Raw genomic sequence first — 72,089 nt, forward strand, 5'->3', positions numbered from 1 at the left:
GCGTTTCTGTGTGCGGCGCTGGTGCTGGCTCGCCAGATGCAGCTTCGTCACGCTGGCCACGTGACCCGGAAGTGTCTTTGGACAGCGCCGGCTCCTGGCCTCTTGAGCGAGATGAGCACGCAACCCTAGAGTCGGTCATGACTGGCCCTGACAGGCAGGGGTACCTTTACCTTTACATATTGCCTCTTAACAGTCTCTTCTCCAAGACAAATACACCCAGCTCTTGCAACCTTTCCTCATAGAATTATCTCCATATCTAGGGAACATATGCTGTCTGCTGCATATTTAGAGTTTGATCTAATATCAGCTGACATGTTTGATATCCAATTATATCAACAGGGCTGTAAGTCAGTACTTACAAGAGGCTGTATTCCTTAGTATGCCTGCCCAGAAGGATGTACTATTGAAATCAACAAATTGCTGTAAACCAGAGAAAGTGAAATTAATGGCACAGTGCTTATTCTCCATTAAGTTCAATGGGAGTTCAGTGTACATACTTTTATATTGATAAAGCCCAATGGCAGACAGAGTTGCAGCCATTTTGAACACTGGTTTTCCAGTGGCTTACACATATATGCAGCCAGAGTCTATGATGTAGGTGTTTACAGCATAATCACCCCAAGAGGGTCTTTGTTCTCCCATAGGAGAAGCCTTTGATTCCATCTGACATCAAACACTGTGTCCTGCCTGCTGCTTTGCTTCTACAATCATATATCTTCTAATGCTCCTCTAAGCTTCTAATGCACATTGCTTCTAACTCTTTACTCTAAACTCTGGCTTCATCTGTTGAGGAAGGGGCCCCAACCATTTGCTGTCTCACACTGTGACCCCTTGATCCTTTGTTGTCTTAATGGCCCACCTCCCAGGCTATGACCTCACAAAGAAAGCTAGTCTGACTTAATTAGCTATTACCACTTGCTGATTCCAGGGTATTAGAAGTGTCTAGCACATTGCTTAGCACCCCAAACCTTAATTAAATCCTAACATTTGCTCTATCTAGAGATTATAATGATCCAGCACCAACAAACTCATAACAGTATGTTTTTTTGGAATAGAGAATGGATTCCCTGTTACTTAAGTCCCCAAAAGCTGTATTTCACAAAGCACTCAAAGGCACAGGTGCAAAAACGTTTCTACAATTTCCTCTTGGGAAGCAAGGTAGATGAAATGAACTTATACCACTTGCCATTTAGTTTTAGCTCATTCTCTGACATCAGATCCATGGTGAGAGCTTAGTGTGGCAATGGAGATTGTGTGTTGTTTCCATCCCAGGAGGATGAATGCAGCATTATAGCAATCTCTGCCAAGCTGGTCTGGCTCAAAGTGCTGCATTAGCAGAGTCTGGTGTTTGTGGCATATTGATACTCTTGGGATAACAGAGTAGCAACAAGCTTTTACTTTGGGAACACTGAAACAGCTCTCTGATATTAGATCCTGACTGCTTTAATATTTCACAAACTCCATAAACCTTGTTGGTCACTTACTAATTATGACATTCCCAGTGCCTTACAATAAAATGCAAATTTGCATCACGTTAAGATATCCTAGGATTAGTTTCTATTCCCCCCCCCCTTGTCTGAACTATGCCAACCTGGGCTGCTTTTATGTGGCAGTTTACTGTGGACTCATTGCTGCTCTTGCATGTATTTTTTTTGCAGCATCCACACAACATTGTGTTCATCAGAATGCCTTCACATGTGATTTCTGCATTTACTGTTCTCATGGGAAATCTAGTAAATGAAAGCAACAACCTGGAAATGGTAAACCAGGATCAAACGGGGAAGCAGGGAACATGGGATGGTATTCTGATGAGGTTGACATTGTGTACTGTAGATGCTGCATTGAGTCCATAATAAATTGCCCTGTGGAAGTACATTTGGTGCTTGTCAGGATGAGAAGAATGTGAAATTTCTTGTTGTTAACAGAGAATGGCAAAATGGCAAAGCAAAGGCCATTTTGTATGGGGACGAGATCATATTCTCTACCTCAGCTGTAGGAAACTCTTTTCATTGCAAGGGCTGCATTCCCTTGTGGGGAATCTACTGGGGGCACATACCAGAGACGAAAGTGGGTGAAGCATGGACCTCTGCACAGTAGGCTACATTCTGGACAGAAATACATCGAAGGTTTCTCAATATCTCTCTCTACACACACACACACACACACACAGAGAGAGAGAGAGAGAGAGAGAGAGAGAGAGAGAGTGTGTGTCAAGGAAGAAGCATTATCACAGTGCTAGAGAACATTCTGAAATCCTCTAGTCAAGCGAGCAGATGTGTTGGCAATAAAATTACATCATCTGGAGACAGCCTAGAAAAAATGGACTTTAATATTATTAATAATAATTAAAATTCTGCTGTGTTTCTGCTTCAGTTGTCATTGTCAGTGGGGTCCAGGCCCAGATTTAACAGAGACTTGAACTGAAACCTAGCTCCAGTATGCTCACTGTGATTTACTAAGTTCTTTTTTGTATGTGATTTGTGGGGCCGCAACTGGCAAATCTTAACTGTACCATATTTCTATTAAAGGTCATATAACTAACAGAAAAGGTATGGGAGGTGTGTTGGGAGCAAAAGAGCGAGAGATTTAAGTGTTAGATTTTAACAGCTGGACTGGCTAAGCAAAAAATGTTAAAATTGTAGTGGGGATAATAGTTAGTGCTCCCACTTCAGTATGAATCACCCTTCTTAAAAGGCTTCCATGTCTAACACAGTCAAATTCATTTGTTCTGCTGAAGAGATCTGTGTGCAGATATACACTCAGATATACATGGGTAACAGATTTATACCGAAGCTAATTTTTTTTTGCATGACACATCATTCATGTAAAACAGCCATTGTTATAGGAATGCACAGAATGGTATTTCTGATTTGTGTCATACAGTTCATGTGATGAAAGCCTGAGCAATGTTGTTTAAAGGCCTAATTCACATGCTGCCTTTCTTCATTGGTCCACAACCCATGCCATCCTGCCAGTGCGGTTCTTCTTTACTAAGGTTAACTTCCTGCAGTGATGTGGGGCTGGAATATGCCACAGTGGCCCCCACTTTGCAAAAACAAAATTAGAATTGGGCCACAGGGTGCATGTAGGCATCATGCCCTCCATTTTGTGCTTAAAGGACTAGTTTCAAGGAATCATAGACTTGTAGAGTTGGAAGAGTTGATTACATGTCCAAAGCTGATGGAAATGTCTCATGGGATTCCTTTAACATAATCCAAACCAGAGCTGGTTGAAAAATTGCTAGAAACTTCCATCTGTATCAGCTTTTGGCTCATACACTCCTGCACACAAGCCTATCACCTTCAGTGAATATGAAAGGATTATGGACCACTCTATATCTAATGGCTAATGGTGGGTGATTTGTCTAGAATTGGGCTCAGGAAACTAAGAAAGCGATCCTAATCCCCCTGATCTTTGCTGTTAGGATATGGTGGAGGTGCCTGTCCCCTGAACTCTGCTGGCCTCTGCTGCCACAGAGGTTTGTGGTGGACTCACAGAAAGTAAAGTGAGTGGAGAACTACAGCCAGCTATGCTCCTTCTGGTGATGGCAAGAATAAGGTCCCCAAGATGCCTTATATACTACTCTATCTACCTCAGGGTGGTCCAACACGCAGCCTTGAGACCTTTTTTGTGTGGCCCTTGGCAACATTTGAGGACACTGTGCCCCACAGCCCTTGCATTGCATTCCCAAAGCCAGGAAAGCAAGGTACTGGGCTTTAAGAAGCTGTGAGGGCTTTGGCAGGGGAGTAGAGTCCTCTAGCCTTCTTCCCAAAGCCTAGTTAGTGTTCCCCCATCTTTGGGAAGGAGGTGGGAAGGCTCTAGGACCCTATCAGAGCCTCATGTCTCCTTCCTAAAGCCCTGGACCTTATCTGACTTTGCAAAGGCAGTGCAAGGGGTGGGTGGGTGGGTGAGTGAGTCAGTTTTTGGCCTCACTCCTCCCGCCAAGCACAACATGATAGTGTGTGGCCTGCAGGTTCCTTGTCAAAGTACTTTGTGGCCCACTTGCTATGAAAAGTTGAACCACCCTGACCTAGCTCAGTATTCTCTACACAAACTGGCAGCAGCTCTGCAAGGCTTCAGGCAGGGGATCTTCGCTTCTGAAGTTGCCAAACATTTAATTTTACAACTTTTCTATGCAAATCATGTGCTCTACCACCAAGCTACAGGCTTTCCCTTAAAGGGAATTGAATTAGATGGACCCTTGGTGTGAACCAGCAAGACAAACAAGAGTCTTTTCTTAAAAATGTAATGTATGAAGAGACTCTTGAGCAGCTCACATTTGCTAATTTATTTGCCAGACACAAATGGGTCAGAAAATTCATATCTCAAGTTTATTTCCTCAAGCAGTAGCCTGTGTTTGTTATTATTGAGAAGGGTGGAGAAGGGTTTAATCTCCTTAGGTGAGAGATGGGCTGAGGTTGTCCGTACTGCCCCAGGTTAGAGATGGGGTGGAAATGATTGTTAGGCTTGTTTGTTTCTGACTTTTTGCCTGCTGTTGGGCTGGTATATAAGTATTGGTTGTTGAAAGTTCAAGTGTTTTATTGAAGTAGGAAATGAGTGACTGGCGTGATGTAGTGGATGTTTGAAGAGTATGATTGCCGAGTGATTGTATTATTACATATGAGGACACTTTTTGTTTTGTAATGTTTATGTGCCGTCTGATGCTGTATCTTGAGGTTTGATTTTAATGATTTGCTTTTGGTTTTTATTTTACTTATGGATACTTATCCTACTTTAAATGCATATTTTTAATACTATTATCAGTAGCAGTTGTAATGAATGTAGAAGTTGCATCTTCTTGTAACATATGTTTATTTTTGTTGAGTTGTAAATTGTTTAGAGATATCTTGAAATATAAAGCTGTACACAAGTTTTGTAAAGAAATAACAACAAATAATTTGAGACAACAGCAAGGCAAACCATACCTAGCAGTTTCCACCCCCTTTTTTGTAGTGAAGTTCATTCTAAAGATAATTATGAAACAGGTGTTTTAAAAGAAGCAACTTTATTATGAGTGAACCCTGGTGCTGAGATAGTGTTGGAACCCATGCGCTTGAAGAAAGAAGCTTCCCTGCTCTGTGCTTTCACTTCATCAACTTCTCTTTTCCAATTATAGCTTAGATTCCAATATCTGTCCTTAAAAAAGAAACACTTATGTTGTGTAATTCCACATCATTAATTTAAGTACAGTCTGCTCTAAGGATGGATGAATCTGTTGCTTTCAGTTTCTCTCAGTTCAGAGGCACCAGCTTGTGAGGGTGATGGGGGCAGAGGGGGGGAAGGAACCAACATCAAACAACATTGCAACATTCTGATGTCATCCGTGTGATGCCAGGACAATGGGAGGAGCCAAGGCAGAGCTGAACACAGTGGCTGCACTGGTGGCTGCTCCTCTTTATCTTCTCTTGGTGCCGGCACCAGCGGTAAGTGGCTTTGACCCTCCTTCCCCATCACATTGCCATTGTCAGCATGAAAAGTCAGCACGAAAATTTGTATGCATTTTTCATGCATATTCCTCCCAATATATGTATATTTGCAGGTGATGTCCACTAATACAATAGATTTTTGTATGTTATTTCCACTGAAATACAGTGTGTGTGTGCACTCTCACCTAATATACACATTTTTGTATGAATTCCTTGACTAGAGAACTGTATTACAAAATTCAGAGAAGGGTGACTATTGCAGCATACCTGTGTTTTTGCTCGTGTAAAGGTTAAGGAAGTGCAAAATAGGTAAAAAAAAGGTAAAGGTAAAGGACCCCTGACAGTTAAGTCGAGTCACGAACGACTCTGGGGTTGCGACACTCATCTCGCTTTACTGGCCAAGGGAGCCGACGTTTGTCCACAGACAGTTTTTCCGGGTCATGTGGCCAGCATGATTAAGCCGCTTCTGGTGAAACTAGAGCAGCGCACGTAAACGCCGTTTACCTTCCTGCCACAGCGGTACCATTTTATCTACTTGCACTGGTGTGCTTTCAAACTGCTAGGTTGGCAGGAGCTGGGACCAAGCAACGGGAGCTCACCTCGTTTTGGAGATTCGAACTACCGACCTTCCGATCGGCAAGCCCTAGGCTTGTATTAAATTGTTGAACCAACCAAATTTGTTCCCCATCCCATCTCTTCACTGTCTTGAAATCAAAGCATGATCCATAAGAAAATAAACTGTTGTCTTGAACTCAGTGTTTCAAGAATTCTTTTCAAGGAATGGAAGGAATGTGAGACTACTTTTGTTTTTTAATGGATTTCTATAAAGCTGTCCAACACTTCTTTTAAGGGATGGTTTCATAATGAACATCAGTACTTTATGCTATAGTGTTTGGTACCCTCAGAAATAAAGGAGGTGACTCTGTTTGAAGAATCAACTCAAAACTTGCATTGAATTTGGTGGCAGTTCTGAGCTGTACTGTTTTGGGGAAACGAACTGTCGTCCTTTTAACTCCAGGGGGCAGCATTGCACTGTTAGTAGGTCCTTCCTTCAAGTAACTCCATAACAGGAATACAGAAAAATGAGCTGAGCATCCCCTCCCCCGCTCCTTCAGAGGCAGACTATTGGTGAGGACAAAGAGAATGAAAAGGTTTCGTTACATTGGCCAGGCCTGAAGTATGATGATTCATTGGGTTTAATATAAAATAATTAGAATCCTCTAGGAGGTCCATCAATACACCTCTTTTGGTATTGACGGTCATTCCAACCCTCTGCTTTTGAGGCTGGGTTTCCTGTCATATTCTTCTTCCTTTCCCTTCATTCTGTGCAATTCAGGCTGTTGGACTGCTCTCAGCAACATGTTTAAAAAGGCTAAAATAGCTGTGAATTATGCTCCCAGTTCAGTTGTGATGACTGCAGCTGAGCTATATTTCAAGACATGTCAGAGAAGCAGGACAAGGCTCTAGAGAATTATGAAACTTCTGTTTTTTCTCATGCCAGGCTCAGTGGTACCCCTCCAATTTCCCTTGCTGCGAAGCTAATCAGCTGTTTGTTTTTATATTTTAACAACTTCCCTCTTTGGCTTTGCAAGGTCCCATGTTTCTCAGCTTCAAAGCATTTGCCAAACAGGTGGGATCATGTTCCAACACGCGTGTGAGATTAATCCGGCCACCCTTCCAAATGCCACTTCAAGGCAGAAAATGGAGGCTGAAACCTAACTCTGAGAATAACAATTTAACACTGATACAGCATCTAACGTTTTCAAAAGGATATACACATAGGTTAAAAAGATAAAACAGCCCCTTCTGGTAGGTTCATAATCTGGTAGACCCAAAACAAAGATGGTCAGTGGATGGGAAGAGGAAAGCAAGCATTGGGGCAGCTGCTCCTTCAGTGGCTGTTCAATTGAGCCAGGATGGGGGGGGGGCAGTTATGCATTGCTGAGAATGAGGATTTGCATCACCCAAAAACAGGGGACACCAATTTGCTTAACATGTGCAGGTGTTATTTTATAGGCATGGGCAAAAACTAGAAATAATTGCTGTAGTTTAAATAAAAACACAATGTATCTCACAGTAGTGAGGAAGCCATCAGGTGGTTTGTGTGCCTCCTCACTCTGTTGACCAGGTCCTGCTAATTGTTGATGGGCAACTTCAAAGCCCTTGCTCTCCTTTTTATGCTTCCTTATCTTTAAACCAGACTTGGACCAGACTGCCCTCAAGCAGAAGACATCTTCAGATAGAGGAACAGGCTGGTCCCCCCCTCCTTCCATTATGTTCTTCTAGGGAGGCAGGAGGTGCAGCCTCCTGTGGCCCAAAGCCTGTCTTCCCTCAGCTCTGCATCCCTAGTCAACAGGGAGTTGCAGAAGAGTGTTCTTTCACATGGGATGTGAGGAAGTCAGGTCCCTGCAGTAACTCCTGCTCTGGCTGATAGATCGTGAGATAGCAAGGACCATGTGGCAATCTAATGACTGAGCCCATGGTTTGACCCCAGGTTTTAGCATTCCATGCTGATGTCCACATTGTCATAAGAGATTGGCCCATAGGCATGCTAGTATCTAGTCTAAACCACAAATGTTGAAATGATATACTAGGCTATAAGCAACTGTGTCTGTTCTTGGGAACATCATCATGAATAGTACAGCTGCACCTAAGATAACTATATCCATAGGATGAAGAGATGCTAGATATTTCTGATGTGATGTTACACACAAGACACTCTAGACCAGATGGAGGTGCCTGTACTTTCCAACTTCGGGCATAATTTAAAAGTATATTTACAGTACAAATAAGTCTTAATGAGGATCAGTCTGTTTGCATGTGATGGCGAGATCAAGACAAGCTGTGAATTCTGATGTGTTGCCTCTGTCCATGCTTAATTAATGATCGTGCTGGAAATGTCTATGTTCGGAACTGTTTTATTTAGAAATCATTAAAAACAGGAAAGGGCATGATTTCTCTTTTTGGCTTCGGTATATGCAGTGATGCTAATACCAGGTGCTCAGACAAATGAGTAACTGGACAGGCTGAACACACGGCAGTTGGGTCTTAAGCGTTTTGTCTCCATTTCTGAGCATGGGTGTGAAGGGAATCTTGTCATGTACAAAAGGCTCTCCCCATGATTTGGAAGTCAGATCATGCCGATATGTGTCACACAGAGTTCCTTTTACAGACTTTCCCTCCCATGCATGGATGGAAGTGGGACTGAGCCAGTAGCGGATGTGATGGCAGGGTTGGGCCAATGGGCACAGCTCTACTCTCAGGATGTAAGAAGACATATTTGGTTTCCTGCTTCTTCCTGCATTTATCACACACTGCAGTGTTTCCATTCTACCATAAATTACAGTGTAATGCCCTTAACATGTCATTTACCTTGCTTAATGTTGCTTTGAGGCCTATTTCATAAGGTCAAGAAGAGTAACAATGGGGCTAAAGACAAAAGGGAAGATAATGCCCCTGTGATGCACTGACTGTTTCCTGAGCCAGTTTTCATCATAAGCCCTCTTTAGGTGTTTACCTGAACATGCTGAAGTTAAAAGTGTGTGCAAAGATCTAGAAGGGGCTTCCACATGTGTTCAGCTGAATGAGTTTTAAAGTCCCTACAGCACTGGAAATCCTGGCTTATAAATGGCCAGTGTTGTTGTTGTTGTGCTCTTATCTTTCTTGCGGGTTTCTCATATCTACTTGGTTTCAGTTTTTCCATGATTTCTCTCTTTCACACACTCATCTACAAAGAGTCAAGCAACAAAAGATTTTTTTTAAACTATTTGAGCACAAGAATGCATATGGCAAGGCAGGAAAGACCAATATAAAGATTAATTGTTCCAGGCTGTTGGAAGTTAACATGACTGCACAAGGTGAGACAGTTCGGTTATTTAATCATAGTCCTGCTTTCAGCTTCGAAGGGCAGGAATATAGCAATTGTGCTTCCATTTCTATTTAATTTATATGAGTTTTGGAGCCCAACTCTATTGCTCTCCCAAAGGAGGAGTAATGCAACATCTTATCATGGAGAGTAGGTTTGTTGTCACACATCTGGATCTGGAGTCTTATGGTTAGCTGGCCCCATGGGAACTCCTCAGTAGTCAACACTAGCTGTTTTTTAATATCTTCCTCTTCACCTGCCTTTCACCCCAAGGTCCTAAAAATGTAACACTAAAAGCAATGTAGAAACTCATGATTATGAAGATTACAGTCACAAAAATAGAGGTGGTCCTTAAAATACCTCTTAAGTGTCAAAGACCAGGTGTATATTCAGAATTTGCTGAATCCTATATAATGTCGTTGTATAATGCACATCTGTAGAAGTATACAATAAATTCAAACTCAGAATGGTGTTGGACTTGGCTATTTATGGACTCAGAAGCAATATGATGTAATGTTCTTTTGCATGACACAATTTGACATCAGAGTGTAATGTAGAGGCAGTCATTCCTCCCCTCCTTTCCTTGACTGAAGATAGAAGCTCAATTTATACATTACTGGCATAGGAACTAATTTCCATTCCTGCTCCAGTAATGTCTGGCTGAAGACACAGGATGGGCAGGATAAATTATATGGTCCCTTCCTATGCAAGTGTCACTCAGGTCTCATGAGCCTTTTCAGATGTCCTGAGTATCACCAGGTGACAAATTATTTTACCTCACAGTGTGTGATTTGAGCCCCTTTATCCTGCACCAAGAACAGCTTTTGGGGCTAGACTAGAAACTTACCTCAGAATAACAGTGTGTTCATAAGTTCAAAAACCACAGGGTTTTGACAGGAAGAAATCCATCTTTGTGCGACTGTCTATTTAAATTCTGAACCTACTGTAAGAATCTGAAAAGAAATAGACTGTACAATTTGGAACCAATTGAGAACCAGCAGACAGCCTTTACAATGTTATACTGAGTCACTATTAAGAGGATGAAATGAGTGTTTTACATTTGGCAGTGAATAATCAGGAGGAAAAAAAGGCAAATCTACCATTTCAGTGGTTCCATTTAGGCTTCATGGAAATGTATTTCCAAGTCTCAGCACAACCAGGGTTTTAAGGCATTTTTCTGTGCGGCTCTTTTGTCTAAGAGAATCACCAGCAAACTTTCCTCATCTGTTTACCTGTAGCATTTTACCTGGAGGTTTTGGCATCTCAGTGAATCTGATGGATCAATCTACATTCAACTTGGGGGCACTGAGTCTTTTGCTGAATCTCTGTGGTAGGGAAGATAAACTAAAATCCTATTAGTCAGCCCACTGTTCTGTGGTGGCAGTTTCCTTTGAGCCTCTTGGCAATATAGCATTTACTTTAAAACTGTACATCATATCAGAATCCACTGAGAGCCATTATTTGTCTGGCAGGATATTTATAAAAGGCAGCATTAGTTGTAGGCCTTCGTCAATACGTTTTCCTCTTATTGATGCTCAACCAGGCCAGTCACTTTGAAATATTTTAATGTAATATGCCACTTCAGGATATCATGAATATTTCTATCACTGCTTGATGTGATAACTTGAAGAAAATCAGTTCCAAATGGAACAGCAGGAATGGGGGTGGGTGGGTGAGGATTGGAGCTGGTGCATCAGCTCACTGCTGAATCAGGAATAACATGAATATTTGTTTGTGAAGCCTAGAATATTGTTCTATTCCTAGTGAAGTGACTAGATTTCCTGTCTGAGGAGCTTATTCTTGCCATTCATTCCTTTCTGCCTTATCTGAGGTGTTCCAAGTTTAGGGATGGGTGAATCTGCCAATTTTTGTTTCTCTCAGTTCTTCATTTCCCCTCAGTTCTCCACACTTCCTCATCAGTTTGTGATTTTTTAAATAAAGTCCTCATCAGCGTTTTAGAGCAAATTTATCATAATATGCACATCTTTGCAAAGCAATTTCACCTTATATAAAGCAATTGTGTATGCTACTTTTATGAATATATGCATTTCTGTGTATACTTTACTCTAGTACTTGGAATTCTGTACACAACTCTTGGCTATGGAACTGCATTGCAAAATTCAGAGAAGTACGAATTTTGAACCATGGCTGTGTTTCTTCCCCATCCCCTGCCTGTGTCATGTTACCAATTATAAAAACAACAACAAAAGTAAACTAAAGCCTCATAGCAGTATTTGGCCATTATAAGGGCCCCAACTGAACTTTCACCACCCTGAAAAGTCAAGCTTAGGGACAAACTTTAGACATTTTGTGATGCTACTCTCTCTCTCTCTCTCTCTCTCTCAATTGAAACACAGTCTGGGAAGGCATCTTAACCCTTGCACCCCCTAAACATTTTTCAATTCAAAATTGGCCTCACCTGGGTTCTTATTCATAGATAAAGTCAGGTGGCAACTGAACTCTGATAAGTGTAGGGACAGCTGAACTTTGCAAAATAAAGATGTCAGAAGTAAGTTCCATTTGGTTCAATGGGCTGACTTCCAGATAAGTGGGCGTATCAGATTGTGGCATCTGAACCTCTGAAAAGATGAAGTGTTATTTCTGGCAAGGAATCATACTGAGAATGTGTACATGGGTCTCTGAGGTAGCTAAACAGGTGAAAAATGGAGAAACAACATCTAGGTAGTTTAAGCTTTGAGTTTATACCCAGACAGGCTTTGGCATGTTTTAAAGAACAGTTCATCCAACGGAGCAGATTATTGTCCTCACCTGCGTCATGAATCTACAGAGTGGCCTTTGGGTGTGGCATTTTCTCTCATCCTCAATGTCTTTACAATGGAAATGGTAAACTATCATTTACCCTTCTACAAAATGGGAACAGTTCCTTAACACACACACTGCTAGAAGGAGGAAGATGATAAAGATTTTATGATCATCATCAAAGTGGAAGTTCTGTGGTAAATACCCATGATGAGCTATAGCTGTATATTCCTGTATTCCCTTAAACCAGGGGTGGGGAACCTGTGGGACTTCAAATGTTGCTAACCACAACTTTCAACCCGCCTGACCATTGGCTAAGCTGGCTATGGCTGGTGGGTGCTGGAGTCTGATAACATATGGACAGCCCTGCCTCAGACAAATTAATTTCAGAATTCTCTTTCATTTAGTATTTCCACAAAACTCTTGGTCAAGCATGAGAAGGCCACATGTAAATAATCCTGGCTACATTTATATTCAAATGAAGAAAATTAAAATCCATAGAAATGTATAGTCATTTTCAAGTCCAATTTGGTCATTTATTCTTTTATTTTTTTTATTGTTGTGGTCTTAAAAATGTAGCTGGCCCCTGAATTTGCACTATCTCTTTTATTTTGTCAAAATTGAGGTCTCAGGTCTCATTTGAAAGGTAACATTTGCTCTTTTTTTATTTAAACCCATTAGAATATAATTTTAGACTGAGTAAGTCATTTTTCACCAATGAAGGTGACCAAGCCATTTGTGCTTTAATTTTTTTAAACTATTAATCTGTGGCAGCTGGTGAAACGGGGGGTTGATATGATTAACCTGAGCAATCATTTATCTTCCTGCAAAATTAATGTGGAGTCTTAACTTTAGCTTTTGAATATTGATTTAGCCTCATAGGAAATGAATTAATAATCGACTATACCTGTTGTAGTTATGATAAATATTACCTACCTGCTTCTGTTAAAAAGGCATTTGTATGTTGGCTACTATATTCATTTACACAGTGTTCTGAAATGTTCAGGTACTATATCCCCAGTGTCGTGATCTTTTCACTTGCAGGGGTCCAATGTGGTATTGTGGATATGCTACTTTGCAGCATGGCTCTTTGCCTCCACGTATGTTATCCCTGCATATTTGCAAATAAAGCACATAGTATAAAGAAAATCCAAGTCTCTAGTACTCCCTCATCCAAAGTTCTTCCTCTTTAACTCCACACCATTTGGAAGACGGAGGAACATCAAAGGAGAGATTCAGAACTCTCTCTTTGCTAGGGATGAGTGAAATGTGTCAGATTTGGTTTCTCTCAGTTTCTCATTCTTCCCATCTTTAAGTGCAGTTCTCCACATTTCCACACTTTGTGATTTTTCTCCTCCTCCTCATGAAAATCACCAGCATTTTACTGAGAATTTCTGCTAATATACACATTCATATACAATGTTTCCTAATATATATATTTTTGCAAAGTGATCTCCCTTAAAAAATGCACCATTGTATGTTATTTTCACTAATATATGCATGTTTATGGACACTTTACCCCCATGTATGCATTTTTGCACCTGTTACTTGGCTGGGAATTGCATGGCAAAATTGAGATAAATGCAAATCTCAAAGGATGGTTGCGTTTTGGTTTTTGTACAGTGGTACCTCAGGTTACATACGCTTCAGGTTACAGACTCCGCTAACCCAGAAATAGTGCTTCAGGTTAAGAACTTTGCTTCAGGATAAGAACAGAAATCAGGCTTCGGTGGCGCGGCAGGAGGCCCCATTAGCTAAAGTGGTGCTTCGGGTTAAGAACAGTTTCGGGTTAAGTACAGACCTCTGGAACGAATTAAGTACTTAACCTGAGGTACCACTGTATTGGTTCAGAAAGTGCGAATTAGGTAGATTTGCCTTTAAATGAGAAGTGAAACCAGAAGTATCCTCCATTCCCTACTCTTTGCTCCCTCTTGTTTTTAAGTCAAATACAAACAGCATGTCACCACACACTCCTCTCCTCCCTGACCCCATGCTGTATCCTCGGAGGGTGCAGGCAGGGAGAGGAAGATGCACAGCACAATGATGGCATGTCATTCATTGCTTGTATCAGCTGCTGCAGTGAAATAAGAGCAAGGGAATAAATAGCAGCAGCAGCAGTTCAATGCCTCTTGTAACATCCAATTTGGCTCTCGAAGTGTTGCAAGGTCTGGTAAGCATTTCTTCAACCTTATTTGTTCAACAGGCTAAAACTGCAAGCCCTGTGTGCAACCATAGGAGGAGCATCTGATCTTAGTCAGCCACAGGTTTCCATGGCACCAGGTTACCCTGTCCCTCTTGCCTTCTTCATTGCTTTATTGCCTTGAAATCTGACTTGTGAACATATCTATGAATTGTTTCTGACAATGTGCCAATGGCCAACCTACACACAAAAAACTTGTGATTTTTCTTTTAATAGATGATGAGCTGTTGAGCAAGTTCACTCCTCCAGCATTCTACTGTTTACATTGCTTGACAGCTTACATGAGCAGGTTTATCTGGCTTACGTTTTCTGCTGATGCATCACTGGTCTCTAAAGCTTAGAGCAGGGGCAGCTCTCCCCCCCCCTTTTTTAAAGCATGAGGGCCACATTGAGAGATGGCCACCCCTCTGAGGGCTGCATGCCAGCAGCTGGTGTGGCATATCTCTCTCACAGGCAGGCAGGCAGGCAGGCAAGCAGGCAGAAACACACACACACACACACACACACACACACACACACACTTAGCCGAGGGGGACTTGCAGACCAGCAGAAGAGGGGAGCTCCAATGTTTCCCCTCCTCCTTACAGCCATTTCTCCCTCTGATGTAGCAGCATTGCAAGAAAGTTTTAGGGTTCTGGAAACAGGAAGGGTTTCTTCCTGTTTCCCTAGCTCAAAGACTGTCTTGCATTCTGAAAGTGGTTCTATCATTAGCCGCCTCCTCTGTCAGGTCCTCCTTGGTCCTGCTCCCTTAGCCAGCATTACAGTTCCTCTGTTTCCTTCCTGGACCCATAACAGTCCCCCCATCCTCTGAGAAATTATCCTCTTTGTTTCCTTTGCCCAGGATTAAAGGTTGTCTCTTCCTTTCTCTCCTTCTGCATTGCAAAAGCTTGTTTCAAAGGTAATCATGCTAGCTTGCTTCCCTCCCTCTTTAATTAGGGTTCCTTTGAGTTATAAAAACAGAAGGATCTGAGAAACAAGAGTGCCCTACACATAGTGGTTAAAAGATTGATCCAAACCCAAGAAGTTATAAAACAAGTTTATTCTTAAACTGAATGCAGTGTAAACAGAGAGTGCATGGAAAATACCCTAAAGGGTTTCTGCAAAAATAAAAAATGGATCAGCTCTTTATGAAGGGAGGAGTTTAAGCTCGTCTCAATTTTGGTTCAAACCATCCAGAAGAAAGTCCACTGCATTTCTCTTTAGAAACTGGATAAGCTTCATGTGCCATTCATAGACTCAGAAAAAGAGTTCTGTAGCCTCTGTCAACCTGGTGCCCTCCAGATTTTGGGGACTACAAACTCCCAGCAGCCCTGTCTGGAGGGCACTTGGTTAGAAAAGGGTGGTCTACAAATTATTTCCTTTTCCATTTCTGTATTTTGGATGGCAAACATACCTTTGGGTATCTTGCCATTCTAACCTTTTGAAGAAGCACAAGATTTTGCCTGATAATTTTGCTACAAGAGAATACTTTTCAATTTTGACACAAAGGGTACAGATGAAACAAAACATTACTTTTTAACTTTTGGAAACTTTTCTCTCTACTTTTTCAACCTTTTATTTTTGTTGCGGCCAGCAGTTACTGAAGCAAACATTGTTGAATGCACGCTATGATGCAAGATCAATAATGTGTATAGGGTACCAAGCCAAAGAAACTCAATATTTTGTTGTTGCTTTCCCCCTCGTCACTCTTCAGTCAACAGCAAAAAATATTTCCCCAAAATCTGAGGAATAAGCAAAACACATATTTGTTCATTATTCTCACCCTGTGCTGCTCACAAATAGTATTCAGTCCTTAAGAACCAGTTAACATTTTGTTTTGTTTTGTTTCTAGGCTTTCTCTCCTGCAAAGATAAGGAAGGAATGTATTTTGAGCACCATTTCAATAATGCATCAGAAACTGTGTTGTTTTGTTTATCTTGCTTTCTTAATTTGGTAATTGTAAAAGCTGTCCATGCTCACGGGTGGTAACAAATTACTGTAATGAAGCGGCACTGAAACAGATAGGTGCAATTTATATTTTACTAGTGCTGGCTTTATCCAACGGGGGAGCATTTCAGCCTTCCAGGATATTCTTCATAAATCACACAATACCCATCCACACAACACAAAATGGTTGCATATTCATTCTCTTGGCAGATATGGGGGAATCACATGCTGTATATGAATGGTGTTGCACATATTGGCAGAAAAAATCATATTGGCACATTCTACATTGCTCCAGTGTACATCCAGTGTGATGTAAATACATTATATTTTTCAGCTACTGCTTTTCACATTTCCAGCTCTGTGCTAAAGGGCAGGACTCAAATATAATTTTGCAATATGAAAATTCCAAAACATGTTCAAATCAGGCATACAGGCAAACCTAGGATAAACTGGTGGGAATCACTTGCACATCACTGGTTTTAAGATGGTGCTATTAGTGTGTGAATCTTCAATGTTTATCCATAGAAATTTAGAACATAGCATTACCTGCAAATAGTGAAGCATGCTGGCATTGGGTGTCGATTCGAGCCCAATTTTCACACCAAAGAGCAGAGGGAAGCTATTTAGGTTATTTAGAGCATGGGTAGGCAAACTAAGGCCCGGAGCCCAGATCCGGCCCTATGGCCTTCTAAATCCGGCCCGCGGATGGTCCGGGAACCAGCATGTTTTTACATGAGTAGAATGTGTGCTTTTATTTAAAATACATCTCTGGGTTATTTGTGGGGCATAGGAATTCATTCATTCTCCCCCCCCCAATATAATCCAGCCCCTCACAAGGTCTGAGGGATCGTGGACTGGCCCCCTGCTGAAAAAGTTTGCTGACCTCTGATTTAGAAGCTTGTACCATATTGTTGGGAAAGGGAAGGGTCAAAAAGTTTTTCTGGCTCCATTTATTTACATCTAGCAATTCCTTTGGGGTTTCCAGTTCATGAAACCTAAACAATTGTGTGAGCTGGCCCAGTCAGTGAGATTTAGCTACCCTTCTTGCTTTAAAAAAATGATTACACAAATACATGAATGATAAGGCTATCAATTGCTACTAGCCACAATGGCTATGTTCTATCAGTGTCATAGCATGCATTGCCAGTGCCCGGGCAAGGAAAGGATTGCGAACCCTAACCTCATTGAGGATGTCATGTAGGACAGGCTTTTCTCACTGCACCCCTGCTACAGCTGTTTCTCATGGAGTTTGCCTGCTGGCTCCTGCATTCAGCCTCTCAGCTTGGCAAGCTCCTGATGGGACATTGGCTGGAGCTCCTTGGCAGGCTTGGTGGAGTCCCGGTGGCACTGGAGCCACAGATGCAGTCTAGGAGGAGGGCAGCAGAGACCAGGCTGAGGCGCTGAGTGCAGCCCTTCTGTGGCCATCTCTCCTAGGCTGCACAGTTCGAGGGCGGGTGCCAGAGGGTTCTGGAGAAGTGGTCTGCTCTTCTTTCTGCAGTCCCACTCTGGGGTGCCTACCCAAGAACACACACCAGGAGGGAGGCCACAGAGAAGGACTGACACAGGCCAGGAAGCGTCTGGGCTCTGGCCAGCAGGAATTCCGCCCAGGGGCAGGCATTCCTTTGCTGGCTGTGAGGAGAAGGAGCTGTCGCTACAGCCTCGAAGGCCCAGATCTGGTGAGGCTCACTCTCTGGAAGGCAGCAGCCAAGCAACTTCAGTGAGAGAGCCTGTTGTGGGGGTGCTGGGTTGTGTCGCCTCAGAATTTTGTGCCTGGGGCCATGGCCCCCCCTCACCCCCATGCTACACCACTATGTTCTACCTCCCCTTTCAGAAGCAGTGTGCCCGTGAATGCCTGTTGTTGGGAATCACAAGTGGGGAAACTGTTGTCTTGTGCTCATGTCTGCCTTGCAGGCTTCCCACAGACATCTGGTTGGCCCCTGTGAGAACAGGATGCTGGACTAGGTGGGCTTTTGGCCAGATCCAGTGGGCTCTTATGTAAAACTCTTGCACTTGTATGCTTCATACATTGACCAAAATGAAAGTTCCTTTAGGCCTTTAAGAAATAAAACACATTGCTTTAAAGGTGTCATGAATTCTGCTCAGATTGCCAGTATGTATTTATTCACAAAGGACTCAAAATAGCTACCAGCTCTCTTTGCTGAAAGGCTGCTAAGACAAGGGGCATCACTTTCCTCCCCTCATCTCTGGAGTTTGTAATCTGAATTCTGTAAAAACAGAGAAACAACTCATATTCTCCAACAAGTCACTGATTAGATCAAGTTCGATTAATTTTGGATCTGCTTATGGTTTTGTCCCTGTGTGAATTTGGTTTGAGCCTTCTCCATTGTTGCCAGTGTTTGTGCGATTCTATCTTTATGGGGAGACGTTTATACGGGGTGGCGTCTGTCTCCTGGAAAATGCTTTTCCAGCTCCTGTCGGTTGAACTTAAGGATCTGTGGCAGGGGGTTTGAGATGCCGAGCATGTTTATATCAACAGAAGTAGAGAGGGTTTCTGTCCAAACTCTTTCCTAAATTGTCATACCTTGAAGGAAAGCAAAGCAGAAGACAAAATTTATTCTCAGAGCTTCACGGACCATGCATTATTTATACTTTAGAATCTTTCACTGTTTTGGTGAGAAAGAAGATATGATCCCTGAAAGCAGCTGCTGTTTTCTTTGCATATTTATAGGAGGCAGCTTGAAACTAGTAGTGAAAAAGGTGAATTCCACGTTGGGGATCATTGGGAAAGGGACTGAAAATAAACCTGCCAACATCGTAATGCCTTTAGACAAGTCTGTGGTATGGCCACACTTGGACTCCTGTGTAAATTTCTGGTCATCTCACCTCAAAGGGGATATTGTAGTGCTGGAAAGGATGCAGAAAAGTGAAAGTAAATAGAACAAGGGGCTGGAGAAACACCTGTATAAGGAAAGGTTCCAATGTTCTGGGCCATTTAGTTTAGGAAAAAAAGGTAATGGGGAATATGGTAGAGGTTTACAAAATCTGGAAAATTCAGAACAGACAAAATATTACATTATCTCCAGAGTCAGAAGTAGTTGTTGGCATCCATCCGTCTTAAGAGACAATGGAGTGCGCCTCCGGGGGTGAAGTCGAACTGCTGTGTTAGCAGCACCAAAGTGACCTCCTTGGAGTGCAAGACTGGGCAGTGTGTATGGAGGTCCTGGGTTGCCCAGACAACAAGACCCCACTCTTGGCCTTGCTGATGTGGTCCAAAGGACAGCAGAGCAATATGTTTGACAGCAGCTTAGCTACAGGAGTTGCTGGAAGAAGGCTCCACTCTGGATTTGTAGGGTTTACTCCTTAGCCTTTTCCTTTCCTGAAGATGCCCCACAAGGTGGTGGAAGTTTAGGATCAATTTTCCTTCTCCTAGATGGGCTACTTTTCCAGACTGACGAGCCCCATCTGCCCTTCACTTCTTTCACAGCACATGCGGCAACTGCTTTCTTGAAAGTTGGACCCATTATTGGTCTCATCTGCTCAATCTACCAGAGCCGGTCTTCACATACAGGAAAGTCCCTAAAGCATCAAGGGCTTGAGACACTGGCTATCCTCACCTATTTTAGCCAACCAGCTGAAGCCAGGGTGTGGCTGCTGTCACCTGCTGAAAGCTTCTAGGAGCCACAAGTGAGAACTGAGTCCAGGGTGGCAGCCAAAGGTGGACAAACTACCCCAGAAGGAGTGCAAAGTGTCCCTACCAGAGGCACTACCCCATACACCCCATCAGAAGTAGTATGCCTCTGAATACAAGCTGCTGGGAACACAAGTAGAGGAGTGCTATTGCCCCCAAGCCCTGCTTACGGGCTTCCCAGAGGCATCTGGTTGGCCACTGTGAGAACTGGACTAGATTGGATCCCTGATCTGCCCACTCCTCAGTGCCACAGTCTCCCCTCTCCCAAAATTGTAAACCCAAGACTTCATGCAAGGGCAGGGTAACTCAGGCCAAGCAACTATGAGACTCAGGGCTAGCAAGTGAGGCCCAATTTGAAGCAGTGGGGCGCAACTTGATTATTATTTTTTTTGGTAGGGCCCGTTCACGGCCAAAGTCTGCAAAATCTTATAGATATAAATAAAATCTATCTAGACTGCCCTGGTGCAGGGGCTCCCTTCAGAGCGGCACACGGGGCCCAATTTGGCCAAATTGCTCCAATTGCCTTAAGGTCAGCCCTGATGAGACTGCAGGGGTTGGACTGACAAGCCCTGCACCTTCTAGGTCCCTGGTATCACTATTCAGAGTACAGACTCAAGGACTTGCTATGTAAATAAAGGGAGAGGCACTTATTGAAAATCAGTTTTGTCACCTCTTCCCCCCCAGACCCCGAGACAATGAGCCCAGCCACTTTTTATTCACAGTCGCATAAGCACTACACTACAGCATGGCCATAAACCTGTAAGTTCAACCGCTGAAATATACACCCAATATGTAGCAATGGAGATTTGTGTTACTGCTTTATGAATGAACACTGTGTTTTATGAATGGACTCTGTATTTTGTGAATTACCTAAGAGCCACCAATAGGGCTCTCTAGAATCTGACAGCTAACCAATTGGGTACTACCAAACAGCGATCCCTACTGCTGAAATCAGGTAACCAGCTGGGAATGCTTCAGGTCAGCCTTTGCACTGTTTACTGAACGCCCCCTGCTGTGCAGATAATGGAGAAAGCTCGTAAATTGTATCCTTTCTGGCATCCTGGCCAACTCTATTATGCTGGTGTAAACCCTGGTGCACCAGAAGCCCAGAATAGCAGTAAATAAAATCCGCTCATACATCAGTGACTGATAAGACTTGTCAACCAGTTCTTCCAAAGTCTTCCTAAATTATAAAGTTCCAAAATACAGGCCAAAAGAGAGCAGGTCTGCGAAGAGCGAGGCATACAATGGGCACCACCAGTGAAAAGGCCCTCCTCCGTGTAGCTCCTCCCCTGTTATTTGATAGGGTGCCCACCTGCCCTCCTTCTTGACATGGAATGCTCTCTATTGGAGTCTCCAAGTCCAGTACAAAGACCATAAGAAGGGAGAGCAGGGACCTTGAAGTTCCCAACAGCTGTTAAGCAAGCAAGCAAGCAAGCACACAGGTCATCTTTGTCACAGTCAGGACGCCTATGTCCTGGCCAGACCTGCACCCAATCTTGTTTTTGTACAATCTTGTTTGTCCTCAGTAACCAAAATTATATTATCAATATATACAAGCAGAAAAGTTGTTTTCCTTCATCTTCAAGAATTGTACAAAACAAAGTGGCACTAATACAGAAAAGTTCCAGGGTGGCAACAGAAAGCAAACTAAAAATGCTTTTGCAGTTCATCAAAACTATCCAGCAATATCAAGTTATAGGAAAACTGGTGCTATTAACAGTAATCCTTCTCGTTGGTTAATTGGTTTGGCAACTTCCATGCACATGATGTGCTAATTATTTTCCCCAAGAGTTAAATGATAACTAATCAGAGGCAGCTACAGTTGCAAATCGCAACAAAATATCTGTGAAAGGAAGAGGAGCAGATTTGCTCAAGTGTGTTGCAGGTAGAAATACTGTTTGTAATGAAGTGAGAGCAGTAGTTTATTTGCTCAAATTAACAAATAAGAAAGTTTTGAGAATTTAAATTCTAGATTAAAATTGATTACTTGAGAATGGAATTGTAACAATCTGGTGGGCAGACCAAAGCACTCGTCAAGAGAGCTATGAGATTCAGGTGAGGGTCAGATGCCTTGTCAATCCCAGCAGGTATATAACAGGAATACCCGGCCTGCCCAGGATTATTATTATTATTATTAAAAACTTCTTAAAAGCTGTAGCAAGTATACTTTCAAGGTTGCACTCTTTTCTACTTGGCTCATAACTTACAAGAAGTGCAAGGTATGGAGATAGCAAAAGCTAAATCAAATGAGAACACCAAAATTGACCACAAAATGCTGTACGTTAGCATTTTCTCAGCATTTTTTTGCTGACAAGTCTCAGCACTCCTGGAAAGAAATACTAACAAAAATCTGATTATAGGGTTCCTTCCATGCTGCAGCAACTGTTTCATCTGAGGCAGACAGACTTTGAATTGGTCATTGTGGTACATTCTCTCCATCCACCAAGTTTGATTTATGGAATAAGAGATGGGATAGTAAGATTTTAAAGTGCCCACTACTGAGTTGCTCAAGGTATTCAGGCTTGTTTTAGGAACTGATGAAATACTATGAAGCAAGACTGTGCCCATGTGGTTGAGGAGTTATTGAGGAACTTATTCATTATGTATTGCTTTGCTGCCTTTACAGAGCTCAGAGAGAGGAATTTCTAGGACTCTTTTTATCCAGAATGGAAGGCTGTCTATTGCTGTATAAGTTAGAAGTTGTGGATAAATAACACCTTTTGAAAGTGGCCCAGTTTGCTGTTCTAGCAGTTTAACTTAGGAAGGACTTTGTAAACAGGAATGTAGTAGACAGTAGAGGTTGTTTTCAGAATGCCTAAAAATCTGTTTATTTTCTGTCCTTTCTTCCCTTTCTCCAAGGGAACCCCAAATCTTAGTTCCAGCACTGGTTGATCTCACCTCCCTTCCCTACCTATGCTACACAGCCTGAAATGAGAACATAGACCTTTTCTCCCCACCTGAGCAGAAGGTGTAGTGGTTAAGAGTGGTGGACTCGTAATCTGATGAACCAGGTTCGCTTCCCCACTCCTCCACATGCAGCTGCTGGGTGACCTTGGGCTAGTCACACTTCTCTGAAGTCTCTCAGCCCCACTCACCTCACAGAGTGTTTGTTGTGGGGGAGGAAGTGAAAGGAGATTGTTAGCTGTTTTGAGACTCCTTAGGGTAGTGATAAAGCGGGATATAAAATCCAAACTCTTCTTAATAGTAAACTTAAGTTGCCTCTGGCAGTGGTGGTGGGGATAAGCAAAGCAAATCCAATGTACAGACTTTCTTCCACTCGCCACAACACTCAGCAAATCAGGGGAGAAACTCAGGGAAAACACATTCAATACACTACTATTGCTGTTGCCACAATTGAGTCTGGTGAAGAGGACTGGGGTGGTGGTGAAACCAGGCCTTCCATGGGCTTTGTGTACTATCTCAACAAGAACAGCCAGATTCTTTGCCTCTTCCCCAATAAACTAGACAAGAACATAAATGAGCAACTTTCTGATGCTTCAAAGGTATAATAATTAGTTGCTGTTAGAAAAATTATGATGGGGAAACTGAAGGTTTCAAATGGTTGATAGGATTCTGGTTATGTGCAAGAGCACCTGAAACTGTTGTCTACCATGAGCTTTCAAGGGGAGCTCAAGTTAAACAGACAAATAAATAGTGTATTAATCATTCTACCACTGCTGCTGCTACTATGTAAAATAGTTCATAATTTACATTCACTATCTGCGCCAAGCTGACTGAACAGCTGCTTTAAAGAGGCATTTTACTGTACAAGTGACGCTGGCTCTCTGCCTAACATGTCTCACAGGGTTATTGTGATGATAAAATGGAGGGGTAGGAGAACCAGCTTCCATTTGCTCCTTGGGGAAGACTGGGATATAAATAAATAAATGAGCAAAATAATACAGAATTCCTGAGGTTATGAGTTTTTCAAGTGTGGTAACTATCCCGGAAATTATTGTGGGTTGTATCTATGTATTTCTGAAAATCTACCCGAAGGCGAACTCCTTTATTGTCTCCTGAGACAGACAGATGCCAACATGCTCATGAACATGTTGAAAGTAGACATGTGTCTACTTAGGGGAAGGCAACCTATGTAAACCAACCTGTCCGTCAGACCACACTGATATTAATTATTACAGACTTTAGTTATCTTTTAGGCTGATGCAATTTGTATCTATTAAAAAAATCTTTTCTATTACTTTGACATCCCTTAAAAAATCGCATCACAATTTCTTCAGGCCTTAAAATAATTCATTTCCTAAGAGTGCCTAGTTTTCATGGTGTGGAGATACATGTAATTGTCCACAACAGAAACTGGAAAATAAAGCTCCAGCATTTATGTCCAGTGTTTATAGAGGCATTTGTCACACTTTTATTTTCCAGAACTTGTATTCATCCAAGATTTTAAATCACACCAGCAGTGATACTTGCTGCTGTCTCGGAGGCAAGTTGGAATGCGCAGTAAAGGAGACAGACTATTATGAAGAGTGACATAAAATATAATTTAGGTTATTATACCACTGAAATTTGAGAGGTGAGGTCACCAGAATGGAACTGTGATCTTATTTCTGTTAACATTGTCAGATATCTAGGAGTCAAGGAGAAAGCTGCAACCTAGAAGAAAATAAGTCTTCCAATTAAAAACTACAAATTAAAGGAACAGAAGCATATGGCTGTCTAGTGTGAAAGCAAATCTGGCTATTGTAACCCACCATGGCATGGAATGAGTCCCCTACTCTCCAGCAGCAGAATTATAGCATGGAAAGTGTGTGTGTGTGTGTGTAGCTGAGATTAGTGACAGGTTTACTATCTGAGGCCAAGGTGTAGAAACAAAGTGAAACAATGATTTGAAGATAGAGAAAATGGACAATAAGGAATGACGAAAGCAGTAAAAATTGGAAGGGAAAGTCTAGTCGCAACTTTTGTGATGGGATGAGGAGAGAATTCTCTTAGTATTATCATCTTCTCTCAGGTGGGGATAAGCCATAGATGAGACTTCATTCTTTTCAAGTTGTTCCTAACAGCTGGAAAACCCATTTTAAATATTATACTCAAACAGAGAAGGGAGTTGATAGTCCTACATCCAAACTTCACTGTGGTTTTTGCCCCACAACACACAACAAAACTTTAGGACAGTTCGACCTGCCTCCAAGCTACATCTCATGACCCAAAGTGTGCGTTAAAGCTGAGGAAGGTTCTTCTTTGCTTTAAAAACATGCATTTTTTATTGAAAAATTTCAAAGGTCTCTTTGAAGTTTAGGAAAACAGACACAACAGGCAGAAGAACAGCTGGCAGTGAGCACAATGAGTGACTAATTATCAGGAACAAAAGTTCTCACAGTATGAATAAAGCCAAAGGCTACATGCAGAGATCTGTGTAGCAAGTTTAAAAGATTTGCAGAGGGGGGAGGCAGGAGAGTAAAGAAAAGAAAGATATTAAAATCGACCTTAAATGTGCAAAATTGACAGAGCAGTAAACACTTTGTAAGCAGGACATGCAAAGCCAGATGGTAAATATTACACAAACAAACCCTATCTCTTTATCCCAAAGCAGTATAGCAGTTCCAATCCTATGCTCACTTTCCTGGGAGTAAGCACACTGAACACAGACTTATGCTGAGTAAACATGCATAGGCAGTGGCGTAGCACAGGGGGTGCGCAGCCGGGGCATGCTCCTCATGTCACTCTCCCCAAGCCAGCCTAGCACAGCTTCATGAGGCTGGATTCTGAGAGTGGCATGAGAAGGACCCCGGCCACAGTGCATGGCTGTTGCATCCTCTTCATGTGCCCTCCTTGAGTGGAGTGTTTCCACTGTGGGGCGTGTAATTCAACTTTAGGTGGAGATATCACCAAATTGCAGTTCTCTAGCAGCCAGCTGAAATCCAGTGAGGTAGATGAGTTCCCTATTTGGCAAAAAATATTGGTGCACCTGTAGCTCTGCTTATATTGCAAATGGCTATATAACTGAGGAATCTGTCTAAAGGTAACTTCCACATTCTGAATTTTAATATTTGTTTCCCAGCTTTTCTTAACTCGATGGGATCATACTCCAATATGCCAGAATAATCTCTTAAAAGCTCTATGGAGGCATTAACTAGAGCTTCTCCTGTCCTTGGAAAAGCCTTTATCACTGATCCCATAGAAATGATATTGTGGGGTGGGGGTTTCTGCTTGCTTTACCTTTTGACCCCCTTTTGGCAGCTGTAAGAAGAAAATATCTTTTTCGTTCATCCTAAATTTAAGTCAATGAGGTGAAAAGGGATTTGAGTTTCAAATCTAGCTTGTAAATGCTTTTTTTCTTGAAGCGTTACATAAAAAAATGGAACAGTGCAGGTATACTTGATAAAAAAATATTAAAAAGTGTCTAAAATCCTTAGAGCTTTATATGCATGGTTAGAAAACACAGGAAGCCTGTCTTTTTCACAGCAGGTAAAGTCGGCCAGAAAATGAAAATACTTAACAGAATGGGCAAAAGAGAGATTGACTCTGAAATCCCCAAGATATTTTCTTTTTGAGCTATCTTTTTTTTTTAAGTTGTTAGCTAAAGTTATGGTAGAGGACAAGTGATGTAGAGTATGCTCAGTAACTGAATTACGTCTTGCTTAACATGAAGGGCATCTAAAGGGTAGGAGACAGTACCCAGAGATATTAAACTTATAAGATTTCTTAACCAAGGTTCACCATAAGGTCCCAGGATGGATTACAACACTTACATACAGTATCTGTTATAAAAATAATGATGCCTAAAACTCTTCCAAATGGAACAGAGCAAAATAAACTGAGCAAAATATAGGTGGGCCCTAACAATAAATGCAGGTAATTTGCATCTTACATGAGGGTTAGGTTCCAGGGGTCCACGTGTAAACACAAAAATGTGTAAAGGCAGGAACCACTAGAACCCGGCCCTCCTCCAAGGTGGAGGGCTGCTTGTCTGGTTTGGGGAAGGTGGTGCAAGGACTCTGGGGTCACAGCTGTTTGTACAGGTGTGTATGTGGGGGAATAAATAACTGTAGAGTGGGCTTTCTCCACTCTCCATTTATTTATTTATTTTCCCCACCCACGCAAAGCTGTGCTCGCATAAGTAAAATAAGCACAAGTCACCTGTACGTCAAGTGTCAAAAGCCAGGGTAAAGGGAAGATAGGACATGTGAGGAAGGACCTGGGTCTGGTCCCACCATTCCTCCAAGCCAGGCTCTCGGATATCTCCCAATAAAAAAAAATAAAAAATAGTCCAGTGGCACCTTAGAGACCAACTAAGTTTGTTCTGGGTATAAGCTTTCATGTGCATGCGCACGTCTTCATATACACTTGCTGAATTACAACTTATTACTAAACTGAAAACTATGGAGAGACCTGGTCTGAATAGAGATATTGGATTATAATAATAATAATAATAATAAATTTTATTTATATCCCGCCCTCCCCAGCCGAAGCCGGGCTCAGGGCGGCTAACAACACTAAAACAGTACAACATTATAAAACATTATAAAAATGGATTAAAATGAATTAAAATCAAAATTGATGGCAACCATAAACTAAAGTTTTGTAAAGATTGCCAGAGGAGGGAGTCAGGCTGCGCCCTGACCAAAGGCCAGGTGGAACAGCTCTGTCTTGCAGGCCCTGCAGAAAGATGTCAAGTCCTGCAGGGCCCTTGTCTCTTGTGAGAGAGCGTTCCACCAGGTTGGAGCCGCAGCCGAAAAAGCCCTGGCTCTAGTTGAGGCCAGCCTAACCTCTCTGTGGCTTGGGACCTTCAAGATGTTTTTATTTGAAGATCGTAAGTTCCTCTGTGGGGCATACCAGGAGAGGCGGTCCCGTAGGTACGAGGGCCCTAGGCCGTATAGGGCTTTGAAGGTTAAAACCAGCACCTTAAACCTGATCCTGTACTCCACCGGGAGCCAGTGCAGCTGGTATAGCACCGGATGAATGTGATCTCTAAGCGAAGACCCCGTAAGGAGTCTCGCTGCAGCATTTTGCACCCGCTGGAGTTTCTGGGTCAGTCTCAAGGGCAGCCCCACGTAGAGCGAGTTACAATAATCCAGTCTGGAGGTGACCGTCGCGTGGATCACAGTGGCTAGGTCAGGGCGTGAGAGGTAAGGAGCCAACTGCTTAGCTTGGCGGAGATGAAAGAATGCCGCCTTTGTTATAGCTGCAATCTGCGCCTCCATGGAGAGGGAGGTATCGAAGATTACACCCAAACTCTTAACGGACGGTGCTGGCACTAATTGCACCCCCGCAAAAGATGGGAGTTGCCCCCTCAGCCCCCTGTCGTCCCGTCCCAGCCAGAGGACCTCTGTCTTCGAAGGATTTAACTTCAGCCGGCTCCCACGTAACCATCCAGCCACAGCCTCCAAGCATCTGATCAGTGTGTCTGGGGCAGAGTCCGGGTGGCCGTCCATCAACAGATAGAGTTGGGTGTCATCAGCATACTGATGGCAGCCCAGCCCAAAACTCCGGACAAGCTGGGCGAGGGGGCGCATAAAGATGTTAAAAAGCATTGGGGAGAGTATTGCACCCTGGGGCACACCACACACCAAGGAGTGGCGGGATGACAATTCCCCCCCAAGCGTCACCCTCTGTCCCCGACCGGAGAGAAACGAGCGCAGCCATTGAAGGACTGTGCCCTGGATCCCCACGTCGGCAAGGCGGTGGTCCAGGAGTTCGTGATCGACCATGTCGAAGGCTGCTGACAGGTCTAGAAGAATCAGCAGCCCCGACCCGCCTCGATCCAGCTGCCTGCGGAGATCATCTGTTAGGGCGACCAGAGCCGTCTCAGTCCCATGACCAGCGCGGAAGCCGGACTGGAATGGATCCAGAGCCGATGTTTCATCCAGAAACCTACCAAGCTGTTCAGCAACCGCTCTCTCAATCACCTTACCCAGGAATGGAAGATTCGAAACTGGGCGGTAATTGGATAGATCTAAGGGATCTAATGATGTTTTCTTTAAGAGCGGGCGCACCACTGCCTCCTTCAGTTCCCCTGGGAATGTCCCGGTGCCAAGGGACAGATTGATGATATCCCCCAGGGGGGCCCGCACCTCGTCTGGACACGCTCTAATCAGCCAGGACGGGCACGGGTCGAGAGGACATGTGGTGGGCTTTCCAGCTCGGAGGAGTCTGTCTCATTACACATGCTAAAGCTATTTTTGGTCATCTGCATACTATCCCTTGCTTTTTCCGGTAGGACTAATTGCGGTCGTTAACAGTTGTCAACAGGTTTACCATACCCATTGAGTCAATCACCCATCTCCTACTACCCTTCTGGGGAAAACCCCACCCCACCCTCCCACTATATATAAGGGTCTGGTGACTTCTGTTTCAGTGTATCTGAAGAAGTGTGCATGCACACGAAAGCTTATACAGTCATACCTCGTTTTGCAGCCGGGATCCGTTCTAGAGGCCTGGCCACTAGCCAAAAAGGATGCAGGGCAAAGTGCTACTTCTGCACATGTGCGCAGAACAGTTTGCGCTTCTGCACATGCGCAAAGTACGATTTAGTGCTTCTGTGTATGCGTGAGTGGCAAACCCAGAAGTAACCCATTCCGGTACTTCCGGGTTTGCCATGGACATTCGCCGGAATGGACGCTAGACAAGGCAGACATTCGCAGAGGTATTACTGTACCCAGAACAAACTTAGTTGGTCTCTAAGGTGCCACTGGACTATTTTTTAATTTTTTATTTTGACTACATCAGACCAACCTACCTGAATCTATATCTCCCAATAGTTCTAGTCAAATGCAAAAAGGGTACCTGGGATACATGACATTGCAGACCGACAGACTTTGGCTCTCATTTGTCAGAAAGATTCTACAGACACTTCCTCCAGGGAGACGGGAGCGAGCCTTTAAAAAGTAGAGTGGCCTTGCAGCTTGTTTCCTCTTGCCACCAGGGGTCCAGTCTGGGTCTTCCAGACCATCATTGCTGCTTCCTTGTTCGTAGATCTCTGTATTGATATATATGGGGGGGGGAGTGCAGCTGGTGGGGATGGAGCAAGCCATGTTGCCCCACTTCCTGGTCATGACCTGCACAATTATCATGTGAAAGGCGCTATTGGGTCGTAGCTATTGGCAGCTCTCCCTTTTCTCCACCTTGAAGTTAAACAAGAATTTGAAGGTATACAATGCAGCAAAAATAATGTTTCAAAGTAGCTGGCACGATGCAGATTTTTGGAATGGGTCAACTAGCTTCTACTCGCAAGCTTGCTGCTAACTCACAGTAAGCGTAACACTCAAATATCAAAGCAATGAGAATCAAGGAGAAAATAATAACAAAAGTGCCAGTTTTGTACGTGCAACCAGTGTGCTGTGTAAAACAACTTTATAGCAACAACATATCTAATAAAATGCTGTAATCTTTTGAAAATACAATAGAAAATATAGTTGCAGTAAAATAATTGCTTTTGATTGATTTTAGGCACGCTTATTACTTGCTCTGTGGGTGTTCTGTCACTCGTAATATGAGCTGGACTTCCACAGAGAAATATCCTGGAGAGAACAAATTGTTCAGGCTCAGAGACAGACCTGTTAAAACTTTGTTACTCCAGTCTTTCCACATGCTTTCTATGCAGACTTGCTGACTTCTCCAGATTTGATTTTTTTTAAAAAAAATTGGCTGACTCTCAATGGAACATTAAAAAAGAAGATAAAAAACCCACCTTCTTGAATTGGAAAGGTTATCTCATAGCATACAATATTAGAAATAACCTTTCCATACTCTAACTTTAAATACCAGTATTAGATATGCACACTAATTGGAAACCTGTCTTGCTGATAGTTTGGAAGTAAGTGTTAAATAATCAAGTATTGACTAGAATATTATTTAATTTCTTATTTTAATTTTTAATGTCAGGAATGTAACTATCACTCTGCTTTGCGAAACATGAAATAATCTGGACTTCTGAATTTTAGGACGTGATCCCTAACAGAGGCCAGAATGCAAAGAACAGGACAATTAATTCCATGTTTCCTAGCAGACTTTTGGCTTGTGTTTCTCAGTCAGCATTTCTTCAGGACACGTGGCAAGCCACTTATGAAACTCAGGAAACTTTGTAAAGTAATGTGTGATAAAGGCACAGAGCCTATTTAAATAAAAAGGCCAAAAATCCTACTGAGCATTCCCAAGTGAGCATTCCTTTTTTTAAAAAAATGATATTTATTCAGATTTTAAAGGTTACAAAGAGAAACAAAAAACAAAACAAAACAATACATAAAAACAAGTCACATCAAAGAAAAAATAAAAAAGAAAAACAGATTAAAAAAGGGGGGGAAATACATACAATCAAAAAAAGAACAAATCAAACTTTACATAACTTTCTTTCTTTAGCTTATTTCCTTGACCTCCTCACACCTCCCCTCTATGTATTCTAGTTCAGTTAAATATTTCAGCAAATCCTTCATCCTTGTTTTTATCCTAATAATTTATCTTAATATACTGTAATTTTACATTCTCTTCTTTCACCAATTAACCATCCATTTTTACTTTATTTAATCTTATTTCTCATTAAAACTAATATAGTGGGAATATATTAGTCCCAAGTGAGCATTCCTTTGGATACCAGTTGTAGATTACAACTCCCGTTTCACCTGAAAAAGGCGATAAACCCACACATTTACCGTTCCTTAATTATCCTGATTCTGGGCACAACTTACACTACAAAGTTATCTCCAATGCAAAAATGAAAAATTAAAGCCTGACCCTTGGATTACTTGGATGGGAATGGTAAAGTTACTATGAATGTGGTGGAACTCATCCACGCAATGAGCTGCTAAAACTACCTTCTCCAAAATGGCAGCCGGAAGTTAAGGCATTTGGGTAACTGAGGGCTGAGGCAGGGGCCTCTGGCATTTTGCCCTCACTAGCTGCCTAGTTTACCTCTGTGGTTGAACCAGCCTGCATACAATGCAATTTTAAGCAAAGTTCTCAGAAATTCAATAGTCTGGCTACAATTGTGATGCATTGGCCAATGTACTATTAGAAATCGAGAATTAACAAACAGGCAAGACACAACTTTGGGAAAGGTAAAACATAACTTTTCCTGCTTGCAACTACTGACCTCACTGCACAGCACCACCTGCTGGCCCTTTTGCTAGCACCACAGCAGACATTCCTATTTTCTAATGCTCATAAGGCACAAAAAGGTATTATTTAATATGTTATGCGTGGCATAAAGGTTGTGTCTGTCTTACTTTTCAGTTGTGGTAAAATGGGTGAATTTAGCAGTATGGAGATATATTACTTCGGCACCACCTGGCAGCGTATTCTAGTTTTTGTAGAATTATCATTACACTTTTTTTTGGTTTTTTGTTTTGATGAGCAAGACATAAAAACAAAGCTGCTGGCATCTTAAGATAGATGCTTGCATGCTAAATGAGTGCATAAGTTATGAGTTTTTTGCCACAGATTATTTCAGAGCATAATGTTTATGTTAATAAATGGTTCAAATTTTATCACAGGAGTGCAGTACCTGGAAATTGCTTGGGCCAAACACATGCATATGTTCTAAGAGTAGTAGAAAGGATTTGAAGAATGCATATCTCTGCATAGAAAACAATTTTCTTTGGGATGCTGGGGTGCTGTGTTCAAACTCCTTCTACCACACCTGGAAATATTTGGGTACATTCCACATTGTTGCTTTAAAAATCCAGGACTGCTGTATTTCTAGAGGAGGTTCTGCTGCTGATGGGAATTTCAGGTATGTGGTTAGTTGTGATAGTATTTTATTCTCTTGCTAATTATGCTGTTTTAAATGTGCATTTTATATTTGATTTCCTTTGGTAATGTTTTCTTTTGAAACGTTTGAGATAATTTTTGTTGTTGCTAACTTTGCTGCGGTAAATGTGCATTCTGTAGTTGACCTTCTTTGCAAGGTTTTGTTTTGAAATCTTTGTGATAATATTTTAGTTTCGTGTTTATTATGTTGCTTTGAATGTATACTTTATATTTGACTTTCTTGAGTAATGTTTTATTCTCAAATGTTTTATTGATGCTTTAATATAGGCTGAAAATTGCCTTGAGATTTTTTTTCTTAAAAAATATAAAGCGGCGTAGAAATGAAAGGAAGAAGAACAAAAAAATGGATCATCTCCTTTTATTCTAATGAACTGCTGGTTAAAATGTATTACGAAATAAATCTGAATTTTAAGCACACTTAAAAGTGCACAGGAAACCTTGACCATTTCAACAGTGAAGAGGTGAAGCATAGTCTTAACATTTCTGGATCCTTGATGCTATACTTGCATCAAACTCTAGCACAATTTGGGCCTTTTGCATTGGTGTCTACTCCTTGACTTCCCTGGCCACACTTCAACCCTTTTAGCTCTATCCAGAATGTTGTTACCAAGGTAATTTCTAATAGTTTAGACCAGGAGTTGCCAACCCTTTTGGACTAGTGGAGCATTTTGAATTTTGAGAGAGTGCTACTACCGCCAGTAACAAAATGGCTGGTATAGCATAACACAACATGGCCGCCATGAGGGGCATGGCACGACACAAAATTAGACATCACAGTCATAATGAAGCTTTCCCCGTAACTTTGTTAACCATCATTGTATTTCTATTCTAGAAAAGGTTTAACCTTTTCTGCCTGCCATGCAGCAATGAAAGGCACAATAACCCTGTTTCCCCCCAATGCCAACCATAAACCAAAGCCTAGGTTGCTTCAGTAAACACATATAGACTTAATTCTGAGTAGACATGCATACAACTGTACTGTAAATTAACTGTATAGTGAATTCTTAATGAGTGCCCGGTGTTCAGCAGAAGACATGCTTAAGTCTCTTTGTAAAGTTTTCCGATATGTGTTTTGGGGAAAGGGGAGATTCTTTAACACCCACTCATGATTATTGTGCAGTAGTATTTGCAGAAAATCTCAGGCAAATCCACTGCAAGAATTTTTGTTGTTAGGGGGAAAAGAAGAGCAAACTATGGAGAATCCAAGGACTAGAAAATAAGACAGAAAGAGGAAAGGTGCACCAATGGGAAGGGGGAAAGAGCAGATCTTTAGCACCCCAGATATTCCTATTTCTTTGTGTCCAAACAAATCAACCCACAGCTCTGACTTCATTCATTGGATAAAAACACTAAAAGGTGGGAGCAGGTGGCCTGATTTATTTCACAGAAATTGATTAGAATGGTATCTGCACATTTTGCTTGCTAACTTTCTAGGAGGGCTAGAGACTTATTTAAAGAGTGATTTAATAGTCAGGGAACACTGGGAATTGTATCTCTGTGAGTTGAATAGGGGTATCCTATCTACTCTTAGCCCCCTTAACAAACAACACTTCCCAGGATTCTTTGAAGTCAGCAGTGATTATTTAAAATGGCATGATGCTGCTTCAAATGTGTAATGTTTTATATGGGGCTATAGCGCAACAGCAATGGACAAAAATAATCCAGAACATGTATGATATCAAAAGTTACAGGATTTCAGCAGGAAGTTGTGGGATATGCACTGACTGGAAATGAAGCAGTGTGACCATGCCAACACTTGCAGGTGCGAAAGGTACTGAAACTGGGATTGCAGGTGACTGCCCCAATAGCATAATGAGCAAAAATAATCATGAATGCACAATAAAAAGAATGTGTTGGAGGGGCCTTGTGTGAAATATTTTAATACATTTGTCTCCCCCCCTTTACTTTAAGGCTCAATTTGTTAAAGCTACTTTTAGTATTTTATTTGAGCTGCTATGACTGATTATCCACCCCTTTAAAATCCGCACTATTTCAGAATTCCAGTACTCTCTCATCAGATTCTATATACAGACTTTATGCCCTGGGATCTATTCTATTGCACAAGACCTGGTGAGCTTTCTCATATTTTTAAACCACAGGGCCTAGGGCTTGCCGATCAGAAGGTCGGCGGTTCTAATCCCCGTGACGGGGTGAGTTCCCGTTGCTCAGTCCCTGCTCCTGCAAACCTAGCAGTTCGAAAGCACATCAAAGTGCAAGTAGATAAATAAGTACTGCTCCAGCAGGAAGGTAAACGGCATTTCCATGCGCTGCTCTGGTTTGCCAGAAGCGGCTTAGTCATGCTGGCCACATGACCTGGAAGCTGTCTGCAGACAAACGCCGGCTCCCTCGGCCAGTAAAGTGAGATGAGCGCAGCAACTCCATAATCATCTACGACTGAACCTAATGGTCAGGGGTCCCTTTACCTTTATCTGCCCCCCACATTCCTAGGGGACCTATTTACAATCCAGGAAGTTTCTCCACGCTCTTACTCCTCTGTGTCTCAACATGAAGAAAAACAACAGCAACAGAAAGTAGAAATGCGATTCAGCTGCTTTTATATTTTCCTTTCATGATGCTTAAAAAGCAATCCAGTTAATTTGAAATCCATTCCTTTTAAATATCTGATCAAATAATTAAGTGGTTATGCTGAGATTGGGGTAGGGATCTATTGCAAATGTGTCTTAGTTGTATGGGCTTGATTGGTTTGATTATTTTTACAGCTTTTATTTCTGCAACTTGTCCTAGATGCTAGGTAAAGAGGAGATTGCAGCATTTTCAGGACTTGTGGAAGATACATGCCACAGCATCCTTGCCAAAGCTAAACAAGCCTGTGTTTCGTCAGTGACCCGATGCGAGACCTCATGGAGGGCCTTACGCATGCTGCCCTGAGCCCCTGCATTGAAAAATGGTGGGAGATAAAACAAGTAAGTAAACAAAGACTACAGATTAGCAAGTTCTGTTGACAGAGAAAGCGACATGAAAAACACGCTGTCATCAAAACAGATGACTGCTGTGTATACCCAAATGCCAGTGACGTGCCAGAAGAAAATAGATGTTCCCCTGGTTTGCCGGAGAACCTTACCCTAATGTGCGGCTCATGCAATGCTTTTACTAATAAAGAAGGGGAAGATACATTCTGCATCTGCCCTGAAAGCACCTTTATATATAGTATTGTTTCCTGGAATTGAAGACAACCTGGAGTTGAGCCCCAGAACAAATTGTGCCATGCACATTTATCCATATTTATAACAAAACGTTGCCGTGTGTACTGCTATTTAGCACCAGCCAGCCAGCCTTTCAACAGGATACTATTACATACCCCTTCTCCATTTCTACCCCTAACAGTCAATTCGTTTTCTGTGCCTAGTCATAGAATTGCAGAGTCGGAAGGGACCACAAGGATTATCTAGTCCAGCCCCCCACAATGCAGGAATCTTTTGCCCAACATGGGGCTTGAACCCACAACCCTGAGATTAAGATTCTCATGCTCTACCAGCTGAGTTATCCTAGGTTCAGCTAGTGAGTATGCTTAGTCCTCACTGACCCATTTATGAGCCCCTTTCTATTAGGTAGCCCCCAAAGTTTTTCTGTACTACTTCAAATCTTGGGATGTCCTCCCTCAGCTCGCTAACAACAGTGTGGATGGTGTCACTTTTGCTACATAAGGATCAAGACTTGGAAAATGAGTACACTGTTAGTATATAGTGCATCCTGTCTTTCTTCCATGATAAAATTCAAGGCAGTTTACACTAAGGTCTTACCCACAATTCCTCTTGTTCTGCTGCTCCCCGCCCCCCAGGGAAAACCACTCTATAGCGCCCAATGGAAACAAATGGCAATTCAGGTTTCCTCTGGATTGCCATTTGTTCCGATTGATGGCTAAAGAGTGGGTTTTCCACTGGAAAGGAGCGGGGTAAGGGGAAAACTGCTCGGCCCCAGCTTTCCAGGCATAGCCCAAGTGGAAATGTGTTTCCATTCTAGTCTTCCATCCACAGAGGGGCCACTACTCCAGTCCTGGTTTGTTTCAGAAAGGTAGGTCCATCGTAAGCTGCACCAAGCACCAAATACACAGAGGACAGAGGTTTGGTGCAATTGCTCTTTAGTAATGCACAGGTGTTTTATCTAGGACAAACTGCAATTAAATAAGCCCGCCCCCCTCCTTTCTTCCAAAGTTGTTTCAGTGATTTCTGAATTGTCCTAGTTAAAGTTGGCCACTGGTTTGAAACAGCTGCTCTATGTGAAAAGTTGCTGTAGTCAGTAGGAATGCACCTCAAAGTCTATTAAGGCTCTAGAAAAGAAGCGCATTTTTGAAATGCCATGTTTGCTTATAGTGATAGCTCTAGTGGCAAGGAATGCTGGATTTGGTGTCATTTGGACACCATTATGCTGCATCAGTATAAAAGCAATTACTCTAAATCTGGGATGCTGGGTTCACATGCATTAAGGTTAACAGCGTTCAGGAGATTTGTGTTGACTTCAACAACGAAACTAGTTGACCTTTTCATCCACAGCTGCCTCTTTCGAAAGCTGAAGTCTCTGCCATTTGGCTGGATTTTCTATCCCATCCTGTTACATCTCCGCCTTAGATATGCTGAGTTGCACAGCGGTTTTCTTTGCTTCTTAAAACACAAATTACTACCCCCCAAGTGTATACCAGAATGGGAGGAATGAAAAAGGAATTTGCTTTGGGTTTTACGGCCCATTTAAGGCACCGGCCCAGACAGGTGGAAGACCAGGGATAGGCATATGTTCTACATAAGGATTATGTAAAACATAATGCATCCAATCCAAATGCATATTCACACATAACAGCTGTCTCAGTTGATTCTTCCAACTGAAGGAAGGACAGGAAAGAATGCACAAGGGAGGCTTTCATGCAGGGCTAGTGCCAGACTTCGGGGGCTCACAACAATGCTGTCAATGTGCCCCAGAGCTCCTACCCACTGCCACGTGCAGGGGCAGCAATACCTACACCAACCTCCACCCCCAACCAGAGCAAGAGATCTGCCCTGTTCCTTGCCATGCATGATGGTGGCCACTGGCTGAGGAAGAGGGGTGCGGGGGGAGCGCACCGCCCCCAGCAGTGAGATCCTGTTGGGATGCCATCGCAGCTGCCTCCCTGCCCACACTGGGCGCCACATCTCCACAGGCGGTGTCTTACGCCCCCAAGATGAGCGCCACACCCCTGCAGACAGCGTGCCATGCCCCCGGGACATGCGCCAGCCCCACCCTCGCCTGCTCTCTGCCCTCCAGTGCCGGAGCATGAAGCTCCGCCACTGATGGTGGCCACCTCACTCTTCTCCCTCCTCCTGGGCCACTACTCACCACACTTCCAGGTGGGTCTCTGGAGCTGTTTCAGCACTGGATGTGAATGCGAGCCTAGCTTGGCTCTCATTTACAGCGGCTGCCTGGCATGTTTAATTATCCACAATGCGCTACCCAAGATCTATAAAAATCTATAGTATATCAATAGATTTTATAAATCTATAGTTCCAGTAGGACCAGAATTATAGTTTTTATAGATCCATGGGCCTGGAAAGTGCAATTGTGGTAATTAAACATGTTTTGATTTCATTGCAGATTCAAATACAGCAGCATGGCCTTCCCTCCACTGAAATAACTCAGAGGGGTGAGGTCTGCTCGGGGAGTGGTGGCAGGGCCTTGGGACCCTCGGCCTCTACATAGATTGTATACAGTCACTTTGCCACAGTCACTCCAGAGGGCCCCAGTGGTGGTCACGCGGTGGACTACAGAGATCATTTCTTCTCAGTTAAATAAAAAATGCTGACTAGAATCTGCTTAGAGATGTTAAAGAGAGAAGCGACTCCCCCCCCCCCCGCATGTATTCTGATAACGTGGCAAGATTATTTGTTCAATCTGGGTCAATAGCAAGTCCTATTACTGTACTGTTTTGCTCCTACCCTTTTATGTAGCTAAATGTTTATCTAAGGCAAAGTTCTTCACTCCAGCTCTCAGAAGGGGATAGTGCGGTGACCCTTCAGAAGGAAAATGCGAGGATGCATGCAGCCCAGCTTGAGACACCCTTAAACACCCCCAAATGTAGGTAGGAATGGGTTGGCTTGCTGTGCTGACCAAGGAGTGAACAACAGGACTGGAAAAGGATTAAAACACTGGATAGTTTGTGCAGCTGTGATAATGAAAACAATGCAGTTGGGACTGGAGCGTTTCATTTTTACGATGACTGCCTTGGATTGCTATCCCTGTGGACTCTTTCTGCAGTTATGTTTAGTAGTGTATATATGATTTGAAATGCCAGCATGGTGTGGTGTTGCACTAGGGATGTGGAGATCCGGGTTCAAATCCCCATTCAGCCATGACCTTCATTGGGTGACCTTGGGCCAATGACTATCTCTCAACCTCACTTACCTCACAGGGTTTTTGTGATGATGCTGGCAGGGGGAAGTTGACAACTTCTTATGGGAAAGTTGGGATCTAAATGTAGGAGTTGTCATCAGCACCAGGATTGTCGTTTTCTTTTTATATTCCACAAAATATGCTCATTTTGTTTTAACTCCTTCAAATTTAAGGAATTTTAATTCTCCAGTTTCCCTGTAACTACAAGGGAGAAAAATCCCAAACCAAAATAAAGTCCAGAATTAGTTTATTATCCTCTCTCTCTCTTAAAAAAAAAAGAAAGAATTGTAAGGTAGGGAAATTATCTGCATTATGTTTATGTCTTTTTCAAGAATACTTTAATCTTAAAGATGCTTTAATATAAGGTGCTAGAATGATTTTGTGGTTGTACTTGGCCTTGATTTTGTAATACCTGGTGCTGTCTGGGCAAGATCTCAGAATCCACATCAAGTATGAGCCTGTGATGCCCTTTCCATCTAAGCTAGCTAGAGCCCATTAATAATACTCTCATTAAAGTTGGGTGTGTTTTATGCAATAGGCCCTGTATGTTTGAGATTAAGGGATTTTTGTTCTCAGCAGATTAATACCTTTCAAAAAAGTTGGTTCAGTTCTGGTTTTCCAGAATCATTGGCTAAAATATCTTGACATCTGGAAGAACCTCTGAGCCTTTTTACATTGCAAATCCTACGCAGAAAATTCTTCCACTCAGGAATTGATGCATCAGTAGATCATCACTAACTAATTGCACACATTGAATTTTCACTCTTGACACTGAATATTTATTGATTTCATTATTATATTTATAGGTTGCCTTTCATCTAAACAGCTCAAAGTTCTACCCACAGTTCTCTCTCCACATTTATCCTCCCAGCAACCCTGTGAGGTAGGTTCAGCTGAGAGAAAGAGTGACTGCTCCAAGGTCACACAGGGAGCTTCAAGGGCAGAGTGAGCATTTGAAAGAGGTGTGCATGCACTTTCCCCCTTTCTGTCTCTGGGGACAGGGGAGAAATGACCAAATGGCACTCATGGCACTCGCTCAAAAATGCAAACTTAGCAACCCTTGGTTTGGCACAGCAGCAAGAACTAAGGAGATGGAAGGCAATGGCTTATTTGGTGGTGACTAGCAGTGCATGTACTTTGCTTATTTTCTGAAACCATCATAGATGCAGCAAGTATAAGAAGTATTGCAGCTCTGGAGTTAATAGTCTTAATTTGCAACCAGAAAGGAGGAGTATCTTACTTCAGTTATTCAGATGGGCTGACCCACCCCCCACCCCCACTTTGGATTTGTTTTTTTCAAAAATGTGGTAAACCACCCCTGATCATTGTGCTGGTCCTCTGACTCAAAGTCCTGCCTTGAGGGCACCTGGCTGCTCTGCTGAAATAAATGGTAAGAGGCGCCAGCACACTTGTTGTTGTTGTTGTTTAGTCGTTTAGTCGTGTCCGACTCTTCGTGACCCCATGGACCAGAGCACGCCAGGCACTCCTGTCTTCCACAGCCTCCCGCAGTTTGGTCAGACTCATGTTTGTGGCTTCGAGAACACTGTCCAACCATCTTGTCCTCTGTCGTCCCCTTCTCCTTGTGCCCTCAATCTTTCCCAACACCAGGGTCTTTTCCAGGGAGTCTTCTCTTCTCATGAGGTGGCCAAAGTATTGGAGCCTCAGCTTCATGATCTGTCCTTCCAGTGACCACTCAGGGCTGATTTCCTTAAGAATGGATGTGTTTGATCTTCTTGCAGTCCATGGGACTCTCAAGAGTCTCCTCCAGCACAATAATTCAAAAGCATCAATTCTTTGGCGATCAGCCTTCTTTATGGTCCAGCTCTCACTTCCATACATCACTATTGGGAAAACCATGGCTTTAACTATACGGACCTTGCCAGCACACTTAGCCTTGTTAAAGAAGTTGAGGACTTTTTGGACACAAGGGGAACTACAGCAAGGGCAAAAGCAGGGGGAAGATGAGAACTATTACATGAGGGTTTGTGTGAATGAAAGGAGCAGGAGAGCCAGAAGGCACTCTCAAACACTAGGACTAAGAAGTTACTTTCCATATATTTCCACACAAGAGGGCATCAGCAGGCTACAGTAGATGGGAAGGAAGACCCGTAAAGACTACAGGTGACTCAATTCATCCCTTACAGGAGGAGGAGGAGAAAGATGGTTGTAGTGGCTGAGGACTTGCTACTGAGGGGTATAGACTACGGACGCAGCTGCCTGCTGACTGGATGAATTGACCCATGAAATATCTGTGCCTCTGGTGTGCAGATCCAGGGCATGATAGACCAAAAAAGTTGTGTAAATTGTAATACTTACTCTTCTGTTGTCCAAAGTTGTGAATTTGTGAATCTGTTTCAACTCCTTTAATTTTCACGGAACGTGGAAGGACAAAAGACTGTGCTCTCAATATATCTGCCAGGAAGATTGCCAGTTGCTGATCTATGTCTTTTTGGTTCCTGGCTTGTTCTTCTCTTGGTTTTCAGACCTATTGCATTTACTGTTTGAAAGTCATTGCTGAGAAGTGATTGATAAAAGAGACATGAAATACATGGCAATTATCCACCATTTGTAAAAAGAAAAATGGCAGGGATATTAATAATGAAAATGTTAAAGAGTTTTGTTTTCGTTGTTTATATCAATATTTCATGGGGGAATTTTCCTTTAGGAACTTTCTATACTTTGAATTTTAAAGTTGATTTTAATAGAAGAACATGGCTGACTGGAAGAAGTAGGTATTGATTTCAAGGCAGGGGGCATTACTGACATAACAGCCTTCTCTTCCAAGGAGGCCCTGAATTGTCTTAATTTTTTTTCTGACAAAAGAATTGTATAGATCTAGTAATTTTTTATCATCAGTTTGTTCTTAATGTGTGCTGATAACTTTGATATTCTGGTTTATGACATTGTAGTTGAAGTGGAAAACAAGATGAACAAAATATCAGGCTGAAGGTGTAGAGAAACAGTGTCAAGTCCTGCTTGTCCTTAGAACCCACTCCACAAGATATCCCTAAATACCTTCATCCAGGGGTCAGCAACCTTTTTCAGCTGTGGGCCGGTCCACCGTCCCTCAGACCATGTGGGGGGGCCAGACTATATTTTGAAAAAAAGAAAGAAAAAAGAATGAATTCCTATGCCCCACAAATAACCCAGAGATGCATTTTAAATAAAAGGACACATTCTACTCATGTAAAAACATGTTGATTCCTGGACCATCCGCGGGCCAGATTGAGAAGGTGATTGGGCTGCATCTGGCCCACGGGCCTTAGGTTGCCTACCCCTGCCTTAGCCCAATGGACTAAGGTAATAAACAAGCAATCATGTATTTTCAGAATCTTTGGCAAAGCACGTCTGTCCCCTATTGACCAGCAAAAGGTAAAAACAAAAAAGTAGGAAGAGACTACCTGAAGAGAATGTCACATTTCATGACATGGCTTTGACAGCATTTGGCACATGAGAAGCTGGTTTAAAGAGTAGGCCAGCAACCTCATACCAGAAAAGTGTTTTGTTTTTTGCTTATCTAGGTACTTGAGCAACTAATGTCAGGTAGCACCAGGCCTTTGGCCCCAGTTGCTCAAGTGCTAACTGTTGATGAGGCAGCTCTTGACTCATAATTAATTTCCTAATCATCACATCAAACAAAAGAGGAGGAATAATGATCACTTGCATGCTATAGATTGTGAAAGTGCTATTCTTAACTGATTTTGAGTGAACCTCTAGATAACATGTCAAAAGTATTTCCTTGAAAACAGATGTCTCTGTTTCCTAGCCAGCAATGAAGAATATATGGCATGATGTTTGACAGCTAACCTGTAACAACTATCTAGGATCACTTGAAAGGTTTGGGGAGTTACAGTACTACCTAATAATCAGATAAAGGGGATATTCTAGCCTCTTTACAAAGTTATATTTATCCTCTGGGGATGGTGCTTGTTGAACACAGGTAGTAATTTTTCTTTTTTTCAGTTACAGTAATGTGATGTTTGAATGTGTTAGGGCTTCTTCCGTATTGATAGCTGCAAGGATTTGAAGTACATGCTTTTGGTATTCATAAAACATTGGGAATGTAAAGTGCTTAAGGGTTAGATATGCTAAAATATAGGGTATAGATATAAGATATAGGGTATATAAGGTATAGTCACCATATTGGTCAACACTATTAAGCCTAGATAGGCATTGTCTTCCAGAATGGACAGTCTGATAGTTCCAGCGCTGTTCAGAAATATCTTTTTGTCTGCTGTTGCAAGCTGGCTGGGAGGTGGTTGCCTTTATTTTTAAGAAAGTTAATTAAATTTAATACATGTGGGGGGCAGTGAAGAATAATGGTCATTTATTAAAGGAGACTTGGTTTTTGAGCAGGGTTCTAGGTGGGAATTAAATGGAGAGTAAATTAACTAAAGAGGGATGACTGGGTCATCTAGACATGGGGTGATCTCGAAGTGTGGTCCCAAGTAACTGAGGCATTTATTTTATTTGGGGTAATTTTGATTTGAATGGCAAATTAATTTGCTTGCCTTCAGTGAGATTTAAATAAGTTCTCTAGTAATTGGTTCTAGAATTCTATCTCTACATAAATATTGCCTAATTCCAGTGTTATGCGAATCTGTGTCTTCATTTGTCTTCTATTTTTGGTTATGTTTACGTGGCCATCCTGAACACAGCCCAAGGCATAATGTTTCTGCAGCTTCCAGCCTGCCTTCATGTGGTTTGTGGCCAGTGATACAAAACAACAACAACAACAACAATTTTATTATTTGTACTCCACCTATCTGACTGGGTTACCTCAGCCAAAAGAACCAGTATCTGTAACAGATGATGAGATACTATGAGCATGTGTCAATTAAGGTGTCACGTGAAGGTAACAAAATAAGGAATTACTGTTCAAGACATCTAGAGATTGGTCTGCCAGTTGTCAAATCCTGATCCATACTATAGGAGAAGTAACTTCCAAGGGACTATAGCACCTGAATGAACTGAAGGTATTTCCAGTTATAAGTATAAATTAAAACAGAGAAACTGAATTCAGAGAGAGAGAGAGAGATCACAATGTTTTGCAATTTGTTATACTGTAGTTAACTCTAGTGCCAGAATGTAGAGCACCCTTGAGCACTTAGTTTCAAACTTGACTAGATGACAGTTTGGTTCTGAATTCCAGAACTATCTGTTTCTTGGCAGAAAGCTCTGCAGACTCTGGCAAAGCTCAGAATGCATACAGGAAGCTGAACCCCCTCCCTTCTCTTGTTAGCCAAAGCTGAGGCCAGGTGCTAATGGTCTAACTCAGTTACATATTGTCGTCAATCCATGCCTTGGGATTGTACTTAGTGAGGCTTGGTATGCTGTCACATGACAGAAAGAAAACTTGGAAGGCACTGAGCAGGTTTTGCTAAGTCTGGTATGGATCTAATGAGAAAATCTGGTTCAAAGATGACCTGGAGCCTATTGGATCCCACCCACCCTCAAACATCTAGCAAAGTAGACCTCCTTTTCTTCATGCACTCTGGAAGAAATGTACTGGTAGCAGCTCCATGTTATTCTGTGATTTCAAAATTTTACCACAATGACACCTTTCCTGCCCCAAAACTTTTTGCTTTTGCTGGACCTCATTTATACAAGCACCACTTAAGGACAGAAAGGTGCAGCCTACCAGATGCTGGCATGACTAATAGACAAAAGCTGGGGAACTGACTTCAATAAAAAATAAAAATAAAATAAAATATATGATTGTCTCCTCTCCCATTTAGCAGGTAATTTTTGTCCAAGTCTCTTAATATCATGAGACTGTCTTGGGTCATGGGTTGCAGAACAATTATGGTGATAAATGTTAATAGTCCATTTAACTGCAATTAAAATTTTCTGTGTCATAAACTTTAAATGAAAAGCTAATGCCCCCTCTTCCATCACTTTCTATAGCTGTTATACTACTGTTGCATTTGCCAAAATAGGTTTTGCTGAGGTGTGCATTGTGGGTTGGTGACGACAAATGGCTGCATAAAGCAGATAGTGGCACAGTGCTGTGTTTTCATGTGTTGCTTACAATGTCTTATTAGCTTTGAAAGAAGGTGGTCTCTATGCATGTGTGGGGCATGACCTTGATTAAGAGCCAGATGCCAGGACAGCCTGGCTGGCTCTAATAAAACCAGTGAACCATATAAGTAGCTAGATCTGAGGTTAATTTTTTTCCTGATGTTTTTAAACCATTGAAAGGTATTGCAATTAATTTCACATCTCCCTAAAGTGAATTTACTAGAAACCTGCATACATTCCAGGATCCAAAACACTGAATGGGTTGTTTGTGTTCAGTATGGCTTCAGGGGATTCCCTTTTGACCAACTTACCCACAGAAGCCACTGGAGACTCCAGTGACAAGTTGGAATGCAGGAGTAATCCCAGTCCTGTTACTTCAGGGGAAGTGCCACTCCTCCCAGAACAGGCTGTACACCTAATTTCTGGACACAGAAGCAACCCACCCACACCACTTCCATCTTATCAGGATTCAGCCTCAGTTTATTGGCCCCTATTCAGTCCATCACTACCTCCAGACATCTATCCAACAACATCACAGGTTCCTTGATTCCTATTCAATGGAGATAGAGAGCTTGGTGTCATCAACGTACTGATGACACCATGATTCAGCTCTTTGAGTGACAGTTCCCAATCATGTGGATGTTAAATAGTGTAGGAGGCAGAATAGACCCTTGTGGGATGCCCCAGCCCCAAAGCCATGGAACCAATCAACAATTTCCTAGCAGTTTCCAACAATTCCCAACATTTCTTTCTGGCAGCGACCTTGCAGGTAGGAGTGGAAAGTGTAATGTGGTATATCCAACTCCCACCTTCTTGCCTTACTCCAGAAGAACACCATGGTCAATAGTGTCAAAAGCTACTGAGAGGTCAAGGGGAACCAACAGGGTCTCATTTCCCTGTCTCTTTCCTGATAGTGGCCATTGGGGCGGCAAATACTGTTTTGGTGCCCAAACCTAAAGGTGCTATGTTGCCACCTAACTATTTTATTTTATTTTATTTTATTTCTATAGCGCCCTATACCCGAAGGTCTCACTATTTTCCCAGATTAAGGGGAAGCTTCAGGAACAGCCTCCAACGCCATACAAAGAAGTTGCAGTCAGAGTACCATTTCAAACAAATGATCATAAAGTCAGTCATTATTTCACTTTGAGACTGCTCATGCATCGGTGCGGTGCCAAATAATTAATGCCATGTGAACTAATTTTGCATCTGATCTTCCCATTTCACCACCCAGTCAATGTGTTGATCCTTGCTTTACTGACACATATAATCAAATACCATATTTTTCACTCTATAAGATGCACTTTTCCCCTCCTAAAAAGGAAGGGGAAATGTGTGTGCATCTTATGGAGCGAATGCAGGCTCCATGGCTTCAGCGAAAGCAACGGGAGCTCCCGCTGCACTCCAGAGGCTTCGCATTGCTTTCGCTGAAGCCAGGGGAGCAAGAGGGGTCAGTGCGCACCGATCCCTCTTGCTCTCCTGGCTTCGCTTTGCTGGAGAGGCACTGCACAGCTTTCCCTCTATGCGCAGCGCCCCTTCAGCGACGTGGGAGGAGAAATGGAAGGGGCTCCGTTTCTCCTGCCACTTCGCTGAAGGGGCGCTGCGCAGAGAGGAAGAGAATATTATTTTTCTTGTTCTCCCCCTCTAAAACTAGGTGTGTCTTATGGTCGGGTGCGTTTTATAGAGTGAAAAATACGGTATTTAAAACCAAACAGAGCTAAAATGTTTGAAATGCAATTATCTTTGCACATTGTTTGAGTGAAGGTGATATCCTTAACTGAAGGCAGGAAATGATAAAGGATATCATTATGTTTTTAGAATGCAAGCCCTGAGAGGGTAGGGACTGCCTTGTTTTAAGTGAATGTGTGTAAAGCCACCCTGGGAGCCTTTCTTGGCGCTAAATAAATAAATAAAAGTGGGGTATTATATCCTGCTGTGCTTGTCCCTATTCAAGCATTATGTGGCAAGTTAAAGAAATCTTCACCTAAGCTCATTTATTGGAAACCAACAAAGACTGTTCAGTTTTGTGGCAACAACTTGGCATGCTGTGGGTCCTCCGACATGCCTGATCACTTTATGAAGCTTGTCAACTTCCTGTAAATCTTACCCCCCAGGACTTTATCATGAAGTAGAGCACTGTTGTGGGAGGTGTTTTTCTATAAAGCGAAGTCATATCTGGCTCCTTTTAGAGGAAGTGTGAGTGCCAATTAACAATGTTGATAAGGGTGATCTTGAAGCAATTGTTTAGTTGGAGTTTCATAAAGCCGTTGATTAGAGAGATAGGTGAATTTTGGTTTCTTTCTGTTCCTCGTTTTTCCCATCTAAAGTTCAGCTATCCACATTTCTTCATCAGTTTGCAATGGAAAAACAAAACAAAACAAAACAAAACAAAACAAAACAAAACAAAACAAAACAAAACAAAACAAAACAAAACAAAACAAAACAAAACAAAACAAAACAAAACATAACAACATAACATAACATAACATAACATAACATAACATAACATAACATAACATAACATAACATAACATAACAACATACAACATAACAAAACAACAAAACACACAGTAGAGTTGGAAGGGATACTGAGGGTTATCTAGCCCAACCCCTGCAATGCAGCAATTTCAACTATAGCATACATACCTGAAGGTGTTTCTCCACCCTCATTGTTCAGCCTGGACACTAAGATCCAGCACCAAGGGCCTTCTAGTGGTTCCCTCACTGCGAAAATAGAACCTACAGGGAACCAGGCAGAGGGCCTTCTCAGTAGTGGCACCTGCCCTGTGGAACACCCTACCATCAGATGTCAAGGAGATGAGTAACTATATAACCTTTAGAAGACATCTGGAGGCAGCCCTGTATAGGAAAGCTTTTAAAGGTTTAATGTTTTATCATGTTTTTATATATGTGGAAGCTGCCCATAGTGGTTAGGGCAACCCAGTCAGATGGGTGGGGTACAAAAAATAATAATATTATTATTATGGCCATCCAACCTCTGCTTGAAAACCATCAAGTAAGGAGAGTCTACCAGCTCTCGTGGGAGTCCATTTCACTGTCGAACAGCTCTTACTGTCAGAAAGTTCTTCCCGACATTTCGTTGGAATCTCCTTTCTTATAACTTGAAGCCATTGGTTCGGGTCCTAGTCTCCAAAGCAGGGGGAAACAGCTTGCTCCATCCTGTATGTGACAGCCCTTTAGATATCTGAAGGTGTCTGTCCTCCCTCCTCTCAGTCTCCTCTTTACCAGGCTAAACACCCAACTTCTTCAACTGTTCCTCATAAAGCTGGGTTGGGAATTGCTTCCTTCATGCAGGCTTCCTATGGGCATCTATGGGAAGAACAGGTTGCTGGAACAGATGGACCTTTAGTCTGATCTGATTAATTCTTCTTATTTTATTAACTTGAATTAATGTGGCATTTGTGAAGTAAGGCATAAGAATTTGGCACTAAGGAGGATTTAGGGGCATTCTCTTTCTTGGGGTTATTTCTGAAATACCATTGCTTACTATGGGTATGCTTGGAAGCTTTTTGGCCAGAACTTATAGTTACACAAACAATTTTGTCTAATCACTTCCACCTAAGAAATAAAGGCCACCAGGAGATATGAATGCTTGGCTTCCAGTCCTGCCTGCATTAATAGAGGCAGCCCCCATGATAGTGGGGGATTGCCGGTGAATGAAAAACAAGGATGACAAATTCCCCAAGGGACGGGGGGAATGGGCTTCACTCGCAGTTCGTCCTGGTACCTGGCTCTCACTCTGGCATGGAATGTGGGAAGCAGGTAGGCGCTGAGTGGAAAAGCACTTTGCATGGTGAAAACCCTCCTACACCACCATTAAGAAGCAAAGGTTCTCTGTTTAATTGGATCTTTAATTGGCTTTAAGATCCTGGTGCATGCTGGAAAAGGGTTGCAACAATATACTGCGGAACATATGGGCTACATGGATCAAAGATTGGAACTGAGATAAGATTTTCTTCAGTGTGGGAGTCAGTTGGGGAGAGGGAAGACCATGGTTTGTTTATTTTAAGTTTCATTTATATATTTATGGTTCAGCAACCCCTTTCTGGAATGCAAGACAAAAAAATATTTACAAGTAAGGAAGGGATGTTGGAGTAATATTAACAAGCAAAAATGGAAACTGCTTGTGATCTGAAATGAAGAAAGGAGGGGGGAGGGGAAGCTCAAGTATTACTATGTTGGAAAGACAGAGTAATTCCCCTCACCTCCGTTTAAATACAACAGACAAGGAAAAAGAGACTGAGATTTGTTTGTGCTACTGACGGAATGCAGTGATGTAGCGTGGGGGGTGCAGGGGGGCCGGCTGCACCGGGCGCAACATCTGGGGTTAGGGCAAATCCACGGGTTAGGGGGCGCAAATTACTTGCCTTGCCCCGGGTGCTGACAACCCACGCTACGCCACTGACGGAATGTAATCTAAGATAAGGTTTAATTGGGCCATAAATCTCTAGCTGGAATTAAAAGAATTTTGGGGCTGTGATAAGAATGCTGCAGAGATTCTGGGAGTTGGAAAGGAGTGTTAAATCATCAGTGCGTTTGAAAATTACCTATCTTTTCCTAGGCTAAGGGGAAAATGACGAAGTTCTGCTAAATGTTTTACCAGTGAGACAGAATGGTTTCTAACAGACTGTCGCCTGTTCCGAGACACAGATGCAAGGGACGGAGAGATAAGACTTCTGAGAAACTTCAAGATTCAGTTCCGCCCCAAGCTATTATGGGAAAAAACAATAGCAGGGAAGTGAAAGAGACAACACCATATATGGACAGGAGGAATCTCCATGGATATAACAGTTTTCACACACATGGCAGAATAACAATAATAGTTTGAGTTCCTCACTTGAAGCTTTATAAATTTATATATTATAACATCATAAATGGAAATGATTAATTATGTTGTTGTTGACTAAGGGATTATTATTATAACTGAAATGTAACTGATATTAATTAAGATTATGGAACACAGTGATATAAGATCGGAAATGCACCCAAACCACCATGTGGGGAGCCACTTTAACTAAGATGTATTAATTGGAAGTTGATTGGCATTTTGATAATTGTATAATTTGGGAATTAATTGGTCATTGTTATAATTTGGCTATTATTGGGAGTATATTGGAAAACTAATTTTAAAAATTACAAAGAAGAAGAAGAAGGAAATAGCAATGCTTGGCTAAAAATGCACCCTGCAATTAGCAGTTACTTCACAATCCTCCGTCCTAATCATGCTAGGTATATCCTGTTCCTGATACAAAGAAATCCCTTTGTTTCTAAAGGAAGAACTTTTCTCTGATCACCCAGATTGCTTATGTTATGAAACCAAGTAATCGTTATGATAACAAAAGCTCCATTTAGTTTCTGAAAGAATAAAAAATTCAATACGCAGTGTGCGGGCACACACACAATGTGTATATTTACACAGAGATGCAATAAGGCTGCCTAAATAAAGCAACGGAGCCCTTAGGCATCTCAAACTAATTTATTTGCTGCAGCATGAACTTCTGTAGGAAATATCTTGCCTTACTAGACACAGGCTATTTGGACGGACACACATACAGCTACTTTTTCTGCCATAACATTTAACATATTTTTCTGCCTTTGCTCTAATTTATGCTCAGCTTCTTCTGCAAGTAAGAATTCCCCCACCCCCTTGAGTCTTAGGATTGGTTGCTGATACAATTCAAGTGTTTTGACATATTGAGGGGGAGAAAAGGCCCATCATCTCTTTGGCTCCTTTGTTGTGAGTTCTTTTGTTCCCTCCAACCAGCCTCATACACTCAAGATGGATGTCTGTAGGTGGAGGTGTAGCTTGAAGAGAAGTGCAGGGGAGATTGAATTTGTTCAGTGCCTGAGCATCTCTGATAAGGCCATCATTTGCTTCTCTCGTGGAGACAATCTGTCAGTTGTCTGATGCAGACCTTGCTCAGGGCCTGGCTCCTGCCACCCATGGAGAATACACACAATTACTAGGTAAATGCTTTGATACTTCAACCCTTTGGTGTTTCTAGACTGGGAAAAGGAGCCGTCAGGGAACTCTGTCCTTCTGTTGCATCTTTCATGTTTTGTCTCTTTTCTGCCTCACATATTTGTACTCTAAGGTGAATCTCCCCCTCTAGAAAACATTTATTTCAGTTAAACCCCTCAGCCTGTACCTAAATTGCTCTGATTAACAATATAGCCATTTCCTCACAAGGAAATCATCTTCTTCCCTCTCTTCCCTTGCTTCTTCCTGTTTCTTTTTCTCCTGGTGGCCAGATGAGAGGAAGTTAATTTTCACTTGAATGATTTTGGGATCAGGCTGAAGGAGCATGGAGCAACATCACTAGCTGCAAAGCCATTGGTTATCTTGTCCATATGCCTTCAATCCCTCCTAATGATGCTGGGAGTTTAGCAATCTCTGGTGCCAGTTCCATTTTACTGCAGTCCAGATGGAAGCTTAATGCTAATAGTGAGGAGGATTTGAATGGGAACCAAGGTTATTCATGACCTGCCCTGCCCCTTCCTGTGGAGCCCTATGGATTTTTGCCATGTGAACTAGACTTCTCTCCCATTCATCCATCACCCTGCTCCTTTTATCCCTTCCATAGAACAATGGCTCAAATTAGTTTACACAGATGTGTGCTTGCGAAAGCCCCTTTGAGCTCTGCCACATTTGGGTCATGCAGCTTGAAGTTTACAGCTTCACAGACTTTTTTTTTTAAATGGGCATCTACTAGGATGAAAGACAACACAGAAGGAATAAATGAAACGTGGAATAATTAGTGCTTTTTGTTGCTGGTTTGTTGTTTATGTTGAGATAAATATTTGATTTCCAGCATTTTAAAATATTCATCATACTGCATAAAAACGGTGAAGAGCATAACAAAATACCCAAGTCATGAATATTAAGCTTTGGCATCGGCAATATTTCATTGCTTTGGTGAACAGCTACTAAATTTAGAAAACGAAACAGCAAAAAGGAATTAGCCGTTTAAGAATCACTAGAAAACTCTTTGTTATTCAGGAAGATGAGGAGGAAGATTTACACTTTATGCAGCAAAAATGTTTGCTGCTTGTGTAGTGGGATCTGCTGAAGTGAACACCACACAGTGTGATGGGGGAGATGTTTGTGCCTGTGGATATAGAACACATCAGGGAACGATGGGCAATGGCAGCTCCTTGGCATGCAGCTGATTTACCCACATGGATCTTGTCTTCATATTGCATTAATTATCATCGCCCCCAAAAGAAATTAGAAACTGTAATTTTATGAGGCTTTGGGGCTTACAAACAGAATTCTGACTTTACTATCCTTAGGTAAAGGTAAAGGGACCCCTGACCGTTAGGTCCAGTTGCGGACGACTCTGGGGTTGCGGTGCTCATCTCGCTTTATTGGCCGAGGGAGCCGGCGTACAGCTTCCAGGTCACGTGGCTGGCATGACTAAGCTGCTTCTGGCGAACCAGAGCAGCGCACGGAAACACCGTTTACCTTCCCGCCGGAGCGGTATCTATTTATCTACTTGCACTTTGAGGTGCTTTCGAACTGCTAGGTTGGCAGGAGCAGGGACCGAGCAACAGGCACTCACCCCGTCATGGGGATTCGAACTGCTGACCTTCTGATCGGCAAGCCCTAGGCTCTGCGGTTTAACCCACAGTGCCACCTGAGTCCCTATCCTTACAAAACTACAATTCACAGGTACATCATAAACCTTACATTGCATTTAAAGAGATTTGCAGTCCAGCCCTAACAATGTAGTCCTATATATGCCTTCTTAGAAATAAATTCCAGGACAGGCTTACCTCTATTTTTGGTCATTCTGCTCTAATTATGTTCCTGCCTCTTTATGACCCTGCACCAAATGATATCCTTAAGCACAGAATAGCAATAATTCCCAAAGGCCCAACAGTAATGCTTCATTGCATCTGGGCTATATTTTTATCCAGCCCTGTTATCCCAGCTATGTTTGGTGCCCATTGACTCTAAGCACCAAGGTCAAACACACATACACAAAACCCATCACTTCTGGCAAGCTGGTTTGTGACCCTGTATGTTTCTGATTGGAACAGGCTGGAGGAAAGGAATCACAAGTGGACTGTGCTTCTTATTTCACTCCTGGTGTAAAGTATGGAAAAGTTCCTTTGCATACAGCAGAAATGCTATAAGCAGCAGTTGGATCCACTTGCAGTCCTGCCCCCCCCCCAAATTTTGTTGCAGTGAGCAAAGATGTCCTCTGTCTGTTAGATATTCTAGCCACTAGGCAGCAGCAGCAGGTGATGCATTCCTTGGAGAGTGGATCTGCTGGCCCTGTGGATCCTGCTACCAGCCCTGATTCTGGCTATGTTACCTTGGAAGCTGTTTGACTTCTTTATCCTTTGCCTTGTTCAGTGCTTCACCTAGAACCAGCCAGTTGCTCTGGAGTCTGGACTTACCTCTTTGACCTTTATCCTCTTGGGACCATTTCCCTGATATGTTTTCGCTCTATTATACAGTATGTGCACCCTAGAATCATAGAGTTGGAAGAGACCACAAGGGCCATCGAGTCCAACCCCCTAACCCTCAACATCTTCTTGAGTTGTCTCTGTAACAACTTGGCCCTATGGAACATGTTCTGCAAATCTACTCATGATCCAGGGTAATCCTGACTACAATGAGCTGCCAGACTTCTTTGAGTGTAAGACTGACATCTTGGACATTCATTAAAAAGGCTGGTTTTCTTCATATACAATATAATGCTATCTATATGTATATCTATGTGTATATATGTATGAGAAACTACCGAATCCTGGTCTGATATTTAACCAACAGACCCGTTTCTTTTACAGTACAGTAATTTCTCTTGCAACATTACGTAGTAATTTCTTGGATGACCCTTGCATCTTTCCACTTTTCTTGGTATGGTTTCCTTCCAGTGCTTGTCCAAAAAATGTGCTTTTTTTCCTGTTGCATTATTAACAGCTGATGCTACTATTCACATAACCTTTTTCCTGACTTCTGTCTTGTTAGTCAGCCATGTTTTTGACCTCCTGCCCTGACTTTTCCAGGAGGGAAATGTCAATGGACAAACTTGTAACCTGTTTTGGTGACCCTTAAAAATGCTGTTGATTTCCTCCCCTCCCCTTGATAATTTTATAGCTGTTGTCGCTTGGCAAAGTGCAGAGAGAGCAAAGGTGAGTATAATTATGGCTAGAGGCAAATCCTTGAGATGCTGAGCAGGGTCATAGCTCTGACTCGAGCTGGAATTTCAAATGAGGAAAATCTAGTAGTAGAAGGAGCAAAAAGGCAGAGACAGGAGGGGTGTGTGTGTGTGTGTGTATTCTAAAGAAACATAACAAAATAATCAAACTTTTCTTTAGAAAACGGTTCACGTGTGACAAATAGTATGTGGTTTTTCTAACACCCTGAAAGCTTCACTGAATGTTTAAATTTGTTCTTGTCTATTAGAGGTTTAAATATCCAATGATTATATGCGTTTCTTTTAAGGCTGCTGCCAGTTCACTTGGAATCAAGATCAGAATAATAATTTGAGGATTCTGATGGCTTTGCTTTCCATAACACTTCCCTGGAGTCTGCTTTAAAGATCTTTCATCAATTTTTCTTAGGCAGTTTTTTTTTTTTTTTGAGACAGATAACATGTGTGGCTGTTTTAGCAATCCCTTTATGGCTCAAAGATTCCCATACATTGCTGTATGATTGTACCCAACTATCAGAAGTCACAGTATTAGACCTTGTATTGTGGCTGAAAGGGGTCCAAATTAATCAGCATTTCAATGCAGGCTAGAAATATGCAATTGGGGAACTGGCTGATCAGTTCAAATCAAGAAGTCCTGGTCTCTCTTTGGGCCCTTGTTGACATGCTATGTAGAAGGCACATCTTGCAGATCTCCAGTATCTGACATAGCAAGTCCGTGTTGCATTGGCTCCATGGCCAATAGTCTAGACTTCCCCAAGTCTTCATTGCCTGCCTACTTTCTTCTCCCATCTTAATTTTTGTCTTGCTCCTTCTTTCTTTGATTCTCTCCTCATCTGCATTATATATTTAAAGCACTATGATGACACTTTAAACAGTCATGGCTTCCCCCAAAGAAACCTGGGAGCTGGTTAGTTAAGAGTCCTGAGAGTTAAGAGTCCTTTGAGCATCCATACAGCTACCATTTCAATGCTCATTTACATGATATAAAAATCACATCTACATGAAGATAAATATTACTGTGACACCCCCAAACCTTAAAAAAAATATTATTTGATACACACATGCAAAATGGTTGTAAGCTGAATTAAAAGAAGACCAGGAAGACAATTACATCTTCGATCCTTCCTATCTTTCAATATAACATTTACCTAATTAACAGTATGGTTTCTGACTTCTTGAAACTTTCATTCATTATGCAGAGTGCTTGAAGTCAATGTACATGGAATTTTTATTTATAAAGAGAGAAGCTGAATATGTATGAGGTTTAGCACTTTGCTTAATGATAAAAACCATAATAATTGCATCCATGCTATTAACAGAAATGCACATTTTCTGTTCTTGTTGCCTTGGGATCAGTATTTTTTTTTTAAAAAAATCTTCCTTACACATATATTCACAGACAAATACACTGTAAGCTGGTTGGCTTATCTAATCAGATGGCAAGATTTGAGTTAGAGCAACACTATGCTACAAGCTCCTAGACTTGAGGCATGCTTTGTGAATGGAACTACATGTTACACATGACTGTGTTGCGTTCTTCCTCTCTACTGCACTAATATCTCAGAATGCTTAGCCATATCATGATGTGCCATCCTCTTACACTCTCCTATCCCCTCCTGCTGTTTCTAGCAACTGTTATTCAGAAGTATCCTGCTTCCTGCAGTGGAGGCAGGCCATAGCCATTGTGGCTAGTAGTCACTGATAGCCTTATCCTCTATTAATTTGTATAAGCCTCTTTCAAAGCCATCCGGAATGGTGGTCATCAATGCCACACTATGCACTCTGTAAAGAAACACTTTTGTCGGTCCAACATCTTCCAACATTCAAATTCATTGGATGTCTACGAGTTCTAATGTTATGAGAGTCAGAGACAAACTTCTCCCGATCCACTTTCTCCAGGTCACACATACTTTTATACCCTTCTGTCATGTAGCTTCTTCTTCACTTTTCCTTCTATATTAAAAAAAGCCCCAAATGCTGTAACCTTCTCTCACAGGGTAGTTTCTCCACCCTCTTATTTTTATAATATATGCAAGCTACACCCCTAAAATGAGCAATAACTGGTTTTATTTCTTAGCTTCTGTTATGCAGTTTTTAGTCTGGCATCCATCTTGGCAGCGCTCCTAATCCTGGATAGCTCGATTGGTTAGGGGGTGGTGTTAATAATGCCAAGGTTGCAGGTTTGATCCCCATAAAGGACAGCTAAATATCCCTACATTGCAGGGGGTTGGACTAGATCAGAGCTTTCTAAACTTTTCATGTTGGTGACACACTTTTTAGATGTGCATCATTTCGCAACAGTAATTCAGTTTTACTAGCAAACCAGAGGTTAAACCCTTCCAGCCCTGGAAGGAGCGCTGGGAGCTCGGCATACCTACACACTGCAGCCAAGACACTAACATGTCGCAACACACAGTTTGGAAAGCTCCGGACTAGATGATCCCTTCCAACGCTATGATTCTGTGATCTGAACACAATTATGCCTCAATTATGCTCAGCTGCAACTTTCCCCTCTAGAAACACTTTTTACCTTTGGCCACTAGGTGGCAACCACATAAACAGATATTTCCATTTGGGTTGCCCTTTTCTGAACCTTTTCCAACTCCACAATATCTTTTTTTTTTTTTTTTTTAGGATAGGCGATGCAAACCGTATGCAACTTTCATGTGTTTGCATCAAAGGGTTGTACATTAGTACTTACTATAGTACTAGTACAGCACACCCCATGAGTGGTATTCAACATTAGCGATAGCAGAAGCCAGTCTAGGTATGGCAGGTATGCACCATCTGTGCATGTAAGAAAGCTTTTAAGTAACATCACTGCAGAAATTCATCATCTAATCCACTGGGAGGAGGGTAATTCATCATTAAATGTGAACATATAGTTCATGTTGTATTCCTGTTATTCACAGAAAGATTTGACCACTTCTATACACCAGGCATTGGTTGGCAAATAAGTGTAGAGGAGCAGCTATCTGAGGGCTTGACCACACTTCCTCTTGTGGAAATTAAACTCTAGTTCCCATCTGCAGAGTATGCGGGAGACTTACTAGTTTGACCCTTTTGACCCTTTACTTAGTTCTTTTTTTCCACCTAGAAAAACCATGCAAGACACTCTCAGTTTAAAGTTTAAATAACATTATAACTTTTACTTAGCGTACTTGCAGTTGCCGATTAAATATACAATGCAGGTAGGTGATACTAAAACATGTTACATAGATTAAACTATTAGACACTAACTAATACTGACGCTGAGGCAGACAACAGCACAACAGAACATACCTGCTTTTCTGTTAAGACTCTTCTACTAACTGCCATAACCCTACCAACAGCCATGACTGCCACTGGCATATGACATCACAGAGTTCTACAGTTCTTGCAATTAACCTTTTACATAGGCATTTGGGATCCCACACCTCTTCTCCCACTGCTTCCCCCCATGGAAAACTGCTCTTTAGCACCCAATTGGAGCAAACAGCAATTCAGGTTTTCTCCAGATTGTTGTTTGCTCCAATTTAGCACCAAAGAACAGGTTTTCCCTGGGGAAAAGAGCAGGGCAAGGGGAATCACAGAATCACTGAATTGTAGAGTTGGGAGGGACCTTGTGGGTTATCTAGTCCAACCCCCCACAATGCAGGAATCTCAACTAAAACCACTCAGACATGTGCTTTCTAGGCACAGGACAAGCAGAAGTGTGGACCAGCCCTGATTTGTCTGGGCACTTTTTCTATCTTTTATTTGTGTACGTTTTATATTCTTGTCATTTTGCAAAAGTGTGAGCCAATACAGTGGTACCTCAGGTTACATATGCTTCAGGTTACATACGCTTCAGGTTACAGACTCCGCTAACCCAGAAATAGTGCTTCAGGTTAAGAACTTTGCTTCAGGATGAGAACAGAAATTGTGCTCCGGCGGCCTGGCAGCAGCAGGAGGCCCCATTAGCTAAAGTGGTGCTTCAGGTTAAGAACAGTTTCAGGTTAAGTACGGACCTCCGGAATTAATTAAGTACTTAACCCAAGGTACCACTGTACTTTGTGATGTGCAAAATGGGTCATAATAAAAGTTACAAATTGTGGGGAGATTTGGTTCCAAAGTTTCACTCTAATCTGGAGACCAGAATGCCGAAACGTATTCCATCATGAAATGTACACTTTAAAAAAGGCTTTTTGCAAAGTCTAATGACTACATCGTAGCTTTAACCAAACTCTACTAATCAAATATTTTGAGCACTTTAAACTACTGGCATTTTGCAGACTTTACAAAGCGGAGAAATAAAAGCTTTCCCACCAGTTTCATCTTGTTACTGTAATAAGTTTTTCGGTGTTCCTCTCCTGGAGAAATAAATCAAAAGGTTTTTAAAATATGTTCACTGTGTGACTTTCATGCTTTTCTTTCTTGTTGTGAGCTTGCCAAGATGAGTGAATGTTAAAACATACAAAAGAGATCACCATGCTTCTAGCCTCACTTAAAGAAAGCTGTAAAGTAGGTCAATAAAGCATGTTGAGGCAATTATATTGTAATCCAAATCCTGTAAATTCCTGGAAGCAAAACACCGACAGGCATTCACAGCAAATTTATTTTCTTTTAAGGATTGCTGGCTCGTATGATGCCATCGCTCTGAGGATGGGAGTTCTTTTTCCATTCTGCATAGCTGTGGGTTGTTAGCAATTTCATGCTATCTAGAATCGTAAGCGACAATGGAAAGTGACCCCAAACTTTTATCTACCCTAAAGTTAAACTTTAAACGATTCCCCATTTATATATTAAGATTTCTAGGAAACCTCATTGAAAGATCTTGTGGAAATGCTATTAAAATTCCATAATAAATCCTATTAGGACTGCAGTCCTAAACACACTTGCCAGGCAATAAGGACCATCAAACGTGATACAATTTCTGATACATAAGAAATGCGTCTTGCTTTAACACAGAACAGTCATGTGTTTGAATGGCAGTCTGTGAATGTAAATGTTTTAGTATCTAGTCAGTTTTTTAGAATTTGCCTGTAAGCCACCTTGGCTGTAGAAGTGGTAAGATGAACATGATTTAATAATAAAAAAACACCCTAATTATTATGTTTTGTTCTTTGCTGAAGACATAGGTTTTTACAGTCTTTCGAGCAACATGTAATTTTCATCATTCAAAAACATATCATTCTGTGCAGGCATGTCTGTTAGTAGTGCATGCCTTAAGTCTCTCCCCCCCCCCAATAAAATCCTCTAATTAGAAGTGCAAGTCACTTGTAAAAGCTGAGCTTGGTTTTTACCTGTAAATTTAAATTAAAGTTAATCTCTCCTTATTTCTGCATCATATGACAGTGTGGGCACAGGGTGTGCCGATGTAACTTGTGTACATCGCAAGTCATGCCACCAAGTAGAACTGGGGGTGGGGTGGCCCCTTAACTGAAAATCTGTGGGTCCCCATGGCCCCACATAGATGGCGCCTATGTGCACGGGAGTAAAAGTGCTGTGATGGGAATAGGGAAGGTGGGTGCTTCTGAGACATTCCAGGGTCTAGCAACTCAACAATTCTGTGATTCTATGATCTCAGCTGCCTTCAAATAGATAGCTGGTACTGTTTTATCTTCATGCTAATAAATTCTCGATGAATGCTCAATAAATAGGTCATCCGGAAGTAACCCAATCTTATTTGTGGAACAAGAGTGCTTTGGCATTTGGAGAATAAAACTTCCTTCAGTATTGCTAATTTTGATATTATGATTGGGTTCTTTATCTCCATGCGTGTTGCTCGATATTGTGGCCATAACCCAACATAAAATTCAACGGCCTTAAGCCGCTGGTTTTAATAGGTATAACTGTGTCTACTTTTGTTCTGGCTTTCGGTCTCTTTCTCTCGAATGCAGCAGAGAGTATGGCTGTGTAAACCATTCAGTGAATTCAGAAGGCTTGGCATAATTATTTAGTTTTGAGATTGCTGCTGGCGTCGGCTGTCTGCATTACGCCTACATTCCATATTAGAGCACAATGGAGTTTCCTAGGGCTATGAAAACTACTGGCACGGTGACATGAGGTCACACACTAGCAAGAAAATGGCTGCTTAAAGAAATGAGTTAAAGACTTCTCAGTAAGAAATATGGCATGTGAACCTTCATATACTGCTTTGCTTCTGTACTCTGTAAAAGAAAGGAGTAAGAATGTAAGAAGTTGCTAATTGGCTTCCCTAAGTTTGTAAAATTAAAAACCGGCAGTGCACACATATGAGAATCAGCATGAGACTCAGTGGAATCCTCTTGCCTGCAGAACCTGAGCTGTATACTATAGTGCACTTGCCATTATCTGCAGTAGATTCAGCCATTTCATTTCTGCCCTGGGGCCTTGGTGTCTAGGATATCTATTATCCATTTGGCCAAGCTTTCATCAGCACCAGTGGTAGAGAAAAAACGGGAAAACTTGTGGGCTAGTTGATATAAATGCAAAGGATCCTAAGAGAAGCCACACCTCTATTGGTAATAATCTCCCAAACAGGATCTTCAGAAACATTGGTTTGCCTTTTAAGGAAGAAGAAGAGAAAATCCTGGGTGTCTAGGTTCAAATGATACCATTTGTAGAATTGTTATGTTCGGTTGTTCATCACAATTTATAGTACACACTAAGCAAGAGTCTCAACATCTTGCCAGAGTAGTTTATAACTTATATTTTCTCTTGAATTTTGCTTATATAGACTTTTTACTAGTCATATTTTTACCTCCTTTTTGTGATTCATAGGGTCCATGGGGATTTGCTTATAAAGCTCACTAGTTGATAATAAGCAAATTGTGCTCATTGAATTTGAATACGAGTGTCCTTTTCTTAAGTCATTAAGAAAGAGAGTGAGCCAAACCACCTCTGTTATATTTCCCTTGGGCACATTACTGCTTAGCATGGTCTTTCCTTAAAATTGGCCTCTTCAGTTTTAAAAATCTATGATAGGACTTCATCTTTTCCCTCCGGATTCCCAAGGCTCTTTAACTGGCTGATGTGAGGTGGTTTATATAAAGGCTTGAAAATGTAAATTAACCATATGTACTGCTGCTCATTCTCCCTTAGGACTTGCTAATTTAAGACTGGGAGATGGTGGAAGGCAGTAGCACTCTTAGACGCAGGATTCTTTTTCCAATACTGAGTCAGCAGAAGTGGCTCACCCTGTGGTGAGTAAACTTGGACTCTGGCTCCCCCCCACCCCCACAGAGCACGCTCCTTCTGCAGGTGAGACCAATGGCCCTTCTAGCCTGTGTACAATGACTGCAGAATTTCCAGCAAGGATTCTTTCCCAGCTGTAACTAGAGACGTTGGGGACTGAACCTATTACCTGCTATTACTAGCTTCCGACTACCTGCTGGTACTATTGTTAAGAATGGCATAGTGAATACTTCATCATTAACAATTCCTTTTAAACAATCAAGGAGAGAGGTAGTTTTCCAGATCTCATACACGTGTTGTGTTCTTGATAATGGAACTTCTAATATATTCTGAAAAAGTTTTACTGTATGCTACTGGGAATCCATATGGTCTGGATCATGATGTTATAGATTTATAGGTGCTAGTATTGAATTAAGGTTTGGGGGTGTCCAAGCTAATTTCTTTGGCGGTAGTAGCTAGACTCATGTGTATTTAAGTTGTTGTGTGATAGTCCCTGTTAACCTTTTAATTAGCATGTGTGACGGCTAATTAAGTCAGACCCTGTGTGCTGGACCATGTGGCAGACATCCTTAATCCTGTGAAATCAACATGGGCTCAAAGGTAATGGAGTCAGCTTAATTTCCTTTGAGGTGAGAGGCGGGGGGGGGGGGGTAGCACAACAAAGCATCAAAGAACTAGGTGTGAGAATGCAGATGAGTGGGCATCTCTCTGTGTTACAAGAGACCAGGGCTTTGATTATCAAAGTGGCATGTGCCTGTTCTCTGGGAAAGGCAAGCTGCAGGGCAGGGGTGCAGCTGCCTTTGGAGGAAGCTGGCGCTGCTTGGGATGTGATTCTCAGAATCTCCTCCCAGTAGGCACAGGTTGTATATATGTGTAAATCAACCATATATCATAAAGACACCACAGTCTCCACTGTGCCTCACTGTCCAAAAAAGAACACAGACTCTGGTATCCCTGGAATCTCACACCACTTGGAGATTGGGAAGGTGTGTAACATAATTTTTTTGAAATGCTCCTCTTGACACTATAGTGGAGTTGAATAATCATGCCATCATTCCTTCCAGCTTCACTGCAAATCTGGAAGATAATGGAGCCTTTGACTAAGGATGATAATGTAGCCCATGTTTTGTTTCCTCTATGTGCTTCCATAAGCCTTCACTTTGCATGTCTAACTTTAGAGTGGGGCTTAAGCACAAGGAGTTAAAATATGCTCAGTATGACAACAAGGCAGAGCACCTCAGTAACATCAAGGAAGTGGGTAGGCACTCTGGCTCTATTTTGCAGACAACACTTGTCTAGGAGAGGCTTGCTTGGATCTGCAAAGTTCTTCCTGTTTATAGCACCATCAAAGGCAAAGGCTTCTTAAACTACTGCCTAGCTTGCTCCAGCCTGTAACTGGTAGCCATACCTCCCCTGCCGGCCACCATAGGGATGTTGTATCAAATCAGTAAATCAATCCTAAGGATCCAGGGCTGCCAGAACCTATACTGGCACTTGACCCCCACAAGAAAGATGGCGCTTAAAAATAATCAATATCCTACAATAGCCTTTTGACTCCATCTGGCTGTGTTTGAAGTTTAGCTGTGTGATTCTTGTTAAGCAGAGAAACTCCATATTTTGTTGTTGCTTCTAAGATGTCTTTGTGACCCAGAAGGAATATGTGGAGATGTCTTTAAAAAAAGAAAAGTCAGAAGGACAACAAAGAGAGGAAATGTACAGCTGAGTAGGGATTCTCTTTCATTTTGTCAACAGAATTTGGATATCCCCTCTGCTTCAGCAGCAATATTATCATATCTCTCCCCCACCCACAAATTCTGGATTTGGATGTGAGAAAGGGCTTGATATACTTATTTGCTCTTATTTAAAAGCATCATTCATTGAAAATTTGTTTTCTTCTTTCTTACTTCTACCACTGTCCTGAAATAGTCCTGAAGGTTTTCATCAAGCAGTGGTTTAATGGTCTGCTGGATTTTTGTGTTGCTAATTGGTCTTTAATCCATGCTTGTTTCATTCATTTATTTTGATTCAGTCATTTCATTTGGAAGCATAGGTGCCCATGAAAATACACATACTGAATGAAGTTGCCAGGGCAATCATTATGGCAGGTAGTAATTGCCATTTTAAAATTCTGCATAGCTGCTTTGCCCTGTAGAACTACAGTGCAAATACATGTAAGTTGTAAGCACCTTAATCAAGCTGCCTCCGGCATAATCCTTTCCACTTTTTTCTCAATTAATCATGTAATTTAATATGAACTCAGACCAGGGTGGAGGAAGAAAATGAAGGAAGTTTGTTCTGCATCACCACTTTGCTTATTTGACTGGCTTTTTAGGCCCAGCACGTAGTGAAATCTGTTTGGAGAGTCACTGCAACATGACTACTCCTGTTCCTTACCATGATGGTTAATGCTGTGAGGTGATAGCAATCTGGCAGGCCTTATGGCGGGTTTACTTTGCATACCATCACTGCACAACCCCTGGGTTACAACAGCTGTGTAACCACATCACAGCCCCAACCTAGGTGCTTGTTGCTGTTATATGGCTGCTGGCAGAACATTTTTTAATACTGATTTTATTTATTTTCATGGTACAGAAGATAATTTTTGAGAAAACAGTTGTTATAACAGTAAACAGCAATAAAACTTTAAAAATTGTCCAGTAGCACCTTAAAGACCAACTAAGTTGCATGCACACGAAAGCTTATACCCAGAACAAACTTAGTTGGTCTCTAAGGTGCATGCTGGACAATTATTTAAGTTTTATATTTATTTCGACTGCGTTAGATCAGCACGGCTACCTACCGGAATCTAGTAAACAACAAATAATTTGTGGTGATAAAATTGGACTTTTATCATGCCATGTGTTAAAGTTTCATTTGATTACTCTAAGAGATCATGCCACATTTTCCCATGAATGCAGGGTGGATTCCTGCCACAGTCTGAACAATTTATGTATTCAATAAACATTTGCCATACGTTATAAAGGAATATGGATTGTGTTTGCCCTTTGCCACTCTCACCTGGCATGTTAATTTCTCAGCCAATGCTATTGACCATACTCTGTTATACCAAGAATCAATGTTCAGCTCATCACCGGTATTCCAACATCTGGCTATCTCCATATGACAACAATCAATAGAAAGGCTAAGAGGTCATCTTTTGGATAATCATGAGCAGACAGAATCCTAAGCCCAAGTGGTGCTAGTGCAGGGGACATTTCAATTGTTTTGTTGTATATCAAGCTTATTTGTTTGAAGACAGCATCCCAGAAGGGTTTGATGATGTCACAACACCACCACATATGGAAATATGTAGCTTTGACTATGCATCCCCTCCAACAATTGGGATAGACTTCCTTACATATTTAGGATAGCCTCACCGGTGTATAATGCCAGCTATGCAGAAGTTTTAATGAGGCCTGGCAGAACACTTGAGTAACCAGGTTAAATTGCTTCTCCTGCTAATGAAGCTAATAGAGATCTTGGGTCCAAGATACCAACAAACGTTTCTCCCTACAACATGACAAGGACATATTGCAGCAAGTGTGTGATACAGAGACATTACATCCTCAGCCAGTTTCTTGTAGCTTTCTGACCAAGAGAAAATGATCACTTCCACTTTCCCTGAGCCCGGCCTTTCCTAAACAGGAGACAATAGACAAATTTTATTGTCACTTTTGTGTTTAGCTGTAAGTATGCATACTTCCCTAAAAAAGGCTCTGTACCACTAGCAGTTTGGAGATCCTTTCCACATGACGCAAGACTATGTCTCAGGAATAATGCATCCACACTGGTGGGACTAATAGCCTGGGTCTTCTATATGCATGCTGCACCAAAGGTCCGTCTGAGTTATGTTCTTCTACCTGCAGCATTTGTCAACATATTTTCTTTGATCTCTGATCTAAAAGGGTCATTGTGACCAACCTGTTTAATTTAGGCTGCAGACCTGGCATATCCTTGTACTGTGATGTGTATTTGCATGTAATAATTCACTGGCATTTTATTTTACGCTTCAGAGGAAGACCAGACAGTGGGTTGGAGGTGCTTAATGCTTTCCCTGCTGGTCTGTGGTTCAAGATTTTATTGATGTATACATTTATACCTCATTCTGTCCCATGGGGTCAGGACAGCTTTCAGCAATTTGACCAGTCTCTTTTTCTTTTCCCAAACTGCTCGCAGTCTAAGGCCTTATCCACACTTACCTGTCCTCTGTATTTTCCAGGCATGGTCTGCACTTTAAAGCTCCATGTCTGCACACCCTTTTTCTGCTCCAGAAAAAGCCGTTCTTTAAAGCTGAATTGAAGCAAACAGCAATCCATGGAAAGTTTGAATGGACTGAGGGGAAAGAAAGAGGGGGAAACTAAATGCACCACCTTCTTTCATCTCACCAACATTTTCCTCTTGCTATTACTTCCCTTATCCCAAAATAGAGGTATCTGACAATGTAACACTTTGTTCACCTCTGCTTCCAATTTTCAGACCACCAGGGCTGGTGCAAGAGATTGCAATGCCTGAGTCTCCTCCACTTCTTTCTTTCCTGCCTCACCTTGCTGCTGTTGCCTCTCTCTCCCCTACTACCTTTTTTTTGCCACTGCGTAAAACTACACTTTTTCGAAAGGTCTTTACATTTACTTATTTAGACATCTACCCCTGATTTTATTGATAAATAAATTCATAACTATGAGAGGAAAGGGCCAAGTTCCAGCAGGTGAAACAGCACCACAGGAACTTAGCAAGCTGCTTTATGTTGAGAAAGACCAGCAGTCCATATGGCTTAGTACTGTCTACAGTAGTGGTGTCTTTCCAGGGTTTCCGGTGGTCTTTCTTAGAACTACCTGGAGATGCCAGGAATCGAACCTGGAAACTTCTGTTTGTCAAGAAGATGTTTTGCCACATAGAGATGGTGGTGACAGTTTGCCTCACTCATTTTGTCTCCTGCTCATAGGATTTATGGTTCTTGATGCCCCCAGTAATGGGAAGGCGACCAAGTCTTGCTGGCTTCTTGTCATGCTCAAAGGACTGTTGGCTTTCTATTTTTAAAATGTTGAGGCAAAGTTACACTTAACTACACATTATATGTATCTTATCCCTCAGATTTCCAGAGTAAAGGGTGCCTTCGAGGTTCCCTGCCAATCCCCAACAGACAGGGAAAACTTCTATGGCATCCTGCCTTTAAGATTTATGTTGTCCTGGTCATTGCCGAATGCTTCTGTGGTAAGTGGCGCCTTCTGTTTTTGATTTCCAATATGTAGCAAAAGTTTATTAATATACATTTTCTTCATGTCAAAGTTGGATGCCATCCTTGTTGTGAATTGATATCATCTATCTCTGTGTGAAACATTTTGTCTGAGTCTATTATCTCTCCCTTTTCTGAACCCCCACAATTTAAGATGTGCAGCGTAGCTTTCTCTTTGCAAATTGTAACCATTCATAAAACAAAGTCCTATCATGAGCTCCATTTTGAAGTGTTCTGACATATGAAATGTGTCTGCCTGTGCTTTTAGTTATTTGTCAGAGAGTCCCATTTGAAAGGTTCAGTGCTGCTAATTTGCTGATCTTGTGCTTTCCCAATTGCCTGGCAGATGTTAATTTCAAACAAAGGCTTACATTTGCTCTGAGATTGGAATTCCGTCTGGATTGCACATTAATATCTGAAACATATGACTGACTGAATGACCACAAGGGAGTTTTACAAGCTTTTGTCCTATAATTAAATTCTGACTGGCTAGACTAACAAGATTGTGTCTAGATGAAGGCACATACAGTAGAGTAAAATTATCTGGTTCTTTGAGTTATAACACCTCATAACCAGCCAGTCTTATTTGATAGTGTAAATGCATTTGGAGGCAGGATATATGTATTGGTAAATTTGCTAATCAGTTATATCACTGGGCTTTGTAGCAACTTGCTCTTAAGACAACTGTTGTTAAGGGAGAAATCTGATTATGTTAATGCTCCTTAGCAAGGGAGTCATTCTGTGCTAAATGATGGGGGGCTATATTAGTTCCAGCTCAACTTCCAGTTCAGAAATGCTGACGTACACGAGTCCCACTTCCTGAAACAAAAGACTTTGGCTCTTGAACAGGAAAGCCTGTAGCTCACTTTGCTAGTTGTGTAGCAAAGCCATGCCATTGTTATGCAGTAGCCAATGTGTTGTTGCTTTATCCCGGGCAAAATTAAAGATGAAGAGAATGTAGATATGTTAATACCACGCTGTTCCACTAATGCCCTGTCCAGGCCTTGTGCCTGTATAAGGAATGCCAACATGAACAGAAGGCACAGAGGGTGCACATGCTGCTTGCCCCACCTGTCCCTGTGCCAGTCCCTGCTTGCTCTGCCCCTGACCAGTGCCAATCAGAGCAGCATCCAGGAGGGCCTGGACCTCACGCTCAAAGAGGCCTCAAATTTAGATGCTTGTTAATTTCTTAGCATCTGAGAAGTTTTGCACACTGTTTTTATGCTCATTGGAGCAAAATGACTCTTCCCATTGCTCTCTGTTTGAATTGCCAAGTTAAAGACGATTCTTCTTTGCCTTTAACACTTAAATAAAATGGATAGTTTCAGGAGTTGTGTGGTTTCTTCCACCACCACAGGATTATAAAGGAGGAAGCTGCAACAGCTGCAATTCCGCATTCTGTGTGATTATTAAAGGAAACACAAGCCATGTCCTGCATTAAACACATGATTCTGTTTCACCTCAGAAGGCCAATATGAAGAAATAGGTGTGATGTTGTAACAGCTGCTTGGGAAGTTTATTTTCACAGAGAAGAAGTTAAAGAAAGAAAGAAAATTGAGGCGAGGTGCAGTATGGCAGATGATCTCTGCAGACTATAGTCATGGAAATACTTGACAGAAGGGGAAGGGCCATAGTTCAGGGACAAAGCACATGTGTTTCATGCAGAAGGTCCTAGGTTCAATTCCTAGGATTTCTAGGCAGGGGAAAACTTTGAAATCCTGGAGAGCCACCGCAAAGCAGTATAGACAATACTGAAGTCAATGGACCAATTGTATGACTCAGTATAAGGCCGCTTCATATGTTCATATTATGGCTGAAATGAAATGCCATTTGGGTGTTGGGTGGGGCTGTTGTGAGGGACTTTATGTGTATGTGCTGAATATGTTACTGGCCTAGCTGAACACTCCTGCTTCTGATAATTGAGTGCCTTTTGCAGACTTTAATTAATGAGGTAAGTTAAAGCTTGTTTTCAAATGGCACTGCAGAAGGAGATTTAGCACACATAAATATTACACCACTCTCCTGGAATAGCCTTGTAGACCCCTGGGTCTCATTTACCCTGGGCTATATCTTCAGCCTGAGAACAATTATTATGTAGTAATTATAATGGACCATTCATATTCTCTCTTAGGTCCTATTTAAGTCTTTTATCTTTTGCATCTTCAACAGCTCACGTTGACCTGCATTTAAGGAATGGCACTAAATTTAAATTTGAAAAGACATATTTAAAAATGTTCAGTGATAGGATGCTGTTTTGAAAGAATATGAAGCTGAAATTATTATTTTTTAAAACTGGGGAAAGTAGAAATGGAAGCTTTAGTGTACAATGGTAGGGATAGGTGAATCTTCCAATGTCAGTTTCTCTCGGTTTGTCATAGAATCATAGAATTGTAATGTTGGAAGGGATCCCAAGGATCATCTAGTCCAACTCCCTGCCATGCAGGAATCTCAACTAGATCATACATGGCAGATGGCTATCCAACCTCTGCTTCATTTTAGTTTACCACATTGCTGCATCAGTTTGCACTCTAGAAAGTCCTCACAAAAATTTGTCAGCATCTTATTGCACATTTCTCCTAGTGTACATACTTTTTGTGTGCAACTTCACTCGATATGATTAATTTTGTGTGCTATTTTTACTAGCGCATATTAACATTTTATGAACACATTTCCCTAATATACTATTCCTGAAAATAAAACTGCACCCCCAAATTCAGAGAACTGCAAATTTTGAAAGACAGCTGTCGTTTGGTTCCCTTACTGATTCAGGAACTGCCAATTAGGTAGGCTTGAATTCAAATGAGAAGAGTACTTCATTTCTTCTACCCCTAAAGTGAGTAGGGTTAATGATTAGCTATGAACAATTTTAAGATATTGCAATATTGCTTTTTTCCAAAGTCTCTAAATCATATAGCACACATTCCCAGATCTTAAAACAAGTTAGACTTATTTACTTACCACCCACATCAGAAGGAATTTCAATTACCTGGAGTCACATAAAACAGGAACCAGGACAAGAAAGTAAAAACTATTTGTTTTTTTTTGCTAGCAGGCTGTTAATAGTAATCTTCTAATCACATAGATGCCAGCATCAAGAAAGATGCTCACATTTTCACCTGAAGAGCAAAATGAGCTTGGTCATCACAACCTCTTAAAAACATCTTGACATTTCTGAGATACAGGTTTTGAATTATATGACTCAGTTCAGGGATCTTATAGTCAAGTGACTGATGTTACTTTCTTCCAAAGAGTTTTCAATGCTTCATTCATTATTTGAATGCATTGCCAGAAACTGCTACCCATGTTTATTTTTCCTTATATAGTGAATATGTGGTAAAACCAGCTGTGCCCTCCTCCAAGATTCAATTCCATCGGCTCCCCCCCCCCATGAAACTCAATATCTCATGGTTATTGAGCATGCTCAGTTCTCATTCACCTGTTTTGGGAGAAGGGATTTCCTCCCACTCCTCTTTTAGGTCATTCTGCAAAACTCTGGAGTACTCCTGAGCTTGCTGATTATTCAGTGGTCCCATTTTACTATCAGTCTTATCATCCATTACTTGAGCTTGGTATAAAAGACAGTGATATAGAATGCCATTGACATCAAGATCTTAAAACAGGTTGGTTGAACCTGTGACTTTGACTGCACACACAAAGCTTATCACATGCACAAGCTTTTCATTCTCTTCTGTGGGAATGGAAATGCTTTGTGGTTGCAATGGAAAACTATTTGCTCATGCTCATCATTTTCCTCTTGCAGAAGAGAATAAGAGGATTTTAAAATTGTATATTTTAGGTGAACATAAGCCACATTGAAATAATAGGTCATATATTCACATATTGGTTTGGATCTTACGTTGCTCTTCCATTCATGTTTGGGTTGGGACAACATCTGCTGACTCCCCACTCCATCTTCAATCACCCACATTATTTCCGGATGTGGAAATTCAGTCACAAGGCCCCAGGAGGATATTTTTGTGGGAGGCTGCAGCAGAAAGGATGAGGTGGGAAAACTCTGTTCCATTGACACTCCTGTTCCATTCACAAAAAGAAAAGTATGACCCAACTAATGTGGAATTGATTTCTATATAATATTTTTCAAGGCATTTCTCCTCTAATATTAAATGGCTAAGCAATGAGAATTTCTATTCTATATTCAGTGGTTGATATACAGAGCTACTTCTGTAGATTTGTTTCCCTGGGGCTCTTCTCTCTCCCTCTCCTTCACCTGTCATGGACAGAGCTCCTAAATAAATCATGAGAAAAATATTGGTTCTGTGAATCGACTCCTAAAAAGTAATTGTGATACTTGATGCGATGGCCGCTTGAGACCGTCTCATAGTGACACTAGGCCTTGAAATGGTGCTTCTCTTACTGAGAACTCATAAGAGAGGTCTTTCTGAGGTGAACCAAGTAGCCTAGAAAGTGAATGCAAATGTTATTTTTCTCTATCCTTGAGAAAATATGCTTCGTGCTATATTTGAGACAACAGCAGAAATAAAAGATAGACAACTCAGCTCTTTCTTTTCCTCATGAAAATTTAAATCTGAATTCACTATCTACCTTGTCCCCCAAATTTATCATGTACTAGAAAAATGATGAAAAACTTTACCTGAGGTTCCCCCCCCCTTTTTTTGAAAGGGAATCCATTTAAATTTTGTAAATGTGAAGCAAAACATTTTTTATGCCTATTATCAGTTATTTGAACTAGCATTGCATGGGTTCACTTGGTAAATGTGTGGAGTTTTTCCTGGGTGGGATAATTTTGGTGGCTATGAAATGCATGAAACAAGAACCACTGAAGCAAAAATGGGTACCCAACAAGCCCACTGTGAGGAACAGTAGTGTAGTGGTTAGGGTGTCAAAGCAGGTTCAGAACTCACTGGCTGACCTTGATCCAGGCATGATCTCCCAGCCTAACCTACCTACCTCACAAGGTTGTATCTTACCCTTCAAGTGCCCCAATTTACCCAGGACATCCCAGCATTACAGAAGCCATCCTGGCTTTTGATTTGGTCCCAGAATGTCCCATTTTCCCCCTCCAGCCCCTCCGCTGCTGAACTCAGGGAGGAGGATGAGCTGGCACTTGCAGAGGTGCCGCTCTCTCAAGCGAGTCAGCTGACTCCCACAAGAGTGCGGCACCAAAATACGTCCATCCCAATTTTCACCAGTCTTCTGTGTTAATTTGTATATACTCGTACATAAAATGGATTCCACAAAGGTGGCACCAATGTGATGTACATTTGACAGCCATTTCTTCTATGTACAGTATGCATACGTGCGTTTCGACTCATTGTTTAGATAACACTGGCAATAGAAAGAAGAACTTTGAAGTACAAAAAGGCAAGTTTCTCTAGGTTTTGGTCCTGATTTGAGAACAGTTTCAGAGGTTTCTATCAAAAACATATAGCATCCTCATTTGAGCTGCTTTGCATCTTACCAAAGTCCCTTGCCACACTAATTGGGAACCCAGATGTAAAATCTTGTATAGGCACGCCAATTATATATAAGCGTTTGGAGTACCACATCTATCTTGCTTGTCTAGTCTAGCCTAACTAGCTAACGAGTTCCACCTGCCCA

The 72,089-nt window shown here is 41.8% G+C and overlaps 1 long non-coding RNA gene across 1 annotated transcript; it reads right to left on the reverse strand.

The window, feature by feature from the left end:
• Positions 1-8,326: 8,326 nt before the first annotated feature.
• Positions 8,327-42,012, reverse strand: LOC309349835. The gene is made up of 8 exons (XR_014160204.1): positions 41,946-42,012; positions 41,247-41,444; positions 38,943-39,131; positions 16,014-18,719; positions 12,988-13,162; positions 12,061-12,191; positions 10,139-10,244; positions 8,327-9,153 (listed from the first exon to the last, which is right to left on the reverse strand). It is a non-coding gene; the product is annotated as an uncharacterized lncRNA (long non-coding RNA).
• Positions 42,013-72,089: the final 30,077 nt, after the last annotated feature.

Source organism: Podarcis erhardii, assembly GCF_964252035.2.
Source record: "Podarcis erhardii genome assembly, chromosome: 9".
In the NCBI taxonomy this organism is placed as follows: domain Eukaryota; kingdom Metazoa; phylum Chordata; class Lepidosauria; order Squamata; family Lacertidae; genus Podarcis; species Podarcis erhardii.